The sequence below is a fragment of the Phytophthora infestans genome, genomic scaffold, assembly GCF_000142945.1.
Source record: "Phytophthora infestans T30-4 supercont1.6 genomic scaffold, whole genome shotgun sequence".
In the NCBI taxonomy this organism is placed as follows: Eukaryota; Oomycota; class Peronosporomycetes; order Peronosporales; family Peronosporaceae; genus Phytophthora; species Phytophthora infestans.
The window spans coordinates 828,873-900,096 of NW_003303753.1; the positions used below are offsets into that span (position 1 = coordinate 828,873).

Here is a 71,224-nt window from a genome sequence, read left to right on the forward strand (position 1 = left end):
ACAGCTTCTTCCACGCCCACCAGCACCAGCATTCGATTCGAGATATTTGCTCTAGCCGCCGGGTTCTCTACCAGTTCCATGTACTGCCTCAGTCCCAGCACGACATCGATCTCTCCATCCTTGACAAATTTGCCCACCTCGTGCTTCCACTGACTTAGCAGATGCGACGGTGCTACGAGCAGGTTGGCACCGGCTGCGTAGTCCCTCGGTTCTCCAGCAATCAGAGCCAGCATCGTAGCTGTTTTACCCATTCCAATGGCGTCCGCTAGCGCCCCACCCTTGGAAAAGTAGTCGAGCATGCCAAAATTGAATTTGGCAACATCCTCGTCGCGTGCCTCTACCTGCAGCATGCGGTGTAGCGAGCGGCGCTGGTGCTCGTACAACGGCATATCATCGCGGAAGGCCGCGGGGGTGGGCTCACCCGGAGCAGACATGGGAAGGAATGGCACTTTGAATTGGACATCCTCCGCCACGCGTTTCGAAGGGCTCGATCCCACGAACGCCTCGATGGACACCTGCGTGATGGACTTCCGCTTATTAGCTCGCCCCATGGCGGAGTTCATTTTTTTTGGCGGGAGTGAACTTGCTGCACTTTTGGTGGCTTTAGAAATATGGTGGCAAAATTTGTACTCGTGTTTATACCGCCACGGAACGTGCACGTGTCAGGACCTGGACCTTCATTCCTCATCCAGAATCCAGAAGTATGGAGAGGAAGGCGCCGCCGCCGCGAGGCTTCGGCGGCCCCCCTGCCGCCAACGGCGCGCAACCGCAGCCGTTTGCGCTTCGGAATGGACCCCCAGTCGCGTTCAGAGCGCCCCCCGTGGCCGCAACTACTGAAAAGAACGTACCCCCTTCACCGCCGCATCAACCTCACCCGCCACAGTCTTTCGGCTTCCCAGCGATGCGAGGACCCGTCAACACGAGCGCTGGACCTAACAGCCGCGGATGGAAGCCAGGACGCGTTGGAGGACGCCATGACGTACGTTTTAATACCGAATTTGGTATAGAATTATGAGTCTGACCTATCGATTTTTTTGTAGTCTCCGCTTTACGGCAAGCACCGCAAGCGCCCACCGTCATCGTCCATGGATAGCAATGTGAGCTGGAGTGGCAGCGAGATCGAGTCAGTCGGTGGATTCGGTGGTACGCAGAGCGAACTGGAACAGGTGTCGAGACTGAGCTGGGCATCGTCAGTTGCGGCCAAGGATGAAACACCAGCAGTACCGCAACAAAACCTCGCTCCAGCGTCGTCTCTGTTTGGAGCGCCAGCTGCGGGACATCAGCCATCGCCACCCTTTGCTGCTCCTAGCGGAGAGCTGACAATGACTGTACAGCCGCCGAAGACACCGCTGGGCAAGCCGACACAGGACAACGACGGAGAATGTAGCGCTGTACAGCGCGTTCGCATGGATTTATCGACGCACGCGGGCAGCCGCGTAGAATCTCGAGCTAAAATTTCGGAAAACGTGTATGCTAATACGATTCCCCCCGTGTACGACGAAGAAAAGAGTGGTCCGCAGTCGTGCCCTTCGACGTTCGGTAACACGAAGCAGCCCCAGTTTACGATTGACAAGCTCCGTCAACTGCGGAGTAATGAACTGGTCGCGTCCAAGCTGCTGCCCACCCGTACCAGTGTGAACAGTTTAATGGGTTACGTGCGGGAGCTCCAATTGTCGGAGGCTACACTGCGTAAGCAGCTAGTGAAGACGAAGCAGCATACGGAGGAAGAACTGTCTCAATCGCTGTCGAAGGTGAGCGAATTGGAGCGAACAATGATGGAGGTGGAAAGGGACCGCAAGTTGGCGCGGCGGAAGCTGGAGGAGCAAGAAAAGCTTATTCGCGACCTTGCAGCCCAGCTGAAGCAGGCAGAGTCAGCTAAAACAAAAGGCATATCCTCTGGCGTTGACGAGCTGCCTCCCATTGCAGAAGAAACACCCCTAGGAACACCTCTGCAAGCGGGCACCGAGGCGAAGACTGTGGCAACTGACGAGGAAAAACCAGAAACACCAATAGTTTCTCCTCTGGCTCGAGCTCCAACTTCGCCTGTGCAGCCCTCCTTACCTCCAACGCACCAAAAACAGGCCCCATTAGTTCGTGTTGAGCTAAAGGAAAACAACCGTGCTGCTCAGTTTGGACTAACTTCACCTCGGTCACCGAACCGTCCGCTTTGGGATCCATGGGCTTCGGGTGGCGCGACGCCCATGAAGAACCTTCCGCCCGTGTTCAGAATTGGGTCAACCAGCTTGGATCCAGGAGTAGCCGTAGGCTTACCCACATCGACTACCCAAGCGTCTACGACCGGCACAGCGACAACAGCTCCTGGCGATTACGAGCTTAAGTCTGTGCTGATGTCCCCTCGTCGTGATGCCTCTGAGAATGGCCACGCTGCTCAACAGGTTGAACATAACGAGTCTGGTGTGGCTCAGCAGCAGGAGTTCTCCCCACAATATCCTGGGGCAATATTTGCTGTGGGGGCAGTGCCGTCGCCATCCCACTCTCAGCAGGACGACTTTTCTTTATCGGAGGTGCCAGGTGATGCATACGGTGCTCAGGACCAAGAAGAGGACCCTCTTTTGGAGTTGCCCGCTCAAGCTGACCCGATGGTTCGTGCTGAAACCGTAGCTGACAACTCGTTTGAGCAGCAAGAAGCGAAAGATTCCACTGCGGAGAATGATTGTAACAGTACAGAGTGGAACAAAATCCAGGCTCAGCAAACAACGCAGCCATCTGCAGTTTCATGTCCGCCAGTCGCGGAGACTGTCACCAAAGCAAGCAATGAGACCATGGCTCCTGTTCCAAGTTTTGTCGAGCAGTCTGTTTCCTCACCGCTACCGCAAGCAGATACTGAAGATGCTGCCCCGGACGTAGCTACGCCACACAATGAGGGTTGCAACGGTACGCAACCTGAGCAAGCGTCGACTGCCGAGGTAGAAAGCATTGTTACTACATGTAGTCTGCCCAGCATTGCGCTTCTAGGTCCCACCCGTTCCCCGCCTCGTCCCGTGTCTGACGCTCAGCCACCTTGTCCAGTTAAAGAAGAGTGCACAGAGCCTGTATCGTTGGAAAAATTGCTGCTTGATTTCTTCACGGAGGTAGACAAGAAACGTCTCAAGATGGCGACGGTGTACGGAAAGAGATATGCGGGTCGTGAGAAGTGGCTGTTCACTGAGTTGGCAAAGCGATACGGTACGGCGAAGGTGGCTGCCTTGAAGGCTCGATATGAACACGGCACCAACGTCTCCACGGGTGACAACAGTGGTGATAAAAAGGGGAAGCGGGATGACCACGCTACGAAGTCGTCTGATAGCTCGGGACGTTCAAAGGCAAGCAGACAAGGCCACCCACAGTTCTTCCACCCGCCTAAGCCTGCCTGCAATGCGAACCCTGGTGCTGGTAAGCCTCGCGTTTCCCTTCCGGTTGCTCCGTCTCAGGAGAACAATGCTCCAAACTCTCAACCAGGACAGGAAATAGAGGCTAAAGCCCCTCCGAGCCCGAGCGAAAAGGTATCCAGAAGCAACACCCCTGCTTTCGGTGATCCTCCGTCGTTCCCAACGACACAAAAGAGTGATGAAAGTGACAGTGCGGTGAAAGCCAACATAGATGGTCCATCGGTGACGAACAGGCCTCCTTTAGCTCAACGAGATAAGCCAAGCGGTTCACTCAACCAGCCTCCTCCTCCCCTCCATCGTGGAATGGAGACAAGCAATTCTGCGCCTGTGGGTCTTCGCCAGCGTCATAATGCGTCTGGACCCAGTGCTCAAGGTCCAAAGACTGACGGTACTGAACGTCCTGCTGTGACTGTGGAGGGTCTGCTTAAGGAATTATACAAGAATCACCAGCCTGACAAACTGAAAAATGTTTCTATCGTCGCGAAGGAGTACGCGGGCAAAGAACGTGAGCTTGTTGGGTTGCTGAAAGGAAAATATGGAGCGCTGAGTGTGAAGCGGCTGGAAGAAAACTTGGAGATACTGGAGCGTGCTCACCGTGATTGTATAGCTGGCAAGGGCGCGGGGAAGAAGCGTGGCTGCTTTGTTCGCACGATATCGCTGCTGCTTTGGCTGTCGGTGCTGCTGTACTTTTCGTTCGGTGCTGTTTTTGTGAGCTTCGTTGTGCTGGATGCGTGGGAGTGCCGTGCTCTTGACAAGGACGGCCAAGAGCTCGAATCTGCTGAAGAATGTGTTTCCTTGCAGGAGGAGCTGGACGCGTTTACGTACGAGCACGTCGCTGACTACATTCGCCAATCCCACCCGGATATTTGCTTTTGCTCGGAGTGGAAGGCTCGGGAGAATGCATTGTTCACAACACTTTCGGGCGACGACCTCATGAATTTGGTGAGGCTGGTGCCATTTTCCCCCGACTCGTTTGGCTCAGCTTGGATTGCTAGCGTGAAGGAGCAGGCTCCGTCGCAGGAGTGCTACAACAACTACGCGAAGCCTGTGGTGGATCTGTGGCTGGATGTTGGCTCGTTCTTGTGGTCTTCTGTTCTCGAGCTCGCAGGATACGACGAAGTGTGTGAAGTGAAGTCTCAGACCGTGGAAAGTGTTGTGGAAAACGAGAATCCATCGGTGGACGAGGAAAGTGACAGCAATACGGACGCGGGCTCGCTGGAGCAAGCGTCTGAAGAAATGGAAAGCGAAAGCTCTATCAGCGAAGTTGAGATTGACCCTGATTTGACTGAGGAGACTGAAGCCGATGGTCAATTGACCGAGGAAACTGAAACAAATGGTGGTTTTGTACCCGCGGACGAAGTTCCTGTGGAAGAGGAAACACTTAGGTTTGATGATGGGCCTCAAATTGGTGAAGAAGAAAGTCTATTATTTGGACCGGAAGTTGTGGATAAAACCAGTGCGCAGGTGTCTGAAGATGTCGAAGCAGTCGAGAAGGCTGAGTCGGTAGATGCCATTGTTGAGGCTCTGACAGAATATGATTCTGCTCTTGCTCTTCATAAAATCGAGGAGGCCGAGCTGGATGCCGATACGAAGTCGACTGGTGTTGATGGGACTGCGGTGGTGGAGGACGACTCTGTAATTACCACCCCCGTGGAGGAGACTGACGCCATTGATCGTGGCGCTGATGCTGCTTCCTCGTCTGTTACGGTTGAAGTGGTCGATACTGCGGTTGATGTGTCTGAGGAGGAAGAGTCTGTGGTTGAAGAAGGTGCGACAGAGTTGGACGACGTTGTCGAGATTGAAGTTTTCCAGGAGGGTGTAGACTTGTCGTACGCCGAGACCGTGACGGATGTCACCAAGGAGGAGCTGATTGCTGAATCAACCGAGGGTTCATCTACCTCGGCTTTGGAAGCGGAGCTTGAGCCGGTAGTGGATGTTGACGAAGGTTTACCGTCTAGATTAAGCAAGGCAGAAGCGGAGATGAATGTTGAGTTGAAGAATATTGCTGAAGGAGCCTGTGTCAGTTGGTGATACAGCTGAAGAGGTTGCTAAGACTACTACTGAAGTGACTGGATCAGATGCGGATGTTTTTAGTGGCGCTGATGTCGAGATGGAGAATGTCGAAGAGGAGTTGGATCGCACCGAAAAATTGGAAGTGGGTGTTGCGCTGAGCGAGGAGGGGTTGGATACTGTGGTGGGAGATGTTGCCACGGTTGACTCTTCGATTCCCGCCGACGTTGACGAGGTGTTGGTGTTGGAGTCGGAGGATAAAAATGGGGAGGATGCCGCCAGTGCGTTGGGTGAAGAGAATGAGGTCGAGGCAGAAAAGATCGATCTTGATGCTGCGATCGAAATTGAGAGAGAGACTGATGACGGAGAGGAGGTGTTCACTTCCGAGGAGGATCATCCTCGTGAAGTGGTGGACGAAGATATTATGGCAGAGCGGGAGCCCGAGTTGTCTCCCAGCTCGAGCGAAGTAGACGCGGTAGAGCTTCTGTCTGACGAGAGCAGTGTCAGTGTGTTAATCGAGGGACTTGAGAACGGCAAAGGCGAGGTGTCGAAAGATGAAAAGCCCGCTGCGACTCCCATTGCCGTATGGCCAGAAGTTGCTGATAAGACGTGGAATGAGGAGGACGCTACAGTGGCTGCTAGCAGCGACGAGGACGACTTGGCCATCCCTGTTGAGGCCGAAGACTTCATTCACGATTTGGAACCTGAAGAAGACGTTGCTAAAGTTGTCGATGAAACTCTTGTACAAGAACAGGTGGAAGAGCTAGAGAGAGAGGCATGTGGACGACAGGAAGATGTCGAAGACTCCTTAACCGTTTCTGCCGAGATCGAGCCTGCTGTAGTGAAGAAATATGAGGTGGATGCTGGATTGTTTTTCCCTTCTGAGAATGGTACGGGGAGCGTGGAAGTAGGTTTGGACGAGGAGGATGAAGTGGAAAGCGGCAATCCCGGATTGAGTTCTCTCAGTCATGTTGAAGTGGAGAAATCTGTGGCGGCGTATGGCTTGGTTAGCGAACAGGGTGAGGAATTTTTGACGATTGAAGCTACAGAAGCATCGGTCGAGCCAGACGCTGATGCATTGGAGCCTGTCGAGTTTGTGACCGAGCAGATCGAGCATTTTGAGAATGCTGTAGAAACTGATGCTATCGATGATACCGAGTCTACGATTGCTGTCGAGCGAGATACCCCTGGTGCTGTCCCTGCTGACGAAGAAGCCCCAGAAGCTGATCACGAAGCTCCGGTGGCTGAACGTGTACCAGAATCAGAAGAAGCCCCAGGTATTGATGAACGAATGGTGTCGGTAGAAAACGCTGATGAAATCGGTGGTATCGCTGATGAGACTGAACCGAATCAAGTAGCGGCAAAATCATCCACAACTGCTAGTGAAGAGGAGGAAAGTGGCGGTCTTGCGTCGGCTGTGAACGAGGTGCTAGCGCGACTTGTGGAACCCTTCGAAGCTGCTAAGACAGCAACGTCTGATGTAGCGACGGAAGGAATGCAGGATCTTTAAGCTAGCCCAGCAGCGCGAAACAAGTTAGAGTTTTAGCCTGAATTAATTAGTTAGGTTGCGTGCTTGAGAGTGTGCGGTGCTTGTCGATCAAGTCAAACAAACAGCGTCTCCAGGAAATGACGGCCCCCCATTTTTGGTGCGAAGCAGAGCGAAGCAAGGAATTGTATTTTCACAATAGCTTAAGTACCGGTATACCGCCGACCTACCGGTATATACTCTTTCCCTGCTAGCTGCTGGTCAACGATGTCGGTGGCAGGGATATGTTTTGATTTTTTTTTAACTTAAGTTACCAATACTTACTTTATGGGTTGGCACAATATGAAAATTTAAAAATGGATTTTGTGCATTCCTTCACGAAATTTATTGTCCCCACCAGATTTTCGTTGGGGTGCCACCTTGTCCCTTTTAGAGTTAGGGTCTGTGGTGATGTATGTCTGTGGAATGTTCTGTCCCAATACATGTAATTGGCATATCCGTTGGTTGCTCGGCTGTAAACACTGATGTTCGTACTTAAGAAAAGTTTCACTGTATCTATTTTATAATACCAACAAAAGTACCAATTGGCTGTGGCTCTAAATTATATGATTGCATGTACTTGTGTCTAAGCCTTCTTCATTTCATGATGTTTTTTTAAATAATTCTCTGCCACTGTACAGTCCAGTGACATTCCAACCCTCTACATACCACCGGACTACTACGACATGCAGTACATACAACCGGACTACTACGACATACATATGTGTATCTGTGCGACTTACACCTGTCATCGCCAACACGGAAGCGACATTATGGGCTTGTGCGGGGCATGTTGAAGGGTCTAGGCCCTGTACTGCTCTTGCGGATGGTCTGGGGTGCTGCTGACATGGGGATGACAAGCAGAAAAAGACAGCACCAATGCATTATAAAAATATATGTGTTTTGAGGCTGTTGATACTTGTTTATTCTTCAAAAGCTTCCGCTTCAATGTGGGCGTGCTCTACACGGCGGCGCTGGCGTCTTCGAAACGACCGTATCTCGTTTGAAGGAAGGTTAGTGGCCGGCTCCCATGTTGGTTCCCACGAGGTGAGAAACTGCACGTGACCATCAATTCGGCGATCTGCCAGGATGGTTCGCATTTGGTAGGTAGGTTGACCACTTAAGTCAGTTCCTGATGGCAATACCCATTCTGCCTCACCAGCATCCTCTCCTTGAGCAGCTGCCTCGGTGAGGCGGGCCTTGGTGATGCGACCTTGTGGTACCGCATCTAACAGACGCTTAATAGCATCACCGGTATTTGAGGTATTACCTCGTTGGACATGTACCCACGACCTCAGGTAACGGGCCGCAGCCTCATCGAGACGCCCCCACCCACGCGCGCGGAGGTGCGCTTGGCACCACTTGAAGAAGGCTGGAAAAGCTGTTGGTGGGGCTGCATCAGTGGGGGGCCCATCGTGTTGGCTTACCATTGTTGAGGTAAGTTAAAGAATGAAAGCTAACCAAGAGTAGTTTAAATTGAAGTTAAAATTTAAGTTGAACGTGATGCTGATTTTAACCTGAAAAAAATAGACACGAAGCTAGAGTTTCTTTGTTTAGCGAGATGCGACTGTACTTACGGGTAACGAATTTCACTCCGTATTCAACGCATGTCGGTTTACCAGTGGGCGACCAGCAGGCACTCGGACACTAGGAGTATCCGATCGGCGGCGTTTTTTCGTCACGGAACGATTGACTAGAGTCCTTTTTCCATCCAGCCCCGTGTAGTTCTTAATCTGCAGAGCAAAAAACACGTGGATGCAGATTGCAAATTTGAAGTAGTATTTGCATCCGCACGAATTCGTACTCAAATCCACATGCCATCCTCCATCAGGCTGCCCAAAAAAACACCTCCATTCGCGCGTAATTCACACCCATCTGGGCCGACACTGGGGCTACTTCGCGACTGCGTCCTAGTTCCGGAAGATAGATACGCTCACAGCCACGTGACATCACACGAATCAGGTCTGGGTTTGGGGAAGCAAGTAGGAAGTCGATGCTGGACCGGCTGGGAGTCATGTCCACAAGAAGATCTCGGTTGCGAAAATCCTTAACCCTTGCGTTTAACTGCTGTGTGGCTTCAGGGGATTCCTTGAAGATTCTTGAAGTTACCGACTGGTGTCCGCAACAATCCGCCAGCAGCTGGAACAGTGTTCCAATCTTATATTTGGTCCGGAGAGTGTAGTCACGCTTGATCAATCGGTTGAACTGCTCCACCGGGTTATTTGTAGTGGCGTATCCACTAGGGGTATGGAAGCATTGCCATCGCCAAAATGAACTTCGCACCCACATACGCTCAAAATAGCCTTGAAACCAAATCAGCTGCTCTTCTCCCGCCCACTTGGTTAGAATCTGTATCACTTGTTCGTCATAGACATCTTGGCTATCCGTGAAATGGAGATCATAGATGTCCGCCATCACTTGTTTGGACAAGTGCTCCGGTACGCCCTTGAGTTTTTCATGAACCTTGGCCATCACATGATAGAAGCACATCAAGTATACGAATTCACAATCGACACCAAAGACTCGTTTCACTGCGTTCTGTTGGGCAGCTTCAGCATCGGCCATGACGAACTTGACCAACAGTTGGCGCCCACCAGACACGGAAGTAATAACCCTGCGGAGCTCGGTCAGCGCTGTCACATAAATCTCCTCATAGCGTTGAGATGTGATGAAAAGTGCCACGAGGTGAAACGAGCGACACTTGTCAGAGATGCCACACACAATGACAGGATACCCGACTTGGTTCAACTTGAACGTGGCGTCCATGTGAAACACAAATGACTCTGGGTCGCGGGCCGCATTTAGTAGAAGACGCTTTGTTGTCAGCCCCACCAAAAATGGCTTTTCGTCAGAGCCGTTCCCCACATCTGGTTTGCCGTGTGCGTCACGTTTCCATCCGAACGAAAAAGGATTCGTGTCTGAGACGGTCGGGCCATAAGCCAACTGGTCGATCTGGCCCAGGATTTCGTCATAATCGTCATTGCGGTGCAGGTGTTTCTTCGAGTAGCTGCTGACAAACCACTGCACTTGACGTAGCGTTGGCATCTCTGTCTCCGTCAACCCAAATCGCCGAGCCAGTCCATTGCGAATCCGAGCGGGCTTCAACCCTTGCGTAGCCATTTCACGACCGTAGTCCTTGAGACGGGGGGGGGGGGGGTCATCTTGGTTTTTTGAGGGCCCTTCACCAGCGTCTCGTGAGCACCAGTCTCCATTATGGTGACGCGGTTAAGGCTTTGGCATGTGAGCACCTTTCCCTTCCACCGACACGCGTCATATGGCGTGGCTGCGCTGCATGTTTCCGAGGAACACCTAAGTAGTTGGTACCGCATCTTGTGTGGCTTGGTCAGTGCACACACCACACACGGAACCAGCTGACTCTTTACAATAATGAACGCCTTCATGTCTCCCATAAGCAGCTGAGAATCCTCGCGAGCCATGTCGCTGCAGACAGTCGTCCATTTGGTCGTCGTGGGCATCTTTCGTTGAGGGAGGGGAAGGAGGGCTTCAGAGTTCAGTTTTTACTGTATGAAGAAGGATCTTTGCTGTAAAGAAAAGATATATAGGGCGGTGATTGGCTCATAGCACTGGTCGTGATTCGCTAATATTCACTGGTGTGTAGACACCCGAGGTTGGTGTGTTTTGGCCTATCCAATTGTGGCACACGTTTCGATAGTGTGGTGTGATGTGACAATGATGTGTCCAACGCATATTGTATGTGCTATCCCATTTTCTGTGTCTCAGACCTTGTTTCTGTGTGATTTACCGGTTCTGTCCTGTTCTAACTGTAGCTCTACCTTCTGGTATAATTTATGCCGACATGTAGATGTGAGATTAATTTCAGGGCTACACAAAATAATAGCAATGAGATTTATTTTACCAAACACTATTTAATGGAAGTTCATTATACTCTCACGGAGATCAATTGCTGTGTGAAATAAAACAATTACTCCACACAAAATAATTTCAATGAGATTCATTATCGTGACCACTGTAGTGGTTCTCAGATATGGAAGTAGCAAGATAGAACGAGACGACCTGCGAAAAATATCAAGTTTTGATTGGTTAAAAATATTCTTCAATTTTGCTGCCGGTCATTTCTATCCTGCCACGATTTTGGTGGCAGGATAGCCCCCACGGCAGCAGGATATACGGTCAACCAAAACGGATGACAGAACAAACACTCCGCACGAAGGCAGACCTTCAACACCTACGACGCCCGCAGCGTTGCCGCCTACAACTTCGAGCCACCAGAATAAAACAGCATCGCCTAACATTCCAGTGTACAACGAAAACACCGGCCGTACGCCGCCTAACAGCACCAAACGATCGACGTTAGATGGACGGACCGGAAGGGCGAAGAAGGCCAAGGCAAACCGCGGTAAGCTCCTTGAGTGTGCTGCTTAACTGGTTTACCGAGGAGGGCAATTAGAAGAAGTGGCGTGGCAGTGACAAGCCGCATGGCGACACAAAGACCTCTATTCTAAGTGTGTGTGTGTGTGTGTGTGGGGGGGGGGGGGGCTCGGAAAGCTCTTTCCTCCCAGGTCTCCGATGTGAGACCGGTTTCGCATGCGGAAACAAGTGGAATCTTTTGTGGATACCAAGCTGAGCGTGATCAGCAGGGTCCGCGATGCCATGGCAGCGGCTTAGGACAGTCGGAAGGAGTACTCTGATAAACATGGGCTAGGAAACTTAAGTGCGTTTAAGGTGGGTGAATTAGTGTTATTAGACACGAGGAGCCTACCACTAGACACTTTAAGCTCTGTCGGCAGAAACAAGCTGAAGCATCGCTTCATTGGACCGTCCGCAGTCCTGACCACCATCGACCTTTCTAAGTCAATGACGACGCACCCGACGTTTCACGTTGGACGTCTTAAGCGGTACCACGATCCGCAGGGGGTTGCTGCCTCGCAGACCCATCTTGGCTCATCTCCTCGAAGCGAGGTCCGGCCACAGATGCCGACGCCGGCGCCGGGGCAGGCACCCAAGTATCGGGCTGGACAGAAAATCTGCGGTCGAGACCGTACGCTGGAGGGGTCCCGTACGAATGGACCCCACAGCCATACGCCGAGTACGTCGGGTACGCACCATACGCGTCCGGATGGGAGTGCCCGAAGACGGCTCCGGACGCGGCAACAGAGCCTCAACACGTCGGATCATGCGGAAGGCCTCGTCAAAATCGGACGAAGAGGCCCGACGGTCCACCCGCTGATGCAGGCTCGAGACCTCCCGCTCCAACTGGCCCCGGCGGCCCGCAAGACGAGCGAGCACTCCCTGATTCCTGGCCTAGGCGGTAGCATCACCTCCAGTCCCAAGGCCAAGTGTGATCTCAAGAACGAGGACGCGTTGACGGAGGTGATCAACCTCAGGGCCCTGCGTCGGACCCGCAGGCGGAGTATTCGGACGAGAGTAGCGTTCCGGAGGCGCCTGGTACTCCTCCTCGTACGAGGGCACCTCCGCCCCTGCTTGACCGGAACGGTGAAGTCCACTACCACGTGGAGCGGATTCTCCAAAAGCAACGGCGTCGCGGTAAGCGACAGCTCCTTGTGTAGTGGATGGGTTATGCTCACTCCGAGAATTCGTGGGAGCCGATTGAACGGCCCCTGATAGACTGCCCGAAGGCTGTCGCAATCTCGGAACAGAAGCGACGGCAGCTTCGTACGTAGTCCGGGGCGTTTTGCCAGAACGGGGTACGGACGTTAACGACACCCCGTACCCGTGGTCATCGTGAGCACTAGAAGCCGCGCGCCTCAGAATGTCCCTTGGTAGTATGCTCTTGCTGACCAGGATGGAGAAACACGAAGCTCACGCAGGTCCAGGATGCGGGACAGCAACTGAACTTCATGGTATTCCCGTAACTCCGAGGGTACTTAAGAGACTCAACTCACGTCCAGAACATGCCCTCACACGAGTTCCAGTTTGGACAGTGCTCGGGAAGAACCCAGGGGTAGCCCCAGAGAGGGTAATGCCCACCTCGGTTCTCGGGCTTCTTAGTGAAGTCCGTCAAAGGGATTCGGTGCGGCACGAGAAGCACGCACCGGGCCGCCTCCAAGTTGTCGGTGAACAACGGCTCCTTCTGGACCAGCGAACGTTCGTAAAGTCCCTTAGCAGTGTGGCAACCCACAAGCTTACGAGGAGCGACGAGGATCTTCTAAAAGGGGTCTGCCCCAGAGCACGCCTCGGGAGGCCAATACCCTCTTGAGTTGATGGCAGCTCCCTGATTGACGGGTGCCACCACCGGACCCCCACGCATGCGCTGGGCATCCTGGAAGTCCTCCTGTTGCTGGTCGAGGTCGTTCGGGATCTCCCGGGGCTCATGGATTGCACCCTCCTCCTCCTCTCCCTCTTCATACGAGGAGCCGAAGAGGTTTCGATAGGAGTGCCCAGCCTCCTTTTCCTCGCAAACTGGGGTCTTCAAAGCGGTGCGCTTCTTAGTGGGCTTGGCGTCTTCCGCTTTGACGGCCTTAGCACGAGCAAGACCTGCGGATAATCGCCCGTCGACAAAGACGCGACACCGCCCAAATTGTTCAAGCGACGAACCCTCGGTCATGTGATGTACAGTGACTCCAAGGTGCAAGAGACTCGACGGCGTCACTACTGAACTCTCAACGGATATTGGATACGGTCCATATGTCACTCAATTCAAGCTGTCCCTATTATTAATAATGGACTGGCCGGATTCGCATTCAGCGGCCAAGAACTGATCATCTACGGTACGAACCCTCGGTATGAGTTCGCGGAATACTCAGCGACCTTTGGAAGACACGTTCACCGTCTGGGACAGGGCGCGAGCCGTAAAAGATACTCATGCGACGGTGTAGACGATGCTTGGCGTGCAACAAGATCCATAACGGATCATTGTTCACTTGATATTTGAATACTTGATTAGGACTTCTTATTAGGAATAGACCCGAAAGGGTAAACATAAATACAGAACAGAATTTCCACTCAAGCACACAGAGTGACGTCCGGCTTCAAGGTAAGCGTCTAGTCAAGCTTGTTTGAGTGTGTTATGCTTGTCGGTGAACCCGAAGCTCTGTAGCGAGGGTTCATCCGGCAAGACCAAGAGACTGTGTATTTTGGCCGATTACTATCTGGAGGTTTTACGTGACGTCTTATTGTTGCCTATTTGCACGACTGGGAGTGCTTGTATTGCATCCCTTTTATTCTTCCAACCGAGTGTTGAACACTCGGTGCCCTTGTAAAAGGCTTACCCGTGCCTGGTACCCTTCCGCTGCTGGGACCACGAGGATTGATAACACCTGCTAGCTTTGCTCGTGCTAGTAGCGTGTTCTTATTTTTACTGGTTGGCCTATATAAGTAGTTTACAAGTCCAGTTTGTCCCGGTGCAAGGGCAGGACTGGGGTCTTCAGGTCCGCCCGAACGATCGTTTACTATATTAGTAGACGTATTGTTGTGGGAACGTCCTAACTCCATCTGTAGCTAGAGTTCACGTGGGAATTCCAGCACCACACAGCTCGCTACGTTTGAGCTCATTCATGCATTTATGACTCAAACGGAGGTGACCTACTTCGTTAGAAAGAAGCGAGAGCACAAAAATGCATACTTCTCAGCTGAATTACCACCACTCTCGTTGAATTCCTGTGTTGGCTTTTTGGAGGATTTTCCTTCGCGTTGGTTATCGTGGAGTCGATTTCATGAAGCGTTGCAATCGTTTTCGGCACGTACCAACCAGCGTTTTATCGTTCGGTCAACATCAAGCGTGCAAAAGCGCAATAATCAGATGGGTGATCCCGATCGATACTTTCCTCTTCATTGGAAGCAATATTGCAAGACGTTGAGATGTACGCCTGGTGTTGAGCACCAGCGTCGTGGAAATGGCGTTCGCCAACATCAGTCTGTCCGGCTCACTGGGTGCACGGCGAAGATAAACGCGACGTTATCGAAGCAAAGCGGTGGTTACTAAATGTCGGTCCGCCCAAGTGGGCAACACAATCATCCGTTGAGGAAAGAGCTGTGCGACTACTACGCAGAGAACACCTCGTGTCTTCAAGAAGACAGCTGGACTGTGGTGCTTGATCGTACTGGAGCTGACACTTGCTCGTACTCCGTGGCACAAGGGCCTTTACAAGCTGGTGCCGTATCTTCGACTTCGATACTTGGGTATGTGCACGAACTACATCGACCAAAAATGCGATGAAAGATAAATCTCGAAATTTAGACATGCACTCTTAGCGGTGAGTGCTGCATAGCATGGATAGAGCTACATAATACTGTATGAGCAAGAAAAAAAACAGGAACTGGTTAGCGGCACCGAGTAAAATAGTACTTACACGAAACATTACAGTAGTACCTTCGTAATTTTGACGATAAAATACTGTCCGAGGTAAATTTCAACTCAGTTCTGAAAAACAAGATTTCTGAAAAAGACACCCCCTCTCCCCCATTTCTCCCATCCCCAAAATCTATGAGCCTTTCATTCCAAAAAATTCCCGCGCACTACATCAGCCACGCGCCCCTCCTAAACTCTAATACGAGACGAAGACACACGACAGCTCTGAAGGTGAGCATGCATGTTCATGTAGATTAGAGGGGGGGGGGGAGGTAAGCTAAGAGCGTATTCTGTGGTTCTCATGTGTGCAATCAGAATGAGCGACAGTGAATTCGAGCGGCAAGTCCCTCCTGGGGTCTCGTGGCTCTGTCCCCCAGTTGATGTCGAGTGGCATGAAAGCTGGGATGCCTTCCGCAAATACATGGAGCGCTACCAAGAGGAGACACACCAGATCTTTCCACAGCGCACGTCCACGTCGGTTCAAAAGAGAAATCGAGAAATTAAGGCGCGAGCAAACCTGAGTGGTAATGCGAAGGACCCAGATGATTCCGGCACGACTAACACAGTTACTGATGAGACGTCGGATCGATTGATCCCTGAGGAGTTCGGAAATTTCTGGATTAAGTTGGTCTGTACTCACGGGTGGAAGCGCAAGAGCCGTGGAAAGGGGATACGAAGGTCGTTTTTCGAGAAGACTACAGGCTGTAAGGCAAACATTAAGGCTGCTGTCGTATGGAACGATGAACACGACACGTTCATGGTACGCGTCACTGACTTTGACGTCAGACACAACCACAATGTGTCTCGCGCTACATTTGAGAACCATGTGTCGAACCGTCGCGTGAAGGATCCGGACATACTGGCATTCGTGGATGAACTCCAAGCTGCTGGTTCTAAGCCGAAGCTAATTATGCAGTTCCTGCGAAAAAAGACAGGTGGGTGCGCTTAACTCAACCCAGAATTATATATAGTGACTGATAGCTTTCTTGTTTTGGACTCCATGTAGGAAAAAGTGTGGTGCTTCGAGATGTACACAACATGGTGGCGAGGATGAAGGAGAGACGAAGGGGAGGTGCGACTACTGAAGAGCGGCTGGATACTGTCTTGCGAGGGATTTGCGAATGTCGTGGAAACCGAGCAACCGTTTACGTCGACGAATCCAAAACTGCACAGACCATCGCGTTGCAGACGAGACAAATGCGACGCTGATTCAAGGCTTTTCCTGAAGTGATGCTCATTGACGCGACGCATAACACCAACGAATCGCGCTACAAGCTCTTCTCGTTCATGGTTAACGATGTGTACGGACATGTAAGTAAATGTACCTGACGTTACATCATATGTGCCTCTAGCTACACTTTTACTGTTTGCGTAGCTTCAGCTACAACATGTACTTAATATGTACAAATTCTTACTTATGAGTTGTTAACGTAATGCTAGGGTCAATACGTACACCACAGTCTCATGGAGAACGAAAGTGCAGAGTGTCTTTCAGATGCTATCGGGTCGTTCAAGTTTAACCACTCTTCGTGGGAGCAAGTCAGGGTAATTGTGATTGACAAGGACATGGGTGAATTGGGATTACTAGAAATGGAGTTCCCTAGCGTGAAAGTGATTCTGTGTCACTTCCATTTGAAGAAGTATATTCGGACCGAGCTGGCAAAGAGCGAGTATGGAGGCCCGTCCAGCTTCGACAAAGACCAAGTTGAAGATGCTATCGATATGATGCGGCTGGCGGTTTCTACGGATGAGTACGTTAAGTATCTGAAGTATCTATACTTCTTGCTGGAAGGTGTTCGTCTTAAACGTGAAGACCCTGTACCTGTGCCTACGCATCCATTTCTTGAGAAATATACCTCCGGAAAAACGGGGAATTCGAGAAAAGAACGATGGGCGCTGTACGCACGTTGCGAAGTTTCACAATCTAGGCCACCCACACCCATATAAGGTAACATTTTCCGAGCCTTATAGTTTTCAGACTCACCTCTTAAATGTGTTTTTTGGCTCGGGGGTTTGGGGGGGTTCTGCTAGAGTCTGAAAACATACTCGTGGTTCCTATACTAGAAGATTTCTGAAACCCGGAGATGGCGCTGGATGAGTGCGTAGATACGCTGATGTTCTTGCAAGCAGTAGCAGAGATGGAGTACGGAAAGAAAATTACAGACGTGGGCCAGATGCGTTATGATGGTGCAGATCACGAGCTTGAACAGCTAGCGCGCGAAGTCAGCCCGTATGCGTACCGGCTTGTTGAAGAGCAGTATTGGGCGTCTAAGGATCGCAAGACAAGTTACGGCGTGGAGGAAATACATTCCAGCCTGTTTGTCCTGACCGGAGGTGGCGACACCAGTACATGCTATCATGTCGACACTACGGTAAGTTTGTCACCCGTTCTGGCCCGTGTAAACCCTAACGTACGTCGCTGTTATTGCGTGCCTTTAGAGATATCACTGCTCATGTGTATTCATGAAGACGATGTTGCTTCCATGCCGGCACGTCATGTATTGGCGTCTTTTACGTGGAAAACAGGCAATTCCTATTCGGTACATTGCACCCCGTTGGAGGTTGTCGTGCAAGCTGAATCAACCTGCGCCAGAAGAAGACGTACCAGACAAAACAGTTGCGTGCACAACCTTCCAAGTCCGTGACTCTGCTATGACAGCAAGGCGCCATCACGTTTTAAATGGGACGACGAAGTACAAGCACGCTCTCGTGTGTGGAAAGAGTATTGCAGACATTATGAGCAGGAACGGAACGTTTGTATTTGGAGAAATGATGAACGCCTTGGAGAAATTTGAAGACATTATCAAGGACGGTGTTGCACCATTTGTTGGTCGAGAAGGTGAATGGGTAGACCCGCTTTCACAGCTATCGTCGCTGACATTTTCGCCTACGGTAAATACCAATGCTGTTGAACCAAAGGATGCTGTGATGAAAAGCGATACGGAAGATGAAGAAAAAATCAAGAACACTTCCACAGCGAACTCGGACGATGACGAACCTCCGACTCAACAGAGCGCACCTCTAGCTACAATGCAAGAGCCTACAGTTACACCGTGTGTGACTAGAGGTACTTCCCACGTGACTTTGACCCCTCCTGCTACACAAGAACCACTGTGTGTAACTAGAGGCAATTCCTGTGTGACTTTAACCACCCCAGAGGTGGATGCAGCAAGTATGTCTGATTTCAAACAAAATCCAAGCCAGTCCAAGCGCCAGCACATTAGCAGCAGTTCGTCAGAATCCTCGCAGTCTGGGTCATTTGTGATAACAAAGAGCGCAAAAAGTCGGGGACGTCCCCAAGTCAGAAAGAAGCAAGGAAAAGCAGAAAAGAAGCAGAGGATCGAGAATAGCAAGAAGAAGGCTTCCAAGTTGGTACAAGGGACGCTGGCACCAGTTCCAAGCGTACGGAACATTGCTAAACTGTTGGACAACAACTACACCTATGAAGACGCCAAGAAGGTGCTACCCAATCTCACTATTCGAGCTGTTCCAAAGACCAATAAGGCGAATGCTGGTATTTATCTTGAGGATGAGTGCATCTGTGACGTCAGATTTGTGTTTCCAAAACAATTTGTGGAAAAATGCCTGGCTGCGGTCGCAGCGTTTCGAAAAGGCTTGATTGAAACTGTCGATGACGACACTATTGGTGTAAGAGTTCCTCGCTTTGGGATATTCCAATACCAGGACATTGTCGCGATGGACCGATGGCACGCCTCCATGCAGTATTTATCTGCCACTGAAGATGCGATTACTTGGTCTGTCAACACTAGCGTCAAGCGCTTGTCTCTACCGGTAAAGATTGATGACGGAGTCAGCAGCGATCCGACAGAACGGGAAGTTATTATCAGGCGGATTCTTCTGAAGAATGGCCGCGAGACTTCGTTCGGTAGTGTGCCCTATAACGGACTACTAACGCTCCGAGAAAATATTTGGATGGATGATTCATGCATGGGGCATGGGATTGCTCTACTCCAACGAGAACACCCGGATGTTGGCATCGTTAACCCGATCTTCAATCGTTTCCACGATAAAGACGCCCGGCTCAGGGCTATTAATGCAGGCAAGCCTCTCAAGAAAACGAACCAGATCATTCTGTTGCCGCTACACATAGACAACAACCACTGGTGTGGAGCAATTTTCGATTATCGCAGCGAACGTCGAGGAGTCCTGGTGTTCGACCCCTTGCAAGACCCCAAGTCAAAATATTACGCCAAATGCGAAGAACTACTGAAAGACGTGTTTTTAGAAGGTGAAGACAGCTCCATACCCTTGCCGATTCAGAGAGTCACGAATGTACGCCAGCCGGACTTCTCAAGCTGTGGAGCAGCTATTTTACTATTCTTTGAGTGCTACCTCACCGGTATCGATATGCCGGAAAAGCTCAGCCATGCCTCAATGCTTTTTTTAGGCTTCGGTACATGTAAAAGTGCCTGCAGTAGGCGAGTTAGGAAGTCGATAACATGAAGATAATGTACCCCTGTAGTTCGCATTGTGATGCCTCTGTCTGTTGATTCCAATGTGTGCGTGCTGCGGTGATACTGTTGAGCTGCGTAAAGTGAAAGATACTGGTCATGGTCTGCTCTACTCTAGCAGTACTCGTCAGGCAAATTCTCACTAAGTGCTTCGTACCTCGGGTGACATTCATGCATTCCAGTTACATTACAGCAACACTTCATGCTACCAGTCGCGTGACTGGCTGTCGTCGCAAGCACCGATATCTCTAAAAATGATGAATTTTTTAATTTGTTAAAATTAAATTACCGTAATATATTTTCGCGTAGTACGTATCTCGGGACCAATTAACACGAAGTGGCTCGAGTCACTCACACAGTGTAACCCTAACATTCGCTTAAGTACGAGCTACTCGGTACCTCTAACATTGATCAAAAAAACATGGCTTTGACTTCAATGTTTTTTTTCCAGTAGGAGTAGCAAGAGCCGCATGTACAGTACGACAGATTTTGGGGAATGTATTTTATGTGCGACGTCCAACCCAGCAATTTGCGAATAGCGTTTATATCTTGGCACAAAATTTGGCGGGAAGCGCAAACTGGATCAGCCATGGACGCGAATGGAACGCCCCCAGCGACACCGCCCTCGCCTACGAGCCCCACACGACCGCCGCCTCGATATCTGACACGCGAGGTCCCAACGTCTCCCCTCTCTGAACCCCCTCTCTCCATATCAGCTCATGCGCAGGCACCGCGCGACGATGGTCAGCCCGTGTCTCCGATGTCACCAATGTCGGCGTCCGTTTCAGCCTCCGCAATGTCCGCGTCTGCCGTCTCTGCTACATACATGCCCAACCGCTATGATTTCGCAGAGATGAGCGCGTCGGTGGATGTCACGCCGGCGCCTCGATATTTGGGTCGCCACGGAGCCACATCCGATGATGCCGCGGTCGGGCAGGGCGGAGACGACGTGGAGGCAGAGCTGCGACGTATGGCCCAACGTCAATTGCCGCGTGGGGATCTGGGCCGTCGTGAGTGGATACTCGACAGCTTCCAACAAGGGCCACACGTGGTGAACCTGGACGACGGGGCGCCGTCTTCTCCCAGTAGCAGCTCCGTGGCCAGTATCCGCAGTAGCAGGTCCGGCATGCGGGCACCCACTCAGGCGTCACTGCCGCAACCGCCGGCGTCGCCGCCCAGTTCACCGCGGTCCAGTGCGTCGGCTTCTGCGTCTGCGTCGGCGTCGACGACGGCATATTCGCAGCTCCAGAGACAACAGCAGGAGGAGCAGCAGGCTTTTTCAGGTGCCGTTGTCTGGGGCACCAACATTAGTATATCCGAGAGCATGGAGCTCTTTAGAGGATTCTTGCACCAATTCAGGCAGGAAAATAGTGACGCCAGTGACGAGCCGTACTATATCAAGTCGCTGCGGAGACTGGTGCTGACCCAATCGCTCGTGCTGGATTTGGACACGCAGCACTTGAGGCAATTTCGCGGCGCACGGAAATTGTACAACCAGTTGATTTTGTTCCCTCAGGTGCTCATCCGTATCCTCGATATGGTGGTGACAGAAGAGTATCAGGCGCTGCTGGCCGGTCCAGGAGCCGGCCCGGCAGCAATTGACAACTTGGCAAACGTGGCGCTTCAGATTCGACCGTTTAACTTGCGAGATTTATCTCCCATGCGTCATTTGAACCCCGCAGATATCGACCAGTTGGTGTGTCTAAAGGGTATGGTTACTCGTTGCAGTGGTGTCTTGCCTGACCTGAAGGAAGCGTTTTTTCGTTGCGCGATGTGCCATGCGACGACACAAGTGGCTTTGGACCGTGGCCGCATTGAGGAACCTACGAGTTGTACACGATGTCAAGCCCGAATGTGCATGGAGATGATTCACAACCGTTGCGCCTTCACAGACAAGCAAATGATCAAGATGCAGGAGACACCCGACGCCATTCCTGAGGGTGAGACGCCGTACACAGTGCTCTTGTTCGCGTTCGATGACCTCGTCGACGGCGTGCGACCTGGTGACAAGGTCGAAGTGACGGGTATTTACCGCGCTGTACCGATGCGTTCAAACTCTCGTCAGCGCGTAGTCAAGTCTGTCTTCAAGACGTACGTGGATGTTGTACATTTCCGTCGTGTGGATGAGCTCACCAGACGTGAAGAGGGCGAGAATGGCGAGAGTCTCAGCTCGGTTGCCCGGGAGGAGGAAGTTGAGACTAGCGTGATTGGCCCCGCAGATATCGACATCGAGATGCCAGACCCTCTGGAAGAGCACGAAGATGCTGCCGCTGCGGCTGATGCACAGCAGGCACGTAAGCTCACAGCTTTCCGCCGTATTGCATCGCACCCCCGAGTGTACGAGAATTTGGCTCATTCATTGGCACCATCAATCTGGGAACTGGACGACGTTAAGAAGGGAATCTTGTGCATGCTATTTGGTGGCACAAGAAAAGATGGAAGTAGCGGTAGCGTGAACGAAGATGAGGGCGAGCACGGCCACGGAGGTGTGGCACCTAAACGCAAGAGTATGCGCTCGGATATGAACGTTCTGCTGTGCGGTGATCCTGGTACATCAAAGTCTCAGCTGCTGTCGTATGTGCACAAGCTGTCACCGCGAAGTATTTACACTTCAGGCAAAGGCAGTTCAGCCGTCGGTCTCACGGCTTCGCTTATCCGCGATATGGAAACAAACGACCTCGTGCTGGAGTCGGGCGCTCTGGTTCTTTCTGACGAGGGTATCTGCTGTATTGATGAGTTCGACAAGATGAGTGATTCCGCTCGCTCCGTGCTGCACGAGGTTATGGAGCAGCAGACAGTCAGTATCGCCAAGGCTGGTATCATCTGCTCTCTTAACGCTCGAGCGTCGATTCTTGCGTCTGCCAACCCCATCGAGTCGCGCTACAACCCAAACAAGTCGGTAGTGGAGAATGTGAACATTTTGCCCACACTTCTCTCACGTTTCGATCTTATCTACCTCATCCTCGACAAGCCGCAACCTGAGTCGGACCGGAAACTCGCAAAACATATCGTTACTCTTTACTACGACGAAGAGACCCGCGCGCGTGTGCGTGCTCAAAATCGAGGCGGAGTGGGAGCACCGCAGCTTATCAGCATGAAGCTGCTGACCGAGTACATTTCGTATGCCAAACGCAACATTCACCCACGTCTGTCTGCTGAGGCCCGAGACGGTCTCATCCGCTCCTACTTAGATCTTCGACGAATGGGCGGCGCTAGCGCTGCTTCGGCAAAGAAGAACATCACAGCTACGCCGCGACAGCTTGAGTCACTTATCCGTATTTCCGAAGCGCTTGCAAAGCTCAAGCTGTGCGAGACTGTGACTCGAAGTGATGTCGATGAAGCGTTGCGTCTTATGAACGTGGCGACACAAAGAGCAGCTATGGATCCGCGGACGGGAACTATCGACATGGATATGATCAACACGGGGCACAGTGTGCTGGAGCGCGAGGTGCTGGCTGATCTCATTGTTAGGATGAAGGAGATTTTGGGCGAGACTCCGAACCAGTCGATGACAGTTCACGAAACTCGTCGGCGTCTGGAAGAAAAGCGCAAGAGCGAAGTCAAAGGAGCCGAGTTTCAGATGGCACTTCGTTCGCTTGAGGATGACAGTCTCATTCAAGTCTCCCATGGTGTGATCCGCTATTTCGGTGATCCGACCGATTAGATTAATGGTCGATGTTAGAGTCACCGAGTATATCGTACTTAAGTGAGACTTAGAGCTACAGCTTCGAGTACCACTAGGTACACAGAACAGAAAAAGGGGGTAATCTACTGTAAAATACCTGCAGCAGATTCAAATATTTCGGCATTTGTCGCCAAGTGTACGCGAAAGTGGCTTCCATATAACAATGTTACTTGAAGGTATACAAGTACAATCCTTTGTGAATATCCGGGATACCGCAATACTCGGGGTGCTTTAGACGGAGAGGACAGATTACTTAGTTGTTGCGGAAGTGCTGATGCCGCGGTTATCATAGGTCAATGCGTACCCTCAAGTGAATATTAGTCTGCGTAAAAGATGATTGAATGGTATCACAAAGCACATCTATACATTACTCATTAGCATTCATACATACCCGCAGAGCAGCTTCTTTTACAGTAGCAATCATGTGAAGAAGATCTATATCAAGCATTTCAGCATGTATCGCAACCTTAGGAATCTCATCACAGCTGGGCTTGGCTTTGATGGCTTGATGACGTCTTTCAGGTAGCACTAAAAAAGCTAGCACTGCAGCACCGCAGCTTGAGCCGTCGGGCTGGCGTGCATTTGTGTCTCTCTTGGTATGCAAGAGCACGCATATCTTCCCGAATAGATCTTTCGGTTGTTCTTTGCATTCGTCGTAGTACTTGGACTTGGGGGCTTGCAAAGGGTCGAACAGCACGATGCCTCGACGCTCCGATCAGACGGCTCCACACTTGTGATTGTTGTCGACATGTAGCGGTAGAAGGACGATCTTGTTCGTCTTCTTGAAAGGGTTACCAGCGTTGATGGCGCTAAGCTGTACACTCCGCTTGTTAAACAGACTGAATATTGGGTTGATGACGCCTATATTGTCGTGTTCTGGAGCAAAGCAATTCTGTGACCCATACAATTGTCATCCATTCAGATATCCCCCCGCAGGGTTAGAAGCGAGTACTGTCAAATAAAGTTTCACGTCCACCGCGGAGTATTATATGATTTATAGCTCGCTCCCGCTCTTTCTTATCGGTGCTAACGCCGTCCGAAATTGCATCAGGGAGTTTGAAGCGCTTGACGCATGCGCTATCTGCCCAGTTGATAGCCTTCTCAGTTGCGGTTATATACTCCACACATCCATGTCACTTAGCCATCGCAACAATATCGCTGTGCTGAAATATTCCAAGCCGCGGCACTCGAACCCCAATACTGACCTCGGCGCAATCGTCAACCAGACTCTTGCGAAAGCCCCGTGCAGCAACTTGACACTTTTCAACGAACTGTTTTGGAAACACGAACCGGACATCGCGCTTGCATTCGCTCCTCGGGTAAATTCCAGCCATGGCTGCAGCGGGGCTGCCGTAGCTTTAGCGTCAGAGGAAGACGTTCGACTCAAAGAGTCACTAATACTAAGTTCCTTATCCAAAGGACACTTACAGCCCAAGACCAGGGCTCAAAGTTAACACCTTAACTTTTATGCTTCAAAACCAGAAGTGATTTATTTACTATTATTGCGGCCAAGCCGCCTAGGGGTAAATGTATCTCTTTAACTATCTAGCATAGTTAAACCTAATCAAATGCATAACGTGTGGCTTTCAGCCAACGTACTGAGAGACCTTGTTAACTCTCCAACTTATGTACTGAGAGTTTGTTAACTCTCCGGGTACTTCGTACCCCTGTGTGTTCCACACCATGTAACCCCGTTACACTCTCCCTCACTAAGATGAGAACATTCCGTTCTCGAACTTTCCTCAGCGAGGTCACGTCTTGTCAAGACGACGGAGGTCACTAGACCTCACCTGTGCGTTCTGCAGCTCCACGAGCTCACAAACGCGTTCGCATCCTTGATGCCTGGCACTCCCACTCCGGCCCACGGCCCAACGTCTCCAGCGCGTCGCGCCGCCCCTGCCTCGTCGGTCCCAGACCCCCAACTGCGCTCCGCAACTGCTCCAAGAGCATCTTCGTCTCTTTCGGTGGCGGAGTACCACCAAGAGTATCGCCGTCGACACGGTCAACGCTCCATGAGCCGTCAACAAGAAGAGAGCAAAGCTCAAAGCTCGTCAGAGCCGCGGGCGCCGCCCAGAGGGAACGATGGTCTGTTCTCGGAACTCGAAGAGGGCGAAGTCGATTACGACGAGCCCATGGGTAGTGAGGATCACTCCAACCCAACCTCTCCGAGGTCGCACGCTGGTGCCGCGTCTTCCCCAGCTTCCTCTGTGAGGTCTAGCCGCTCAACGGCGCGATCTCCAACAAGAAGAGACCTGCGGATACCGCATCCGTTCTCTGAACGTTCGAATCCGTTTCGCTCGCTGCGCGATGCGCCACCGCTATCGTCGCGGTATGACGAGGAAGATCGATACGATCACAACGTCATTACGAATGACCTGGACGAGGCCCAAGGCCGTCAGTTGTCCAATGAGCAGCGCTCGCAGTCGTTCCGACCTGTGGTCCGACCACTTGTTCTAACGTCACGCCGTGACTACGGCTTCCAGCCGCGGAACCCTGCCGAAGCGGCCCGCCTCGCGGCGCAGCAGCCGCTGAACACGTACACGTGTGGGCCTGCGGCCTCGACTGCTGATGAGCAAGTGCAACGGCACCGGCTCCGAGAGCGATATGTGACTCCACAAGTCACAACTCCTCAGGAGTATCAGGCGCGCCTGCAGATGCAGCTAAACCGCCAACCGGTTCCCTCTATGCGAACCATCCCGGTTGTTCTCAACCCTGGGGAATCCCAGCGTGCTTATGAAGCACAATTCCGAAGCTGGGTGGAGGGAGCTCGACGGCTCCCCTCCTACAATGCTCTTCGAGCAAGTTTCTCTGAAACTGATATTCGTCTTGAGAGACGTTTGCGCTTAGACTTCGCTAAGTCGAAAGCACGTCGACGAACACTGGGACCCCGTCCCCATCACCTCGAGGCGTCACCACCTCTTGCTCATGCTGCAAGCACCGCTCTTTCCTATGAGCCGGCTGCTCCAGCCACTGGTCGGAGCTTGAGCTCAGCCACCGACCTGTCATCCCCGCGTTCTAGCGGCGGGAAGCGCTCGGCGCCTGACGACGCGGTCGTACGCCGTAGCGGCGGGGCAGTGAGTGTGCCCGATCAAAAGCGTCGACGACGTCAGGGCAGTCCTGCCGGAGGACAACCTCAAACTCCCAAGAGTTTTGTGAGTGAGGATAACCCCTCCATTTCACAAGGTACTGAGTACGACCCTGGCGCCTGCGCCTCGCCACCAGGCGTTCCACATGGAAGTGGAGCTCGCCGTGCTCGTCGAGCAGAGCAGGAGGAGGCCGAGCCTCAGCTGGACTCTCGCGTCGCGAGTCGCAGCGACGTGTTCGCGCTGGAGCAACGTGTGGGTTCCCTGAACCAGTATCTCCATGATACGACTGACTCTCTGAGTCGCCTTGCAGATGGTCTCGATGAGACGAACCACCGCGTGGACTGGTTTGAACAGCCACAGTCGGTTCAGAACCGAGTCGTGGACCTTGAGCGTCAAGTCGCTCAGCTGCAAGGTCAGATCGACTTGCTGTTGCGTCTTGTGGCCCCGCCACCTGCTGTCGCTCAGCCTGCCGTGGTTCGGCCTCCCGCTGTTGCGCAGCCTGTCGTGGCCCAGCCACCGTTGGCGCCAACGCCTCCGCGCTCACCTGAGCAGGGTCCTGATACGGCTTGAGTAAGCCAACGTAAAAGACTGGATGCGTGCGCATCTTCTTCGGAAGGTTAAGCGTATACGCTAGGCCCTTCTTGGCCACGACCTTGAACGGTCCTATGAACCGTGGTCTCAATTTTGTCTTAAAGACTGCAGACACTGCATGAGTAGGTAGGTTTTTTGCATTTAATAAAACTTGGTCCCCGACCTCAAACCTTTCTTCATTGCGTCGGCCTTTGGCATCTGCATGTTCTTTTTGCATATCTTGGCTTTCAGCCATAGCGTCGCGTACTTGACGCATTACGCTTAGTCTCAAAGAGACAAAGTCATTGACTTGCTTGCGAACCGCAACAGGGCTGACATCAGCTAGCCGCTCGGCTATCCCTCCCCCATCAAGCCCTGAGCCACTGCGTGGCGGCGTCAGTGGGACGCGAGGGTTAACCAAGCCGTTCACATAGAACGGAGTGTAGCCTGTCGAGGCGTGCACTGCATTATTTAATGCGAACTCGACGAGTGGGAGCATCTGGCTCCAGCGTTTTGGCGCCTCAGCGCATACGCTTCGAAGGATATCCTCCACAACGCGATTCACGCGTTCTGTTTGACCATCGGTCTGCGGATGGTCCGCTGTGGACATGTCCAAACGAGTGCCAAGCACTCTGAAGAGGGACGTCCAGAACTTCGCGGTGAAGCGCGGGTCTCGATCCGAGACAATTGCCTCAGGCAAGCCATGTTGGCGAAAGACTCGGTCTAAAAACAGCAAAGCTGTACCTTCACCATCTATGGTGTCCGGCACCGCCGCTAAATGAGCCATCTTGCTCAATCAGTCTACAAAGACCACAATACCCGTGTTTCCTGCCTTGTCCTTGGGAAGGCCAAACACAAAGTCCATACTCATGGACTGCCAACATCCCTTGGGGACAGGCAAACTCGCCAATGGCGCTGCCGTGCTCGGCGCGGACTTCGTCCGTTGACACGTCTCACACGTGCGTACATAAGTGCCAACCCACTTATACATCTTGGGCCACCAGTACATCGAGCTCACCGAGCCATAGGTCTTCTCCCGACCTAAGTGCCCGCCCACGGGCGTATCATGAACCTCATAGAGGATTCGATACTTTAGATCCTCATCATGAGGAACGACTACACGAGGGTTATCCTCAGAGTCGGTGCTGTAGTACAGCAGGCCGCCATCGAGCGAGTATCGATGCAGCCTCGCGCGTAAGCGCCCAGACAATTCCTTGTCAGAGTCTTTAAACTCTTCGCTCCCAAGAGCCCGTAGCAGCGCTACGCACATGTCGTCTTGTGCATACGCTCCGCGTATCAAGTCAGGCACTGACGACATCACTGTCGTGACATGAGCTAACTCGTAGTCCGGCCTGCGCGAGAGCGCATCGGCCACTACATTAAGCCGCCCCGGCTTGTACTTCACCTCGAAGTTATACTCGGCAAAGAAGGAAAGCCATCTTGCCATTCTCTGAGAGAGATGAGGCGACTGTGTCGCAGTGCGTAACGACGCATGATCAGTAAAGATCACAAAAGGCTTAGAGCCTAGCAGGTGTACCCTGAATTTGACTAGAGCATACTTCATTGCAAGTAGCTCTTTGTCATGAACTGGATAGTTCTTCTCTGCAGCTTTGAGCTGGCGAGACTCAAACGCGATCACGCGTTCACGCCCTTCGGCGTCTGCTTGTAGTAAAGCACAACCGATTGCAAAATCGGAGGCGTCACAGACGACGCTAAACGGACTATCCGGGTCCGGTAGCGCAAGGATCGGAGCCTGGAGAAGGCTCTCCTTCACAGCCTCAAAGGCTCCGTCGTGCTCGACGTTCCAGCACCATGGTGCGTCCTTCTTAAGGAGATCTGATAATGGCCGAGCCATCTCCGCGTAGTTCGCACTGTACTTGTGCAAGTAATTGGCTAAGCCTAGCCACTTGCGTAAGTCTTTTTGGTTCTTGGGAACCGGCCAGTCCACGATGGCCTTGACTTTGGCAGGATCTGCCCGTAAGCCACGCTTCCCAATGAAGCACCCGAGGAAAGGTATCTCCTCCGCGCCAAAGACGCACTTGTCCAAGTTGGCATACAACTTATTAGTGCGCATGCACTCGAGCACCGCTCGCAAGTGGTCAATGTGGTTATCCACGTCTGACTTTCCGTGCTCGGCACGACTATGGACGAATATATCGTCAAAGTACGTTTGAGCGTACGCCCGGTGGGGCCTAAACAGCTGCGTCACAAGACGATTGAACGTTGCTGGTGCGTTCGACAGCCCCTGGGGCATCACCAGCCACTCCCAGAGCATACCGCTCGGAGTACTCACCGCTGTCAGCGGAATGTCGCTCGCTCTCATGAGCAATTGGTAGTAGCCATCGACCAAGTCGAGCGCGCTGTACAGCGTACAGCCTACCATGTTGTTCTGCAGAACATCCTTGCGAGGAATCGGCGTTTGCGCCGGGATAGTGGCCGCATTTAGCTTGTTAAAAGCATGAACAATGCGCCACTTGCCGTTCGGCTTTCTGACACAGAACGTGGGTGTCGAGTGCGGAGACTTACTCTCACGCACCATCCCTGCCTCGTGCTTCGCACGGAAGAATGCGTCAATGACGTCACACTGCTCTCTCGGCAAAGGCCATTGCCTTGTTACGCAGTATTTGGTTCCAGGAACCAGGTCAATCTCATGACACACGCCTCGATCCGGAGGCAGGCCCGTCGGTGGGTCTTTTGAGACAACGTCTCCATACTCCTTCACCACCGGGTAGAAGGGATCCGAAGGATCTTTGAGGATCGCCGATCCACTTCTTGCGCTCAGCGCCTTCTTGGTGTCCTCTAGGACCGCGTCGTCCACGACGGATGAGGAGTTCAACTCCTCCTCAGGTCCCAGCAAGACCACCTCGGCTAGCTCGCCTGCCTTTAAGGCTTCGCCGAACTCGGCAATGGACATCTCGTCCAGCTCTAGCAGAGCATCTGCAGCGGGCAGAGTATCAAGGCTGATATCGCCTTCTACCTCCCCCGTCACTCCGTTCACGAGTGTATACAGCTGTTCACAGCAATCACGTGGAGCATCACCGCTCGTCACGTTGGACACATCGTCCGACGTCGAAGACGTCACAGACGCCCTGCGTCTTCTTCTCCTCTCCCTCCGCGACCGAGCCCGGCCGGATGAGGGCGGTGTGGCGACATCTCCGTCACCACCACCGGGTGCAGCAGCACCATCACTCCTCGAAGAGGATACAGTGTCTCGCAAGACACTCGGCTGAAAGCCAAGAGGTTCTTGACCTTCACACAGTGAACTAGGTGTCACTTCACCTGCATCTCCTGGACCACGCCCATGATGCCTCGACTCGCAGTCGACCGCGACCCTCGGGTCACGCAGCGGTAGGTCATCGACCAGATCCATACCACTCAGTGGATTACGCGCCACTCCGCGCTCGTCCTCACCAGGACCCAGCAGTTGGTCATTGACCTGACCTGCACCGCTCCGCGGATAACGTGCCGCACCACGTACGCCCTCAGGGCAAACAGCAACCTCGTTGCTAACAATTTCGGACATACCAATGTCCAGCACTACGGCCGCCTCGGCCTCGTGCTCGCGCCAAAAGCGCTTCTGCTTCCTAGCAGAGGTGGGTTCATGACTCACCAAAGCTCCACTAGGAGCAGGGTGCGACGCACCCAGCGTTTTCGACTTCCAGTCGATCCATGGCTCATGACGTTCCAGCCATGCCATGCCAAGGATGAGGTCATACCTCGCATCCAGGTCTAAGACCAAACAGCGCTCCACGCTATCGAAGTTCTCAAACTTCACTTCAAGGCCGACAGAGACCTTCGACACAGTTACCAGTGTCCCCGTCGCGAGACGGACAGAGATCGTATCTCTCGTTGGCACTTCCAGTGCCTCAGCATACAGCTGACTCCCTTCCAGGGTGGAGCGGCGGGCGTAGTTGCCCGAGGCTCCCGAGTCAATCAAGACTCTCCATGGCTTTGCAAAGCCCTTCACGTTCGCTTGAACGACCAGCAAGCCCGGCTTGCACACACTCTTCTCGTAAGAGAGCTCAGCTCTCTTCGGGGCTGAGCCCCGTTGTCCTCTACCTCTTCGAGGCACAACAGAACTCAGTTCTTCCCCAGTAGGCCGCCCCGCGCCTACTGGGAGTTGCCGTTTCCCGGCGATGACCCGGAGGGTTGGCTCGCCGGAGCCTCGCGCTTCTTGCGCAGAGGGCAATAGGCCCTCAAGTGCTTAGTGCTATTGCACACAAAGCATCGGCGGATGCCGGCGCGCTGCTCCGCAGCAAGAAGCTCCGCTTCTCCGTCTTCAGCATAGCTGAGGTCCATCGGCTCTGGACCGCTCGAAGAGCTTGCGCTACCAGCGCTCCAACCAGGTCGCGCCGACCTGAAGTTGTGCTCGGCATTTAATGCCACATTCACCGCCTCTTCGAAAGAGTTAGGGTGTACACGGAACACTTCCGTTCGAGCTGCGCTCACACGAAGTCCCTCCATGAACACGGTCACGCTGACCAGTTCTGGAAGAGGGTCCGCCGCCATTCCGGCGATAAGAGTTCTCAACTCTTGGACATAGTCCAATAACTCCTTCTTACCCTGGCGAGTAGCAAGGAACTTCGACCGGGTACGGTACGCCTGATTAGGCGGCGCGAACACGCGCGAAAGCTGTTGCTTCAGCTGATCCCAAGTGGGAAATGCAGCGTCAACAGACGTGCCGCACGTTAGTGCCCATTCGCGAGCGCGACCTCCAAGCCTGGAGATAGCCAGCGCCACGCGCTGATGCTCAGACTGGAGCAGGGCCGATCCCATGGCCATCTCGACCTCACGGGTCCAGAGAAGGAGATTCTCTCCATCCTTCCCCTCGAAGGTTTTTACGCTCACCATGAGCGGTTTCAGTCTCATAGACTCTTCACGCGTCATCGACGCCGCCGCCGTTGCGGCGCTCATCTTCTCTTGGACATGCTCCAAGAGCGCGTTCTCGTAGCGGGAGAACGATTCCAGCCTGGCAGTGACCGCCTCTGGACCTTGCGATGCAAGATGAGCCACGCCCTCCGGGCCAAGCAAGGACATAAGCTTAGTAAGCCCGTCCTGCTGCGCCGGGGGCAAATTCGCGAACACGGGGTGTTCCATCCTCGCAGAGGATATAGTCAACCGACTCAGGAGCGGGATTGACTACAAGTGCTACCAAGTGCAGCGGGGCTGCCGTAGCTTTAGCGTCAGAGGAAGACGTTCGACTCAAAGAGTCACTAATACTAAGTTCCTTATCCAAAGGACACTTACAGCCCAAGACCAGGGCTCAAAGTTAACACCTTAACTTTTATGCTTCAAAACCAGAAGTGATTTATTTACTATTATTGCGGCCAAGCCGCCTAGGGGTAAATGTATCTCTTTAACTATCTAGCATAGTTAAACCTAATCAAATGCATAACGTGTGGCTTTCAGCCAACGTACTGAGAGACCTTGTTAACTCTCCAACTTATGTACTGAGAGTTTGTTAACTCGCCGGGTACTTCGTACCCCTGTGTGTTCCACACCATGTAACCCCGCTACAATGGCTTTCTTGGTCTTCGGCACTGGTCGTACAGAGAGATTTGAAAGCATGCGCTTCGCAGCTTCGTAGGTGTAGTCATTGTCCAATAGCTTGACTATGTTCTGCACACTCGTAGCTGGAGCTAGTGTACCTTGAACGAGCTTGGCGGCGTTTTGCTTACCACGCTCGACTCTCTGTTTCTTCTAAGTGTGTCCCTGTTTCTTTCGAGTCTGAGGGCGCCCTCGCCTCTTTGCGCTCTTCGACAAAACGGAAACAACCCAGAGTGAGACGACTCAGATGAACTACCGCTGGCATGTTGACACTTCAATGTCCGCTGATCGTCAGCAGGAGCCGATAGTCTCTGACCAGAGCTCTCCTGTGTGTGGAGTACGACGCAGCTGGCTTCCGTGTGAGATGAGGTGTCTATAGGTGCACCTGCTGTAGCTGTAGGCACAGGTGGTGTAGCTACAGATACAGAGAGGTATTGTCCGGCTTTTCTGGTGCACGATCCTCAGTGTCTTGCAGCGTGGCTAGATCGTCTAATGATTCGTGGGTATCTGCGCTGGATAGCTCATCTTCGCGTATCGTTCCACCTGCATCACGATCACTCCTCACAGTGTTCTTTCCTCGGCTAACAATCGGCGCCACTCCATCCTTGATAATATCTTCGAAGGTCTCCAAACCTTTCATCATCTCTTTGAACACGAGCGTTCTGTTTCTGCTCATGATGTCGGCAATGCTCTTGCCGTGCTCCAGAGCATGCGTGAGCTTCATCGATCCATTTAGAACTTGGTGACGTCTTGACGTTAAGGCCGAATCGCGAATTCGAAAACTTGTGCACGCGATCTGCCTCTTGGGTGCGTCTTCTTCAGCAGCAGGCTGATTTAGCTTGAAAGACAGCTTCCAACGTGGCGCAATGTAACGAATGGGAATCGCTGACTTAATCTCCATCAAACGCCAGTACATGACGTGACGACAGGGTAGTAGCATGGTTCTCATGAACACGCAAGAGCACCGATATAGCTAGACACACTGTAAAAACAGCTAAATATTAAAACAAGAAAAAACGTTAAAAGGCGTACCACCGTGTCAGCGTGATACGACGCAGCCGGGTCTCCACCAGTAAGAACAAACAAACTTGAATGGATTTTCTGCGTCTCGTAATGTGTTGCTCAATCCTTAGAAAGCCAGTACTGCTCCTCCACCATTTGGTATGCGTAGGGACTCACCTCGCTGGCCAGGTTTTTCAGCTCATCGTCCGCTCCATCGTACCGCATTTGACCCACATCTGTAATATTCTTGGCGTACTCCATCTCTGCAACGGCTTGCAAGAACATCAGGGTATTAACACTTTCATCAAGCGCCATTTCAGGTTTTAGCACTTCCTGTATGAGCGCCCACGAGGTTTCGAGTCTGAACATCAAATTGAAAAAGAGCAAAGCTAAGATTTCAAATAATAGGAAAACGTAATATTCTTGATTTACGAATCTGTTATTGGTGTGGTTGCCGAGGTGCGGAACATCCGAACGAGCGTATAGAGCCCATCGCTCTTTCATAGAGTCCCATTTCTTCATGAAGTATTTTACTTTTACAAGGGGGGGGGGCTCCGGGACTGGATCGTTCTCCACGACATGCACACTATCCAATAAGAAGTATAAATACTTCAGATACTTCGTGTATTCTCCCGCGGATGATGCCAGTCGCATCGTGTTTACAGCATCTTCCACTTGCTCTTTGTCAAAACTCGACGGTCTTGAATGATTCAGGGATCAAGCGCTCCGGAAAATCGCAAACTCGAGCGGCTGCTTCATGTGCACCTTTCGCTGCAATCGCAGGCAACACCGGAGCTGTAGGTGGCTGCAAAGCGGTCTGGAACAGCCTTGGCAGGCCAGAGATTTCTTGATTCCGCTTTCTAACCGAGACGGATGTCCGCTGGCGGAAGATCTGGTGCGTTTCCGCTTGGTACTCATCCATGTACGCGAGGAAAGCGTCCCGGTCTTCGTGCCATTCGACGTCAATGGGCAAACAGACCCACGTAGTGTCCTGTGGGACTTGTAGCTCGGGCTCACTGTCGATCATGCTTTACTTGACTCCAACCTAACAAGCACAACAAAATTGCGTCAATACGTATACAGCCCATCATGAACCTCAATTCAGTTCCCCTTATAGCCGTACACTGTTGCAGAAGTATCATCTCCAAAACACAGCTTTGTGCTGAGTTTGCGCTTTTCCGAAATGGACGGCTCAGAGCGAACGAGGATGGGTGAAAGGGGGAGAGGGTGTAACACTTTTCAAAAGGCATGAGATTTCAAATTTTGAAATAAATGTATTTTGTGAGCGTAAATTACAGATGTTGTACCGTGTGTTAGCAATTAGGTACGTTTCTACTCGGTACTCCGAACCAGTTCTTTAGATTATTTGACTATAATAGTATCGTCAAGCGTAAGGACCGCCGCCAAAGTGATTACAATTTTTCCAAGGGCTGCAATTTTAGAACAAATATTTTTGCGCAGCGACGTACGCGAGCGGCTTTTGTCTCCTATATGTGGAACATCACCTTTCAACCAGTATGGCACATATGTTTTCGTTAAAAGCCCAGTAATAACCACTAAATGTGATCAGCGAACGACGCCGGTTAAAACGTTAAAACCTGCTCTAAAATGTTTAAATGTGCAAATAAACAGCTTGCTTATTGTAAAATGTTAATCATTTCAAAGAGGTTGGATCAACCATAAGTGTCCAGCCGCGCTACTATTGGCGGGGGCGCCCTTCGGCATCACCGCGGTTGGCTTCGCTCGCGATTCAAAAATTGGATGTACTGATAGGTGCAGTGCTCGGCTCGGTGGTGCTGGACTTGCACCCGCTGGCCTCTGTCGGATGATCGCTACTGCATTTAACTTATGCCAGTAGCTATAATGTAATTACAGCAGTGTCGAGCGGTTTTAGGAACCTTTTTTACTGGGAGGTAGGTAGCGTAAGCTAGCCATTGGGAAGCCCAACGAGGATTTATTTGTCGTCAACTGAGTCAACACTCGTGTAACCTGGTATATGTGCACACAAAATTATGAATTCCACACAGCGAGTTAATAAAAAAGAGGATTCGATTGTTCTGTACACAGTCGAACTAATCTAGGGTTGAGTATGGTGACCCAAAATACGTCCCCATCCAGAAAAAAAGGCAACACTGTCAGCACGCTGTTGATCTTGCGTTCGTGATGACTGTATGGAAAGCCCAAGGCACAATTTTAAAAGGGGTGCTCCTTTTACTTGAAGGCTCCCGTATGCATCAGAATGGAGGTTCGAGCATGTATATGTTGTGTTATCACGTGTTTCTGATGCAACAAAGCTGAAGTGTTTTCCATTATCACCACTCTACAGGAAAGACAAACTTGCTTCGCTTCGGCCCAACATTTTCAAAACAAAGTGGAGCATGGATGTTCAAACGGATGGATACTGGAACCCTCGTCCAGATTGCACTGTATAATTGATCCACACGAATATCATACCACAATGTTACCTCCCATACTCAACGTTGCACAACGTATCTGGTTCATGCGAAATTTACGATTTTGATTATATGTGAACATAATTTAATCGAACCAGCTCAAGTATTCGATTGAAGTCCCACCTACGCAGTTTAAAGCCATCATACTCTCTAATTATCAACTCTAATGTTTTTTCTTTACTTTTATTCTAGAGAATGTACGCTAATACTTTTGCAATTGTCGTATACCTCCACCTCCTCGGGTCGGGTAGTCCGCGGCTGTTCAGGGGGTACGGCCTCGTTCAGTGGCAGGAACGGTTGGTAAGAACACTTAAAATATAAGTTTCTTTATTGACATGGCTTCCACTTGAGTAGAAGGTGGAAAATATAAGACTGAGAGCTAAATGGAAGAGAGGTATAACACATTCCCTTCCTCACCGCTTCTTTTACACTCGAAGGACGAGTTCGCTTCATCTGACATCCGCCCTCGTAGGACAACAGGGAGCTCTGAGAAGGGGACTCGATTGCGCGAGACACCTTAGTCCCTCGTCGAACAGGTCTCAGCGTTCCGAGACCACTCTAGAGGGCAACTCTAACGGCCTCGACAGGGGGCACGCAAGCCGCCGAGTCTAGAGGGTACCAACCTGACAGGGCGGCGTGACGAGGAGTAGCAACAGGACCTCGGGACGCCCTTGCCTGTGGTATGACGCCTGGAATGACCCCCTCGTTCCCGGGTACGGGACATCCTCCCCGACTTGGCGTTTGCCATCCTCGGCGAACGGGGTCGCAATGTTGTTCCATTAGGTTATCCACCATGGCTTCGGCGTTCGTCAATTGGAGGGGCAGATTGGACGGGAGCGCTTGGGGTAGTCTTCGGTACCGTCGCACAGTAAGTCGGGGTCAGCCGATTGAAAGTCGTGCAACCCTTCCATGTCGTCGTCGGCCCGTAAGCATTCGATGTTCAGAGCTTCAGCTCGGCTGCGTGCAGAAGCGTTTCGGCTGGTACTGGAAAGAGTTAGGTTAACCAACACTTTAGGAGAGACGGTCCGCAACGGACTCCATTTGTCGTATTGGTGACAAGTGCGCGAAATTACCCCAGTAATTACCACGATAAGAGTGTCAGCAAAACACCAGCATGTCCACTCGAGACAGTCGTTAGTAGCCAGCAGAAGCAGTAGTACGGCACCGACACCCACATGCCCCACGAGTACAAACTCAACCAGGTCGAACACGTTGGTCGAACTAACCAGCAGATAGCTTCATCAACAGTCAAGAGGCGCATCCATGTAGCTTTGGAAGCGTCCCAAGAAAGCGTCCCAGTAGCGTACGCTCCAATCCCTAGTGCGAAGGAGGACATCAGGGTTGTAGTTAGAGAAAGTCACCTTGCCGACGACCCACCAATTCCGCAGCATTCGTCCATATCGACCATACTTCTCGCCCCCTTTCAGTAGAACGATGGGTGGCACAGCAAAGAGCGTACTCAACACCATAAGCGTACGTAGCACCTCGGAGTTGTCGTAGCTCACTAGCTTGGAGCACGTCCCGGTATAGTGAAGCACAAACATCACAAATATCGCAGCTCATCTTCGAGACGCGCCTGGGCTAGAAACTCCCTGGCAACGCTGCGTAGATTAGTCGTTAAGGCCCATACAGTTATAGCGCCTACGTACACTGGCCACAGCTCCCAGTGGGTGTACTCGAATAAGGCACTCACTTGAGTTCCCATGGCAGAAGAGGAACACCACACGAATAAGAATGAAAGTCTCCTATCGAGTCGTCTCTTCTCGAAGTCAGTCGCTCTTTATCGGTCTTAGTCGTTAGCCATCAATCAAGCTTTTGGGAAAGGAGGCCATCGGTTCTTCGTCTCTTGCGAGAGTCCATCTTGCACCCAGTGAGGGGTTTTCGCAGAAATCCCCAGAGAGACGGAACTGGAGGTCCAGGTCCCAACGGCCAGTCTTTCAGCTCATTCGGCAATTTGCCTCGACCCAAGCGACTTCCTCCGACACTCCCTTCTCTCCCCGCGACACCGACATGGGCCCTTCACACGGCAAGGAGTCCCGAAAGTGCAAGGGCGTCTGAAACGTGGCGTCGTCCGACTCCGACAGTCTCTCCCCCAGCAGTCTCCGGCCGCCGAACGTTTCTGAAACATCATGCGGGGCATACTAGCGATTAACGCGAGCTCCGTTGGCCTCGTAGTGTTGGACTCCATCGCTGAGGCAATTTTGGACGACACAGGGAAGGCGGCGGACGCCTTGACTGGGCCAGTGGTGATCATGCCGAAGCCGTCACGCCAGCTCGCTCGCGGAAAGCCGCCTCGACATCCGCGCTTTACTCAAGACGGTCGATTCCCTCTCAAGAGTGTTAGTACCGGATCCGCTAAGAAGAAAGCGCAGTCAGAGAGCCCTCGTTCCGGCAAGAAGCGTCAGAATCGCCCCTGGTCATCGTATGCGCTGCCGTTCAAGTTGGCGGACACGACTCCTTCTTCGATAGTCGATGACCTCCAGAGGATCTACCAAGAACCGTACCAGCTCGCCTACCCGTGGCGAGGCTCGAACCTGTGGGACAATCCGCAGGAATTCCCTCATGTGAAGGCATCTCACTGGCGTTTCTGGAACGAGAACCGTTCTATGTAGGAACAAAGTGGAGCACTTGATCCAAACAGCTCGAAGCCGAACAGCCAGCTCACGGACCGAGCCCGGCTCTCGGTTTGCTAAATTTGAATTCTAAAGACGAGCACGAGCCACACGAGACTCAACCCACGCCCAGAACATGTCATCACATGGAAGAACCCAGGGGTAGCCACAGAGAGGGTAGATGTCATCCCGGCTCTCGGCCTTCTTACGACAGGTCGTGAAGTCCTTAAGAGGGATTCGGTGCGGCACGAGAAGCACGCACCGGGCTGTCTCCAAGTTGTCGGCGAACAACTGCTCCTTCTGGACCAGGGCACCTTCGTAAATGCCCTTAGAAGTGCGCCCCCGACAAACCCACGAGGAGCGACGACAAACTCCAGAAAGGGGTCAGCCCCAGAGCTTTCCTCGGGAGGCCAATAACCTCGAGAGTTGATGACAGCTCCCTGGTTGTCGGGTGCCACCACCGGACCCTCACACATGCGCCGGGGTAGTTTGAAGGTCCTCCTGCTGCTAATCAAGATCGTTCGTGATCTCCCCTGGCTCGTGGATGGCACCCTCCTCTTTCTCTTCATCCGAGTAACCGAAAGGGTTCCGATAGGAGTACCCAGTCTGCTTCTCCTCGCGGAGTGGAGACTTCGAAGCCGTACGCTTCTTAGAGGGCTTGGCGTCTTCGGCTTTGGCGGCCTTAGCACGCGCACGATCCTCAGGAAGCGAGGGATGTTTGCGATGTTTATCCTCCTCGTCGTCGCCATCTTTGGGAGTGACCTTAGCCTTGCCGACAGGACTCTCAGAGCGCACAGACGTCCTGGGACCGTGATCACCGTGATCACTAGCGAGCGAGTGCACGCTTTCGTCGTCGTGCTCGCTGAGCACAGGAGTGTGCCCTCCCACGTAGCCCACAGGAGCATCGTGAGTGCTCCAAAACCGGCCTCGTCCTCGCTGCCCGAATCGAACTCACGTTCAGCGAGCCGCGGGTTCGGTTGTCTGGAGAGACCGAAGGTGACGGACTGCGGCGCTTGCCTGCACATTTGCTCGCAGCCGCGTCGTCAGATGAGCCGATCGCCTCCGAGGCCACCTTAGTAGCCTCCTGAAGTGCAGAGCCTTTGCCGCGATGCTTAGTGCTCTTGGCTTGCGCCTTTCCGGCAGCAGCCTTAGAGCGTGTTTTCGCACCGCTGTTCGTGGTGCCACGTGGCATGCGAAAGGTCGATGTGGAGACCAAGAAGAAGAGCGCTCAAAAGCTGCTCGAGGCTCTAACTGTAAAGAGAGCCTCCGCCGCGTTCGCGCAGCCAAGGTTAATGAATTACGACTTTAAGAATGAGAATTTGTGACGTACACTGCCTCATTCTGATTGGTCGGTAAACGGAACCTAAGTGGGGGGAATGTTATGGGTACGTAACCCCAAGTGTACCCCTAAGTTACATGAAGTGTGACACGTATCTGGTACATGATACTAGCGTCGTCAGAGGTCAACCATTGGCTGATGACATAGCTTTACTATAGGTGACTTATAGTTTGTATATTTAACTGAAGCTTACTCTACCTATAAATACATTCAGTTGATAACTTACCTTAAACTGGTCACTTTGCTCCCTTAGACCAGGGCCTGTGAACTACTGTTCACTGAGAGTTTGTACACTCTCGGGAGCCGACTTACCTACCGTCACACATTTTGACTAGAAAATGTCAGCGGAAAAGTCCCCCCTAATGACCCATTTTTGCAATGTAAATGGTCGCTGACCGTAACAGATATGGTGACCATTGGGAGCCTTTAAAAAATATAGCAGATCCCAAATGTCGCTCGCACAAATCCTGTAGCAAACTATGGGGGTAGGTCGCACTAAATCGCTCGCATTTTGAAGAGAGCGTTTTGGAGTCTCTGCAAATTGCGACATCACAAAATCAAATGACGACGTCAAACCAAATATAAATAGACATCAGAGCGCGCGCCGCGCGGACATCGTTGTACAGCTGTAATACCACCACAACAACAAACATTGCAATGGTCCGAGAAGGGGGTGGACCACGCCTGAGACGCTGTACATGCTTAAGCTTGTAAAAAGCGTAGTTTAGGAGGGCGGCCGCGCTGACATAGACGCCACTAAACCGTGTAGCTCTTGGAAAACTCGGCTAAGAGCCTCGAACAAAGCAGGTGGCAGCGACACCACCGCTACAAAGCTGCCACAAAGCCCTTCTTCGTAGATCTTCTGCTACACCGCTCCTTGAAGCTACTTCTAAGAAGATGCAGCAACAAAACCTTCCTACAGCGGCGTTGGTGCGTAGCTGATTTTGTCGCAAACGCAGTATTCACTGCCATAGGCGAGGTTCGAGCGTGGCAAATTTGTGTGATTTTCTCTTAGAGATTTGAATCGCAAATATCGTCACAAATGCACTTGTTGGCTATCGCATTTCTGCACGCAAATGCCTATTGAATTGTGCTTTGCGTCATTTTCTGAAGGCCCCCAATGGGGACCTTCAGAACAATTCGACCGTTTTGTATTTTTAAAACGGACAGTTCTCGGCCGACTAGGTTTTCGATTCCATATCGGTTTTTCATCTTCACTTGGAAAACCAGAGAACCAGTTTGGCACCTTTCTGGAGCTCGGCTCCCGATAATGAAGCGCAGTGGTTTCGTTGAAAGGTCGCGAACGAACATGTTCCTGACTCCTCAAATGAACCATTATAACCTCGAGAATTTAGTTCTCGAGGTTTTACCGGCTCGCGGAGGAACCTTGTCTTCGTTCCAGTTGAGGGGCTCGAATGTCGTTCGATCACAAGAGAGTCCTGAGACCCCCAAACGATTGGCGTACGGGCTGAAGCCCGAGAAGCGTAGTTCTCAAACATCGAGAGTTTTTTTGGGTTGGTGAATGAAGAGGAAGAAGATAAAGAGAATTGGAAAGAAGCATACATCGATTGACTGATTGACGTACTTGCGAAATGAAATGGGTAGGCGGCTCACTAACTGACTGTGGCGTTTGATATGGGTGAAGAGTGTGCCGATGCTACTTGATGCGATGTGGTGTGACTTCACGAAATGTTGATCTTAGTGAGGCCGTACAGTTTGGCATCGATTTGACAGCAGTTGCGGTAGACGTTGAGTTTGAACGGTGTGATCATCACTACATCTCCTGGACGTGGAAGCTTGGGGTCGTCGATGTTCACTTTGATAAGCGAGACAGAGATGAGGAATTGGTTTGCTTCGAATGGGTCGTCCTGTTGCGCCTGCTTGAAGGCCTGAGGCATACACTATGTGAGAGTGTAGCGAGATGTTCATGCTGTCTATGGTTGATTACCTGCTGTTGCTGCTGCAACGGTTCTGGCGCCTGACATTCGCCAAAGTAGAGTCGTAAAAAGCGTAGACCTCGGACTGTGTCGGACGCCATCCAAAGAAGACGCGCCTTGATGCGCACGGACGCGCACACTTCCTTGTCGTTGCCGTCGCTGTGCATGATAAACTCGCGCAGATCTATTTGGCAGCAAGTACTCCCTTCGTTAATAATCTAGAATAGTCGTTGTGATGCATGCCAAGCTTTAACCCGGTTACGTACGTACCGTCGACTGTATCGAAAATCATTCGGCTGTGATTCTCGATCGTGCTCTCGAGCCTTATAGGGGCGACTGGTAGCTCATCGTTGGGTGATCGTTCATGGCTAACACTGGATCGTGCTTCATTGTCGGCGTAGACCGAGGCTCGATCATCACGTTGTCTGGTACTTGCTTGTCGACTGCGTCTTTGTCGCGCTGTTTCTTTGGTGGCATTGCTGTCGGAAGAAGAGAATCCTGGCTCGGGCTGAATGGAGTGTGTGCTCTGTGGTCTGTTCACGCGTTTGCTCCTGAAAGGGACAAGGCGATCGCAGCGGAAAGCATGGAGCATCGAAGCAAGATTTTATATGATGTTGTGAGCATCAGTTCTTAAACGTTTGCGACGAGGACAATGTCGTGCAGCATAGCTCAACAACGGTATGCCTGTCCCGCGCGTCGTACCTCACTTGGAGAACCAAACTTATTTCGCACCGTTAGGACTGAGCAATGCCCAGTAGTTTTCGAGACTGTCCGAATCGTTGAGGCGAACGTGAGCATGTACAAGTGTAAGTTTGGTCGCTAGCTTTCCGAGTTGTGGGCTGTTGTTAGCCGGTTCCCAAAGCTACAAGAATTGCTTGTGTTGGTGTCAACAGCTTCACGTGTTGGGCACGATTTATGGTCTTCAGCGCTGAAGAACGGCGAGAGCGACACAGGCTCGCTGTTCAACGTAGTCGAGCACGTGAGAGCACTGAGCAGAGAGCCGAAAGACTACGCCGACAGCGTGAGCGACAACACCGTGCCCGTACGGCTATTGGTTGCAAGGATCAATGTCAATCCAATGGGGAACCGCATCAAAGCTGGCTAGACGGTGGTGCTCCGACTCTCCGTCCCGTGACTAAGATTACGAAAGAAGAGGTTTTACATCGATTAAGATTGAAACTTGGGCCGTCCGGACTCGATGATGCAACATGCGCCGTGTGCGACTGTATGAAGTTGCGCAAGTCGATGACCATGGTTTCAGTTGGCGACGATTGCGATCGCATTAAGCAGATGCAAATACTGCTGTCGAGTACCGACGAGCACTTGCCGCCACGTTTAACAGCCGAGTACGACTGCTCGGGGCTGTTTGCTTGTTTAGGTGGAATGTTGCTGTCAAAACGCGGTGTTCATCCAGCTGGCTACATTCAAGTGTGTGGAGAATGCAATACCAGCTTAGCGAAGCAGTTGCTGCCGAAATTTGCTATCAAGAACGGGTTTTATGTTGGTTCGCTGCCGAGTCATCTCGCCAGTGCTACGCTACCGGAGCGTTTCATGACGCAGACTGTCTCGATCGTTGCTGTGACGCGGGTTATGCGCGGTGGCGCGCAATCCGCTCGCACTGTCTCGCATTCGACTCGATGCCGGGCCCCGCTCTGACGCTGTTGCCCACATCGGCCCGCAACATCAGTTGCTACCGAATTGTGATGGCAGGTCCGTTCACTACCGAGCAGCAAGCTCGCATTCGGCAAATGCACCTCGTTCGTCGTCAATTGGTTGAAGATTTACTGGCCTTCTACTGTGAGTACAACGCGCTGTATGAGGACGTTGCCATTAATTGCTCAGGTCTAGCGGTTGAAACGGAGGCAGAGCACTTAATTTCCGAGGAGATCGATGTCGACGTTGACGTCAACGATATCGATGCTGAGAGCAATCGTGTGGGCAGCGTCGCTAGGAGTTGTGGGACCGGTGGAGAGACCGATGTCGTGGAGCATAGCGTGGTGTTTATTACGGACGACCGCGAAGTCATCACGCAGGACATATCACCTACTCCAGTTCAAGTTGTTGAGCTGCCGACCCAAAACACATCGCAGCCTCAGTTTTTGGTTCGACACTCAAGTCGGTTTGCCGGCAAGAAGAATTTGCTGCTCGCGCGCATGTTCCCACACCTCTTTCCGTACGGTAGAGGTCATCCCAATGAGCAGCGGCGGATTCCAGTATCACTAGAAGCTTGCATCCGTCATTACAGCCAGCTGAGTACGCGACGATTCGCTGAAGACGAGCTGTTCACACTAGTGAGTTTTGACCATCTCACTCTCCAGCGCATGTATCTGCATGTTGCGCTCAAATGCCAACGCGATCCTGCCCGATTCGAGCGGTACAGTGCCATCTTCGAAGCCTCGTTGATAGAAGCGCTCCAAAAAAGAGAGCTGCACCGCCAAGGTCGAGCGACAGCGATACACGACGACAGTTCCGGTGACAGTGACTTCTTGAAGACAGTTGAGATCAGCAGCGGTGTTGTTTGGGGGAGTGACGCCGAGCGGGCACAGTGTCGTCGTCGCGCATTTGCCTACCAGGCCAGGTACGGGCAGCCCGCTCTCTTTGTGACGCTCACGCCCAACGTTGCCGAGTCGTTTGTAATGGCGCACGACACGGGCATCTCGTCAGTCGATACACTCTTCGACTCCAATCTGGCTGAGCTGCCCAGACGGTCAGCACTCCACAGTGCAAGTCTACGCAACGATGTTGCATCCGCTCGACTGTTCATGCACAATATGGATGCTTTCATCGAGCTCGTGCTCGGCACGCCTCCTAAGCAAATGAAGACCAAAGCCTTTGCCGGACTCTTTAGTGACGTCAAAGCCTACTTCGGCGTTGTGGAAACTCAGGGCGGTACATTGCATGCTCATTTCCTCATCTGGCTCGCCAATGCACCACCGAACACCGACGCATTTATCCAAGCCACAGCTGAACACGGCGATCAGTACTACCGCGACATCGCAGCTTACGCCCAGCACCTCGTTGCCGCTTGACGTCGCAGTGAGCTGCCATTTTTGCGGGCACTCGTTTGACGACTTGCAAGCGCTGCCGATACCACCTGAGGCGTACGAGAGCCCAAACGCATGTCGAGGCAGTGCTCGAGCAGAACCATTGCTCGTTCAGTGTCCTCAATGTGCCACCAAGATGAGCTCTCAGCACGTGCTTCGACGCGCTATTCTCCAGCAACGACCATCGACATCGCCTCCACAGTTGCGAACGTATTCGTCGGAGGAACTCAACGCTGCCGTGTATATGGAAATCAACTGTCGAGGCAGTGTTGGTGCAGCAAAGGCTGCAGTCTTTCATCGAGACATGATTTTAGCGACAAGGGACAGTGTCGACGACACGTGCGGTGAGTACTTGCGTACGCTGAATGCTGTACCAAACCGTAGCGAACAGCGTGAAGACGACGCCTTCTGCGACGACAACGTAGCTCAAGCTATCATGACGTTGCCGCCATCGGTCGAGGATGAGCGCTGGACGCCAAACGCTACCGCGTTCGCGGTGTCAATGCTCGTTTCCATGCTGAATCTCCACTGGTGGTCGCATGTCGGAAGCTGCTTCAAAAGTAGCCGCGTTTCCGCTCCAGGACAATGTCGGTATCGTTTCCCACGCGTGCGAGTTGCCAGCACATCATGCACTAGCGCTGGTGTCGTGCTGGCAAGGCGGCCACCGTTCGAATACATCAATGGCTACAATGCTACCATGATGCTGGCGTTCAAGTCCAATCATGATATCCAAGTCTTAATCGGCGGCTCGAGGCGCTCCTGCGCATCTATTATGCCACCAAGTATGCTACCAAAATACAAAATGAGGTCGACGCTGTCACGGCCGTAGCTTTAGCAGCTTTCAAGCGTCGAGAGATCCGAGAGCTGCAAAAGCAGACATCACGGCCGGAACACTCAGCGGTCGGACGTACTCGCGTTGCATCCATGGCTTTTGCGCTGACCAATCGACGGGAAATCGCAGGTCCCCTCGCAGCGCTGTATCTGCTGCGCGGCTCATGCGCATACATGAGCGCTTCCTGTACATCTCTCCCTCTCTATGACGTTTTGCGCGAGTTGATTCAGCACGACACGCATTCGTGCAACCTCGTCGAGCTCCAAGAAGGCGAGTCCAATGTCACGTTTCGCGCCGCCTCCTTCCTCGACGACTATATCTTTCGACCATTGTCGCTAGGCCGCACGAGCCTTTACGAATTCGTTATGACGTGGTTTCGCTGCAAGCAATCGAAGTCGACGGCAAGATCCGATATGTTTTTGATCGGCCAGCCACTCTATAGTACGCATCGCATAGGGCATCATCAACTCGAAGCGGTTCCAGTCATCACGGGTGCGCGCATGCCGTACGTGGACTCAAAAACACCTCTCGAGCTTGTTGTCAAACGTGCTCAGTGCGCATTGGTACGCTTCAAGCCATTTCATACCGTCCTGGATTTGGTCAGTGAACCGGCAAACGAGGCTGCATGGGTTGACGCATACTTTCAGTGGGAATCTACGCCGACGAGTTTCATTCGCAAAGTCATGGCGAACATGGATGATTACTACCATGCATCAACGTTAGCGCAGGAGGACGGAAAATCCGGTAGTAATCGCATAGATTATGAAGCTGATAGTGACGAGCTGATTGGGAGTCGCAACGATATTGATGGTGCCGTTGCCAACATGCAATGCGACAACGACACTTCCGTAGACGGCGGAAGAATCGACGATTTTTGCCATGTTTTCGCTGAAGACGATGCTGCTGACGGTGGAAGCCTGCCGGTTTTCCCGACTACGCGAACTGGTTCATTGCTGGCGAGTATTGTTCACCAAGGACTGCTGGGTCCGACAGCAGAAAGTGCAGCTCGCGCGGCAATTGATTTCGGCAATGATGAGCGCGAACCGGGTTTGTCAGTGGCAGAGTTGCAGGAATGGGTCAAGGATCCAATGAGCGACGAAGCTGAGTCTTCCTTGACCGGACTTCCATGCGGTGAACGGCGCGCCGACGTGATTGAGCTCATCCAGAGCGCGCTCAAGTCGGGCGGGAAGTGGTCTCCGCCAAACCAGCAGCATGGCTGCCCAACACCACCTCTGCGACCCTACCCTAGCATTAACGACGTCTCCACAGCATTCACGCTCAATCGACGTCAACATGTAGCGTTCTTGCTGATAGCAAGAGCACTGCTTCGGCGTTTCCAACAGCAAGAGCGTGCCAATATTCACAAGTCGGCTGACTATCGCGCTCACGACTTCGCGTCGCGACTACGAGACGACCAGCTACTCATGTTCCTCGGTGGGGCCGGTGGCACCGGCAAGAGTCGTGTCGTCGATGCCGTCAGTGCATTTTGCTCCGGTTGGCACCGCACCAACTCCCTTGTCAAAGCAGCATTGACTGGAAAGGCGGCCACGCTGATCAGTGGGCGAACGCTTGCAAGTTTTCTGGTACGGCTGGAACACGCCATAAAAATGAAAAAATTCGCGCCACTTGATCTGCTGCTCATCGACGAAGTGTCCATGATGAGCAAGGCTGAATGGGTCAAACTCGACAAGCTTCTCCGTCGATACATGCAGATCGAGAACATCCCGTTTGGTGGTATTCACGTCGTGTTGGTTGGTGACTTTTTGCAAATGCCGCCCGTAAAGTCAGACCCAATCTATCTAGACCCCATCGGCAAGGCAAAGCCGAACACGGTTGACGTCGGAGGGTTCGAGCTCTGGCGCAGGTTCACGGTGGTAATTATTCTTGACGAGTGCGTGCGCTTTCGTAACGACCCCGAATGGGGAGAGGGCTGCCGAAATGCGCGCCTAGGGCACTGGACCTCAGCGTTCGTCGACATGATCAACGCGCGCGTCGTGCGAGCCACACACGATCGTGATAACGTGCAGCATCTTCAGGATGAAACCGTGGCCTCTGTAGTTTTCGTCACACCGGAGAATTCGACGCGGTTGGCGATCAACAATGCGTTCATAAAGGAAACCGCAGCCAAGCTACCAAACGACGTATACCCTTTCCGCGTGGTCGCAAATTTCAAGGGCGCGCTTAACGGTCTCAGCCGGAGCGACCTCTGCTACGTGCTAAGTCTCCCAGATAACAGGTTCGGTAGGATGGCTCCATTCCTCGATCTAGTACAAGGAATGCCCATTCAGGTGACTCAAAATGTAGCCACATCCAAGGGTATAGCGAACGGCACGCTTGGAACGCTCGAGTACGTCCACTTCCCTGCGGGCACCCGTTATCGACTTGTTCGCGACGGCGCCACTTCCACGGTCGTCCAACTGCCAAGTCAGCCTCCAGACTACGCACTCATTCGCGTGCCGAGGCCACATGCTGCTCCGATTCGACCTGGGCATGACCCTGCGCTCTTTCCAGTGTTTTTTACAACGGAAGCGTACACGAAAGCCACTATCAAACTGATAACGGCTCCAGATGGGCAGCCGCGCTACGTCAAGGTACGTCCGCAGCAGTCCCCTTTGCACGCGCGTTTGGATCGACTGCATATAAAGTTCAAGGAGAAACACTGCAGTCCATGATTGTCATGGACTGGAAATCGACGCAGCCGCTGGTCAACAAACCAACACAAACATACTTGCTTGTCTCGTGGGTTACGACTCGCAACGGATTGATCGCACTTAAACCACTAACCCCGAAGCTTGTGGAGTGGTCGAAGCCGTCCGATCACGCACTCCGTGATGAAGAACGCCTCAACAGTCTCAGCAGCGCAACGTTGAGGGAATTTTACCTGCCACTGATCGCCGATGTGGAGGACCAATGCCGCAATCGAAACGATCCTCAAAGTCGAAATGAACCACAACAATCAGATAAGTAGCGATCACCTTTGCACGAACACAATTGTAAGCGAATGCAACCACACCATGTGCAATAAATCAATTCATAATGCTGTATGTCGAGCTCACCTGTACGGCTCCGCTATTGCGAGCTATCCATGGATCAAACAATCACTCCGCGACGCGCATCCTCGCGCTCCACCGTCAGGAGCCATACACAGCGTATCACATGACATCCTTCTCCACAACCACCCCTGTGCATGCCGCCTAGTCCGGCCCTCAAGACACGATCAGCAAATATTCCTGCAGACGTCACCCTCCATACCAGGCATATACACATTCACTCACCGCGTACGCATATCACCGAGCTACGGCGCCGGCCACCCGTCAGCTCCCGCACCCGCCGATTTCCCGTTCCGATCTGCTCTGTTCGGTGCCTGTTGCCTTCTCTTGAGAAATCCACTGCGTTGTTGCATGAATGATGAATGTAGCGACGTTGACCGTCGTAAGGTTGACCGAAGGTCGTACGGTCACAAACGGCCGCTGACCGTCGAAGGTTGACCGAAGGTCGTACGGTCACAAACGGCCCTAAGATAGTTCTTCGAACTAACGAAATAGTACTTCGAACTACGAATTAAAATACTCCAACTTCTTCACATGTCAACAACAGACGGTTGGTCATATCTTGGTAGTTGCATTTGCACAAACATGCTACTCCCCATTGCTTTTGATCATACGAACGAATACGCACACACGCCAACTTATACGGCATCCATGGCAGGTGTGGGCACTGCGGCTGCGGCAGCTTTAAAGTTGTTGCTGGAACTACTGCGTGGCACATTAGCTGATCCCCGATTTGACCCCGTCGATGAAGGAGGTGCGGACCCATTTACCGCGAGCATCTCGCGCCGCTTCTCTTCTACACGCTTGGCGCGGATCTTGGACACAATGTCGTCAACGTCGCCAGTCTTCAACGCCGCAAAGCTACTCTTCTTTTTCTTCAGTTTGAGTTGCTCCAGACGCTTCTTGGTCTCCTCCTCACGCCGGATCCTTCGCTCCTCAGCAATGCGTTTGCGCTCATTGTCACGATCAGCTGACTGAAGCACCTTGGCGAATGAATAGAAGATGGAGAAGAACGCATCGGGTCCACAGTCTGGACTCGACGGATCTTCGCCGTAGAACGACGCCGTCTCCTCAAAGCGCTTCGTCATGCTCTCTAAGCCCTCGGCGATTTGCTCGGAAGCTTTTTTCGCGCGGTCAGCGAAAGGCTTGACAACCTCCTGGAAGCGATCTGAGATCTTCTGCGGTTCCTCCTCAGAGTCTGCCACTGGATTAGGCTGCGGGTACTCCTTCTCTGGCAACTTCGCGTGCACTTCGAGTTCGTTGCAGATGAGATTCGCAGCCTTGCGTACTGCACTTTCGCCTGCCTTAAGCATCTGAGTGGTTACTCGACTTGCGCTCTCAATGGACGGAAGCCTCTTGTCAAACTCAAGGATCGCCGGGTCCTTAGCACGCAGAACCTTAGCAACGTAGTTGAGCAGGTTGAGCGAGTTATCAGCAGCCTTCACCTGATTCAGTTTGAGCAGAATGTTTAACCTGAAACCCTTCGCCCCGCCGCGAGCTGTGCCATCATTCAAAGCGTTTCCAAGAGACAAAACAACTCGGAAAATATCCTTGAGAGGCTCGCAATCGTGTAACTCACGACACGCGTTCGACACCGACTCCATTAACTTTCGCTGTTCCCCTACGTACGCGTCAAACTGCCATGTCGCATGAATCGCTTGCAACCGAGTGGTTAACCGGGGCACACAAATCATTTCGCGGAAGTACTGTTCTGCATCACCCAGTAGCTTCGGATCACCTGTGTAACCTCGTACAGCGTCCAGCTCCTCGTCCTCAGGGGCAAACTGAAGCAGTGCAGACACCCGCTCAACAGAAAGTAGATCCTTATCCACCAGCAGCACCGCATTCCGAAGCTTATAGTACGGCAGTCGGAACCGCGCTAGCATGATACCGATGTTGTTTGCTCGTTTTGCGTCGATCAAAGCTACACGAGTGGGTGCTCGCCGCTTCGTGGGCTTCTTTGCCTCGGTCTCCTTTGTTTTGGCAGGCTTGTTCACAAAAATGTCCGACAATTGGTCGACGAACTTGTCTAACACGTCCTTCTTGGGCTTCGGCTTCTGATTCTTTGCTCTTGCAGCAAACAGATCTGCGACGCTCGGAGGACCCGCAGACTCCTTAGTCTTGTTCTTCTTATCCTCTTCTCTCGCAAAACATTCCCAAATCGTACCAGTAGTTTCCTCGCTCTTGACCGCCTCCCAGTACAAGTTCCGGAGCTTAGGCTTCGGAGGTCCCGTCACAGCAGGTTTCACTGGTGCCTTCGGAGCTGTTCCAGACACATCCTCTGGAATCATCTTATCCGGCGTGTCTAAGACTTTCGGGTCCAATGACTCTGCGCTCATCTTGAGCTCCAGCTGTGGGCGTGGCATGCCCATCTTCAATAACTTAAAATACTTGACGTAGCTCGGGTGTTCGGATGCCATCACAACCTTCTTCCCGCTGCCAGCTTTAATTTCCTTCCCATCCTCGTCTACCAGTTTGTCAGGCGCATCAAGAAGGTCGCCATCCAAGCCCTCGGACGCTGCTTTAAGCTTAATGTGGGGTAGAGGCATCCCCATCTCTATCAGCTTAAAATACTTTGCAAACTTTTCGTGCTGCTTGACAGGAACACCCTTTGGAGCGACATCCTCGCCCTTCACCTCCTTGCCGTCCGCGCCAACCAACTTATCGGGCGTTTCCAGCAGGTTGGCGTCGAGACCCTCGGAAGAAGCTTTCAGCTTTACGTGCTCCATAGGCATTCCCATCTTGAGCAGCCTGAAAAACTTAGCAAACTTCTCGTGATCCTTCACAGGTGTTCCCTTGGCCTGCGTGGCTGGAGCCCCGTCCACCTTCTTTCCGTCTTCATCCACCAGTACATCAGGAGTAGACAGCAACTCTCCATCTAAGCCTTCAGCTGACGCCTTCAGTTTAATGTGCTCCATAGGCATTCTCATCTTCATCAGCTTGAAGAACTTGGCAAACTTCTCGTGATCCTTAACAGGAACTCCCTTTGCAGCAGCTCTCGCAGCTGCAACAAACTTGCTTCCATCTTCATTTACAAGCACGTCTGGCGTCGATAGAAGCCCACCGTCCAACCCCTCCGCCGACGCCTTCAGCTTGATGTGTTCTAGAGGCATCCCCATCTTCAATAACTTGAAAAACTTAGCAAACTTCTCATGCTCTTTCACAGGGATTCCCTGAGAACCTTGTTCCGACTGTCCAAGAACGAAAATCTTACCATCTTCATCCAGAAGCTGGTCAGGTTTGCTTAGCAACGACGCGTCAAGTCCTTCAGTCGATGCCTTCCGCTGAATATGCTCAAGAGGCATACCCATCTTCATTAGTTTGAAAAACTTGGCATACTTTTCATGATCCTTAACTGGGATGCCAGTGAAACCTGTGCCAGCTGCACCATCTTTCACTTCATTACCATCTTCATCAAGTAGAAGATCTGGTGTCTCCAAAACCGAGCTGTCAAGGCCCTCCGCCGACATTTTCAGCTCAATATGTGGCATCGGCATCCCCATCTTCTTGAGCTTAAAAAACTTTGTAAATTTTTCGTGTTCCTCAGCTCGCGTGCCCTTCTTCTCGTGAGGTTTCGTCAGCTGGATCACCTTATCTGGGGTCTCCAGAATTGACGGATCAAAGGTTTGACTTTCGCTGCTCATCTTAAGTTGCACGTGCTGCATAGGCATTCCCATCTTTAGGAGCTTGAAATACTTCACCAGCTCCGGGTGATCGTGTGCTGCCACACTCGAGGCAGCATCCTCCTCATCAGTTTCGTCAGCAGTAACGTCCGACAGCGCAAGATCCTCGTGGTCCCGGTCCTTATTCTCAATCAGAATGATCGGGCCCATGCGAAATTGAAACAAGGGGTCTCCGTCAGCACATTTCTGCAAGAACTGAGCATACCGGTCCCGCATTTTCAAAAGCGTCTTGCGGTCATCATACCCCAGCTCGAAATTGCGGACTTCCTCGACTGGAGCCAGCAAAGTAATCTGCTTCATGACCTTTTCAGACAGCGCCCACATTTCCTTTCCAATCACGCGATCGCCGGGAATAAAGAGCAACTGCTGTAGAATTGACAGAAAGCAAGCTTGGAGCTCGGGGTCGTTCGCCACACTGTCAAAGAGAGACTGGTACACACTATCCACCGAGGCCAGATCTGTGTGCTCATATATCGTGTCTTTACGATCGTCCTCCATGAACTGTTCGAACACATCGATCTGCTTCTCCATGTTGTCGAGTTGGTTCCGAAGTTGCGTCACCGAGCTGCTGATAATGCTATTGCTCCCATTCCCAAACCGCGGCCCAGCCTTGCTGTCCAGTGGAAGCGAAGAACGGACGATTGCTCCATCAGGAGAAAGCGTTCCTGGCTCCCGATCTATGGGCGAAGGAGGTGCGCTCTTGCTCGCTGAAAGACGGCCGCTTTGATCGTCGCCCTTGCTTATTGACGATCGGCGACCACCGAGAGTCTTCAAGGAGTCAAATCTACTCAGAGGGGTCCCAGGATCCTTACCACGCCCAGTTATAGGAGATAAAGAGGATCGAGAGCTCGAAACAGGCGAGGGGGTATTCCTTGCAATGTGCTTGTTCGTGAGGGGCGAAGGAGTCGCGGGGCCACCAGGCATTGGAGATGGAACTCCGTTGGACGTTTCTTCAGGCGAGACACCCACAGCGGAACTAGCGAGGGGGTACTTAGTGCGTTGTACAGCAAGAGATTTGGCACGAATCTCTTCGAAATAACCAGCCATCTTAAGCGCCATAAAGTCGGAGCGAATCGCCAGTCGATCTTCCAATCGGATGGCCTTATTCACGATAATATTCACAAAACTCAGCACGTCTTCCTTAAACACCAACGAGTACCGTGTCGACTTGAGCGCATCACGCAGACAACTGAAGCGAATAGCCTCGCCTTTGGTCTCTTTGTAATGGTCAAACGCCTCAATAACAGCAGAATGTCCAGCCGCACTATTGTAGCATACAATTCCAAGCAGCTGCAATGTATACTTCTTCACGTCACCATTCTCCGTGTGGAAACACAATGCTACGCGCTTGACAAGCCCCGGAGTGTTGGTAATCGCCTCCACTCCTGCGGTAAAATGCGTGAGTGACCGTAAGATTCGCAAGATCACCTCACACACGCGCGTAGCCTTCTCGTACTTGGAATTTTCAATGGGAAATGGAGACGGGTCTGGCAGCTTCATAGTAAGGTAGTCCAAGCCGAAATGTGCCAGGAAAGACTCTAACCAGTCCGTCGACACGATCGAGATCTTCGCCCGAAGAGCCTCGAGTTCCTTCAAGCCCTTGTTGTCCCATTTCAGCTCCACCAGATGCTCCGCAAACTTTTCCGCTTCCATTGCGTTCGATTTCGTGTTGTCTCCGTTTTCATTCTGCTGCGCGTACCACACGACGTGCCATTTGGTCTCCAGTGACTCAATACGAATCAATTCGTCCATCACATCTTCTGGTACTCCACGTTTGGACATTAATTCCCGATACATTTCGTCAACGGTGTCCCATTTGGGCGGCCGAGGAGGTTTCTCCTTCTCCTTGGGGGCAGCACCGCCTGTGGGTATCCTGGTGGCGAAAAAGTCACGAAAGTACTGCAATTTCTCATTGAAATTCGCATCCTGAACAGGATTTGACATGGAGATCGAGGACCGAAAGAAACTGTTGCGTCGTGGCTTAGACGACGTGGAGTGGCTGACGTCCTGTCTCTCGGGCTCGCGTCGAAACTCCATGGCGAGAGGCCAGGCCGCTGGGTCTTTCTGAAGCTGCATCGCGTGTTTAACGATCTGCTCGAATGGCATGTCGTCTATTGGCGTCTTGTGGATAATCTGCAGGATGTCGCCTACCTTGACGCGGCCCGTTGACTCGACGTATCCAGGTTTTTCGCCTTGTAGCGGACGAAAGCCCTTTACAACTGCGCCGCGCTGCGGTTTGTCCCGTTCAATGTGTCGCGCTCGCAGGTCCAGTCCCAGTGGCCCTGGGCTTGGCACTTCCACCCGGAACACAAGTGCGCGGTCGTTGGCATTGGGGTCACTACCGAAAAATGGGCTACTGCTGGTGATGGACATGGAGGACGGCGTGCTCGTGAGCGAGTTGGAGTTCATGAGATTGGGAGACTCACGCGGCGTGTTGCTGCCACCCAGCGATCCGCGACGCTTGCGCCACATCTACACAGCGCGCTGTTAAGGTTCTCTCTTGGCAGAGGGTCAGAAACCAGCCAAGTCCGTCACAGGTAGTTGGTCAGTGGAAGCACAGATCTAGTCCGGGCCCTCGTTCAGCTGGGGTTAGCTTTGTGCCTTGCAAGCGGGTCTAGTTAGAGCTGGCGGGCACTTAGCTTTCTAATTGAGCTTTGTGTGAAGGGAGCAGACGAGGGTCCATCCTTGTTTTACCAAAAATTTGAGTTCAATGTTCATTATTTGGACATGCAGATTTGGTTGGCTGATTCAGAATGAAAATATTGTTTTCTGTTAATGAAATGCCCACGATTGGCCAACTCAAAACGAAGCATAACAAGGTTTTTGTCTACCAGGAAGTAGCATTTAATACTACCAGTTTGAACGAACCTGTGAACCCACAGCAGCTGTTTGCTGACTATACTTCCTCCGCACTATCGAAGTTGCGGTGGCGAGTCCAGTCCTTCTAGCTTTCTCAACCCAGTTGCAGTCATGTGCATTCTGTGCTCGAGCGATCCCGTTGAAGATGATGTACGCAAGGATAACCCAGGCGCCTTCCACGTGGGAATGATGCAGGCTCCCGGTGCTGATCCCATGTGTACGTCCCGACGACGGTTTTTCCGCAGAGTCAGCTCCAGCTAACATGGCTCTTGTGTATTGGCAGGCTGCTTGGGCTCGTGCCTGTGCCCCTGCTGCGCGCAGATCATTATCCGACGCAAGGCGCTCAACTATGATATGACCAACTACACGTGCTGTCAGGGCTACATGGACGGCATCGTGCCGTGCGCGCGCTCCGGCCGTTGCGGCGAGTCCAGCTGTCCCAACGGCTGCCTGTGCCTTGAGGTCAGCCAGTCTGTGGTATCATTTTGTAGGAAAAAAAGTTGACTTTGGATGTTTTCTTTATGCTTTGCTGCTTGTCCAGGCGTTCTGCTGCAATGGTTGCGCCGTGTCGGCCACGCGCATGATGGTCATGGACCGCTACCGCCTGCAGCCGGACAAGTGGGACAACCGCATTATCGTACGTGGTGCTGGGGGGGGGGTTGCCTTGAGTCTTCACCGAGAGAGAGAGGGAGGGAGAGCTCTAAGTAACGGATGTGCTGCTGTTTTCGTTGTTGTGCTGTTCGTAGCGATGCAACAACTGCATTCAGCTGGCCAGCTGCATCTGCAGCCTTCTGTCCATATGCATTTCAGAGCTGGGTGACCTCGCGGATATCATGAATTGCATCGCGCAGTGCACGTATGCCACCACGCAGGGCTGCATGACTGCCCAGGTGAACGTTGAACTTCGGGAGCGCGAAAAGGCCTTCGAGGTGCAGGACGAGACCATGGACCGCGTTTAACCAGTTCGCACCTCCAGTCTTTGCTAGCGCTTTAGTACCGATGCCGGCGAGAGTTTTTCGGGGAAAGATTATTTTGCAGACATACCTATTGCGCGTAAGCTTGCTTCAAATACACTTCCATTCCTGGTGTGTTCAGTACAATGCCGATCTACATGTCATGTAAATCAGCAGTGGCTCATGAACTGGGCTATAATAGTGGTTACTAAGCTAATGGGACGGCGCTACTGCAACTTGGCAACGACAACACAGCAGCTCTTATAGCAACGCAACAGACCACATCGCCACAAGCAGAGCCACAGAGAGCAACATTAGCTATTGTACTGGCGAGATGAAATGCACCACCATTTTTTTGTTTTGCCCATAAATACAAAAGTAGCTATCGGATTAATGTCAGGAGACCCGCAATGGAAACAGGGTAGCAAAGAGATCACAGACAAACACATTTTGTTTTACTTTCTCGTCTTTTATTATTTTGGTGGAAGCTCAAACGTCGGGAAGTTGATGCTGATCATGCATGCACAGAGCATTTCTCGCGATATTTAATAAACGAAAAAGCCTAAAGTGACAAGCTTTACGCCAGAATGCAGCTTGGAGTGCAGCGCATCTGCATAAGTTAGTTTTAGCTACAGGAGCTGCGTAGGGATGGCTGGATGTCGTGTTAAACTCATCACCGACAACCCCACTTCCTTGAACGAAATGTGCATAGACATGGTTATTGTCGATTGTATTAAAAATTATAAAAATAAGTACCAAAACATCTGATATCATATGTCATGAACATAGCCTCGATTTTTTGGGCGGAACGAGATATTCAAGACGGATTATGACTACTTAAGAGAAGAAACCGTTATCTTTCCAGCAAAAAAGCTCATATAAATTGAGTAATTGGGTGAGGCAAAGTTTGGTGGTGCATTTCATCTCGCCAGTTCAATAAATAAAATACATTCGTGGCGTAATTTATAATAGATATATGACGGGAACCGGAAAAGTTTCTGGTCCCCTATTGTGAATTTCTTAGTAGATCGCAGTCGGCCGTTTTAAAAGAAGACAAGAATGAGCGAAGACGACATCAGCTACGCTACCCTTTTTAATGCGCGCTATTGCTAGTCATCCAACGCCTTCGGAGTATCTAGAGCTCACTGCAGCTAGCCGTGGTGAAGCGGAGACTCTTCAAACTCACCAGACCAAGCTTTGCCAAAAGCTGCTTCAGTCCCGGCTTCAGCAGATTGAACTAATGGAAGGAAAGCTTGAAAAATTGGCCAAGTACACGGCGAAGCTGCTAAATGCGCACGATGAGCTGTCTACATTGATCTCACTTGAAATGGAGGAAACCACCCGCATTGAAGCCGTGGCGGGGGCTCCTGTTCGCTGCTCAAAGTACGTCATGTCTTACTCGGTTGTGCTGGAGGAGTGTTGCAGTTCAATCTTTGACCACACGCAGCATTGAGAATATGAGGACCAGAACGGGGTTATTGAGTAAGAAGTTTACAATTAATTGGCTTCCGAAACACAACATGTTACATCTTAACAGTCGCCAGTAATTCCAGATCTGTGTCTTGGACCGCCTTCGCTACCTTGTTTGTTCTCGTGGTTACCTCGGGTTGCCTTAAGATCATCCACATAATGCGAAGACAAATAATAGTGACGTCATCATGGCTTACAGCACATCGGGAAAATTGCAAGCTATTTTTAAGCATCGTATACACTTGGATACACGGCAAGAAATTCCGTCGGGCTGTATCGGTCCGGAAAGCCACACAGTCTCCTCTACGATTGGATATGGCTCTTTTAGCATGGTGGAATCGTGCCAAACTCTTAAAAACGCGGCCACTACTGCATCGTAGGTGTGCTCAAGAGTGTCGTTGTATGACGTAGAGCACAGTGGTTTGTAGAAATACGGTGTGACTGTCGCCATCTCCGTCCGGTATGAAATATTGACAATAATCACACCCCAATGTATGTCGCTCAAATGAACAGGCAACCCAACGTACTTACAGCTCTCAATAGAAATTTCCGGTGGCCTCGGATAGCCCAATGACGGTGCGAATGAGTCCAAAGCATAGCAGCTACCAATCGATTCGCAAATACATCGAATTCCAAGGCGATAATCGTATCACTCAGCATACGATCTCGGGCAATCATGCCAGCCATTTTCTCCATTATGACCGTTCCCTCGCCATAATCAAGCCCAAAGATTGAGCTTAGACAAGCGCTTTCCAGTACACGCACGATGTCGTCCGCCAGTTGTTGATGTCTCCCGGGAACAAGTCATGCATTAGAGCAGCAGTTCCGGTCTCCTCGTCGAATATCTCCGGGTGTGCGGGGATCTTTTTCCACTTTGTCGATAACAGCCAGTTCACATCTGCCATCGATGAATTGTACTTCTTGACAATACTGAAGTACTCAACGATTCTGTAGACCCCACCACCAGCAACAACACAGAAAGCAACGCATACCCGTGAGCAACACACCCAGCAGCACAGAGCTCCAGCAACACATGAAACAACACATGAAAAGCACAAACCTAGTGAAGCGCGGGGTACCCACAGGAATGAAAGCTGTGGACCCCTCCAGATATTCAACATCTTGATGTACATTGAAGTACTTTGATCCTTGAGGTTTCTTCTTTTCGACCGCAACCACAGCGATCAATTTGATGACAAGGTTCTGAGGAATCACGAAATTGTAGTCATAGTCAACCGTACAAACTAATCCACGACAGCTGCGAGGAGTTCGGGCGCCCATGAAATCGTCATCCATGATCACAGGGTAGTTTCCGAGTATCTCGCTCACGTGATACGGGTCAGTCGTGTGGTTCCCCCATTCCAATAGTCGCGAAAATGACGGTACGTTTTTGTCCGGAAGCGCAATAGCAGCCAGTTTCTGGGGCCTTTCGTGCTTTACTAGCTTGCGCTGTGTCAGCTTCTTCCTCTTATTGTGTCGAGGCTTGGGATGAGGGATACGAAGAACTTCGAGTCCGCAGTTAGTGGTGGCTTTCGCTTCACTGCACTTCCTGGGTGCATGTGCAGCCGCTTTAGTTGGCTCATTGTGAGCTTCGAGACGCGTATCGTTTTGGTGGTCGGCCGACGGTTACGCTACTTGGACCTTCTGCTTTCCCGTGCTGATATTGACACGACAACTGACATGTGAAGCAGACACATTCAATGTTTGTGTTGCACTCGGTGCTGGTCCTTTTGTCATCGTAAATTTGTGTATGGCTTCATCACCCGTCTGAGGTGCATTTGGCGGTTTCATCTCCCCGATAAAATCCATCGTTTTAATAAGTTCTGTGGGCTCAATTTCCGATGCGGTGTCCTGCGTGAAGGTCTCCAAGGCGTTCTCCGTGGCGTTCTTCGTGACGGGGATACCCTTCGTGTAGCCGCGTGTCAGACTAACGTAATCAGGCGGGCGTAAGGTGGAGCGACGTCCTACACACACCAAATCAGTTTATATCCATCACGGCGTCATTTATAAGCCTAATTCCTGTGTTAGCGACCGACTGGGCGAGCGCCACACCCACTTGTTTCGACCCCCTCCTACTGGGAGCTCGCTTCTTCTCGTCCTTCTTCGCCATATCACCGTTGTATTTTTCTCCCGTTCCTGGAAATGTCGTACTTTGTCGACCACAAGATTTTCCAAATTTTTAGTCTAAGTGTTTGGCTTCAAATTCGCGGAAGATAAACTCGATGAATTACGGGACAACACAGCAAGCTGCTGCATTAGTCTAAACCATATATCGTGTAATTGTGGTAAAGCTGTAGTAACGACTCCGAACTGATGCCGTGCGTCGCCCGGGAAGCTCTGGATATTACATTCGAGCAAATTACAAAATTTATACAACGAAATATCTGACGATCACGTTAGACATAATCTACTGTGACCAGGGCTCAGTAGTAGTGGAAGTTCTGATTAGTACAGTAGTGATAGTGATGTATGCATAACTCGATCTAGAAAATATAGATTTGTAATGTGTTAGTAGTTTGCCTGACGGCGATATCACTATCACTACTATTTCCACTACTATTATCACTACTAACGAAACTGAAATGCTACTAAATACGATGCTTGCTCTTTTCCATGTGCTGTTGAGGCGAAGAATCAGCTGTCGTTGGCACGCTCGTTATCGGTCCTAGTGCGCTGACGACTCTTGACGAAAGATCCAGCCGATAAAACTTTTTCTTGAAAGGCAGTTGAAATACTACGGCCGAACCACACACGAGCTAGTTTTGCGACCAAAGGGAAGAACTTCTGCCCTGTCTCGACGTACCAGCGCCACACATCGACATGCTGGTATACATGTTGCACTTTCCATGCACGCTGACCGTGTTTATTTGGTCCGGTTAGTTTTGGTATCATCTTCTCCCACTCGTTCTTATCAGGAAGCAGCTTCTTCACCACATCCTCCCAGGCAACCCGATAGTTCAGCCACTCATCTAGCCCCTTAATCCCCGCGGCTAAGAACGCAGAGACATCATATCCAAAGGTTTCATAGTGGCTGTCGAGAATGTCGTTGTATGTCTTGTTGGATGGTAGCGTCATGTCTGGATCCCCCGTGAGAGTGTGTACCATTTCACGGAGCGCCGCAGCTGTCGAAGTATTGTATGGTAAGCCTAAGTACACATAAGTTTGTGCACTATATTCCACAGAGTTTCGTACGAGCTCGCTGGAGGAACATGTGCAATATCTTTTGGTACTCTATTCAGGACTTCGTGTTTATCCTCGAGCTCTTTTTCACCCTGTGCACGGTCGATTACGGTGGCTTGACTACATGTCAATTAGCAGCTGGGCGTAAGCTCCTCCATGTCAGCGTCCTCTCCGTTGAAGAGCTATTTCACGCACTTGGAGCTGCAGAACCTGCTCCCATTCAATGCTAGCATTACAGTAGCGTTTATGGAGCTCATTGCATCAAGTCACATCTTGCTGAGGTCAGTGTTCTTCGTGCGCAGCTCGTTACTGCACAAAAATTGACTAAGGCGACCGCACACACAACACGGGGGCGTTTCCGGCGCGTATTGCCTGCAGCATTCTACATTAGCACACCGCATCAGTTGTGGCTTTTGCTATGCGAATCTAGAAGTGGGGAGAAGGAAAAAGAGGGAGGCAGTTGCGTGCGAGCTTGAAGGACTTCAATGGGTTCACGGCTATAGTCGTTATATTAGTGCTATTATATCGCTACTAATCTCCATTTTATGTGTATAGCGCTACTAATGTGATTTGCTTAGTGCTATAGTAGAAGTAATATGCAAATTTTTACTGCTATCACTACTATTATCAATATGCTGGAGGCTACTACCGAACCCTGGTTGCAGGGTCAACTTAGGACGCTGACGCTGATCCCGTCTCCGCGTGCAACGGCAACTACGATGGCTCGAGTAACTCGACTTCAAAGGCCATCACGTGCTCCGAACCGTGGGCTTACGGCATCTCCTCGAGCGTTAAGAATGCGGTGGAAATGATCCAACCCTTCGGTTCTGACAAGTATATGGTAGCAAAAGCAGTGTCGTCTTGAAACGCCTTTGAAAGGGCTACGACTGGATTGATTCACTCCGCTTGGCTGGGTGCGCTCAGGGGATGCCTGAAAGGTGCAGTGGGTGAGAACCACTGGATGTACTCACTGATCCACGATTTTGAAACGCTACGCAGGCGTTTCCTCAACCAGGCATTTGTCAGACGCCTCTACAGATGATTGAGAGGTTGAAGAACGCCAAACGCAAGGAAGGAATGTCCGCCTATGTGTGGAGCGACTTAGTATCGAGTCTTTGTGACGCGGCAAAATGCACGTATCCGCAGATGTGATGCCAGTACTTCGTAGCGGGTCTTCGCAACAGGGAGTGGAAGACTTTGCCGGCAACGTTAAATGTGAACACGATCCCTCAGGCTGTACAAGACGAGGACTCTGAGTTCGTCGACGAGGCCAAGACCAAACCCAGTACGAAAAACACGATGACGCAGCAGGTGCTGAAAATGATGCAGCAGACACATACCACGTTGGTATAGCAGCAGATGCAACAGATGGATCGACCGTCTAAGGTCGTGATCCGAAGCCGGGCTATGCGAGGGCTACGTCTGAAGACCAGTCGCGCAATTCTCCGCGGTGCCAGAGAACGCTTTAAATGCGCTTGGAAGCAGCAGGCGCATGGGTCCGGACAAGTACACCCAGAACGGTATAAGCGTGTGCGGTCGTTGTAACATGCTGCGCTGTAAGCACGAGACGTGTAGATATATCAACATGAGTTCTCACAGCCGCAAGCAGTGAGGACACGTGGTCTTTGAGTGCGGACTTCCGGCGCAGTAGAATAGTCTTACCCAACACAGCACGAGTGGCTACAATGGGCAACGCCAGAACGGGAATGGCTACCAGCAGAGTGACTAATCTTCTGCGACAGGCGGGACCACCGCATCGCTGACCGTCCTGCAAGGAACGCGATGGTCAGAATGGCCGATCAGATCGTGGCTGAACCGGCGCCCGTACACGGTACCGTGGTCTCTCAGCCTTGATGGGGGGCAGGGGGTAGGGGAAGGAAATGTCACGCCTTCCCATGTTAATGGAATGGCAAGAATGAGACCGCTCTAGAGTCCGCGATTGTGGCGGATGGCGAGTTTGGAGGGTTCCCCAGAATCGGTGGAGCTACGATGGCTCTGATGATGAATGACGCGACTAAATACTGTGTGAATTTGATGGTAAACGAGGAGGATAGTGCATATCCGCTTCTAGTTTGACGTGGGTATAGTGGACCACGAGGAAAGGGTCCCAGTGGTTGAGTTGTACTCTGTGGATGCGCGCAGATTGAAGAATAAGTTAGACTTCTGTTCGGTATGCCATAATGTAAACATTACGGAAAATGGATACGATTACGCTGTCCACAGGCTATTCAGACGGGATACACACCAGAGGCGACAGGTCCCATGAGAATCGGTGTCGTCCGTCCTACCGAAGAAACAGTACGAGACAGCTAGTTGCAGCATACGCATACCAGAGGGCCGATATGGATTATGTTGAAGCGCAAGTGATGACAGGGCACAAAGAGATGGGGGAAGCGACGAGACCGGAGTGTCGAGAGAAGCGGGTAGTAGTGACCGCAGAGGGTTCTGCAGGGATGCCGGAACTGAATGCCGCAGTGGCCTTGATTTTGGTGCTGCGGCGCAGCCGACGTAATTGAAGATGGAGACGGAGAAGGAACCGTCCACAGTGATGAAGTGAAGTGTGGCTGCTATGACGAGTTGGTAAAACGCTCTACCAGCTGGTTCTCAGATGGCGAGTGGATAGTGGAGCTCCCACAATTGCCCCCCCCCCGATCGGGAACGATCGACGTCGAAAGAGCAATTCTGACCGACGTACAGTTGGGCGAATAATCCGTGAGTTGTAGATAGCACGGGAGCCACACTCAACAGCCGAAAATATAACCGTATCCAGGAATGCTCGATCTCCGACTTGGCAATTCACAGGACAGGCAGGTGGACATACTCAATGATAATTCCCGTAGCAGGTGAGCAGAAGCATCGCCAACTAAAGTTACGGCGCTGGGCAATAGCGATGCTGAAGAGCTCGCCGCGGTTGGACATAGGGCAATCCATGCTGGTCAACCCGGCCTTACGCTTACGAAATCAACCAAAACTCATCAACCCCTACAACTGGAGTTGTATAAGCCAGGCAAGAGCCATCGGAGTGTCGACGGATAATGCAGCTGGAGGGGCATGCACCATCCAACTCGAGCAACAACCCAACGGCATACATTGGAGTGTAGTCGAGAGCCCCGCGACAGCGGAAGAGGCGCACCCGGATATCCAGGTGCTTCAGCACAGCCAGGATGACGGCGGCATCGTTTTCGAGGCACACCCCTCGATCCATGGCATACAATGGGAGGTGCCGGCGACAATTGCTAGCAAGAGAGTGATGTCAGCTATAAACAAGCAACCATTCAGACGCTACCAAGTGGCAGAGAAAGGATTAAAGACTCAAGTGGAAGGACTGGAGGTACGGAGGAGAACCGACGAGTGGCAATGCGGGGCCCTAAGCCAACTACCGAAGCAGCTCTGGACCCATGGTAACGAACTAACGGTGTACCAAGTTTGGGTGGCGTACCGGGTCGCTGTGGCACAGCTAAATTGCTTCCACGAAGGCCGACTAATTGATAATAGCTGCCGGAAGTTGCCAGAGTGTCATGAAGTGAAGGAGACCCTAGCGCACATCTTCAGGGAATGCTCATGTGCGCAGGTGTGCTGGTCCAAGCTAATCAGCCATTGGACGGGTGATCACAGAGAAAGCATTCGTCGCGAACAGTACCGCAGCAATTGCGCGGCCAGGAAAGTACCGGCGTTAAATACGCCCAGAGTGAGAAGCATCATAGCAGCTCATCCGGATGACGAGAAGCTCTACCGAGCAGATTGGACGGGGATCTGGCGTATTCTATCCAGTGTATGCATTACCACGCTGTGGATCCAAAGGAATCGGGTCGTATTTCAGCACGAGGAGACATCTATTGAAGGCATCGTACAAGAGTTTTGGACAACCGGACTCAGGCAGCTAAAGGCGCTCGCGAAACGCGAGCGCCGCTCACCAGAACGGATGGAGCAAGGTACACGACTACAGGGATGTATCAATACACTGGAAGACGAACCAAGAGAGCAGTCACACGAGCTGACAAGCCTCGCACAACCACCGGATCTAGCGCACACACCGGCGTTGCTAACCAGGCTTAGGATTTACCAGACATCTAGAAACTAAAGTTAAATAGATAAGCCTGCCTCTCTCTCTAAGTGTGGCTGCTACGACAAGATCATCTGGGACGACCAAGAGTACTTGAACGCTGTCAGAGCAGCTAACAGTAGCTTGTGGGACCCCCATCTATCCCTGCCCCATGAAGAAAGAGATCGTATATGAGGACTTAAGATTGATGCCAAGCAACGACCGATGTGATATCCCGAGACAATCGGAGAGCGAAATGAATTTGGACGAAGAGTCGATGTCGGAGAAGGTAAGTGCGCTGGGAAAGTCAGGGTATGATAAAGAGCGGTGAGTCTCCCTAGGAAAGTGAAGAGTACGGGGCGGTCGGAGCCGTGGAGGCTGTCTGGAATGATAGCTTGACGATGAATGGTCCCAACAAGGCCGTCGTAAATGATTGAGCGAGGAAATGAGAATGGGGAGACAGCAGCAAGACATCTGCAGACTTTTGTGCGTGGGCGTCTGGCTGCTCGACGCCTGCGGGCACACTCTCGCGCCGAATTTGACCAGAAACTGGGCGATATCGCGAAGCTGAAGGTTATTTTGCAACTTCCCAGTTTACCGCTGCCCTACGACGCGCTGTTTGAGGTGATAAGCCACAGAAATGGAGTCATTTGAGCTTCGTACGGGTTGTTGAAGACGCTAACTAAAGACGTTGTGATTGTTTATTGTAGCTGCTGCGTTCACCAAAGACGCCGTTACCGGTGTGGAACCTGCGCGCCCTGAAAACCCCGTCTCAAAGAAGGGTATCGTGGGAACATCAGCTCAAGAAGTAGATTCAAGAGGGATCTGAGCTAAGAAAGTTGACGATATGGTAAAATCGTCGCATGAAAAGTTGCATACTGAGAGGGAGCTGGGCCTGGTGGTGGAGGGATCAGCGGTGGAAGCCAGCGAGGAGAAAGAAGAGTACGGTAAAGTGATCGAAGAACGACTGTACCCGCTGGACGAGGTCGAGCTAAGAAGAAAGATTAAAGCTATCGAAGAAGAACCGCGAGGTCTTACGTTAGACAAGATTAGTATGCTTCTGGGAATTCAAGTAACAACGCTGGCTAGGACGAAGGAGTCGTCACCTGGCGAGCAGTCCTCGCCAAAATATTGACTAACCTGGTATAAAAAGCCTCTGAGGGCCCTGTGAGAAGCCAGATGAGCTAGCAGTTACTTTTCAGAGGGTCAGCATGGGTCAGAGAAAGCACCAGGTGTTGGAATAACTTGCGGTCCCGATTCGGACGAAAGGGATGTGGGTGGTGGGGTTTTTGCCGTTTGTAAAAGCATGAAGGCGCCGGTATAAGAGTTGAAGAGCCGATTCGTGCGTGGTGGATAAGTGGTAGAACATCGGTGTGGATGTGAGTGGCGTCATCGAGTCAAACCTGGACGGTACCCAAGATGTAAACGTGGACCCCGTCGTTCAGTGTGTTGTCCTCGAGCAGTCACATGCTGATACGGTGGACAGTGCACTTCTTAGTAAGATATGACGTCGTGGGTACCGCTCCAGGGTGTGCCGCGTGCCGATCACACGCTCAGCGTGGGGGGGGGGGCTCGTTAGGATTACCTGGACGCTCGACCGGGAGCTAAGATCAGAAAGCTGAGTGGATCTCCGAGTGATAGATGTGGCTGCTGCGCTAGTAGAACTACTACACGAGCGGAGCCGAAAAGGGATAAGCGCAAAATCGTCGTCCGTGGAACTAAGTGCTTCGAGTGCCGTACGCCTGCCCGTGATAATAAGGGTAAGGGTGCCCGTCGTGTGCAGTTGAGATGGTCATCGGTATTCGCAGAGCGTTCCAAAGCGTTCTCAAATCAAGTCAAAAAACAAAACATGTACCGACGTAAGATGGAGAGGACAATATGTACGGGATCGTGTACGTGGTGGCTGACAGTGATACCACTAGACGTAGACGAAAGAGTTGGTTGTGTAAAATCAGAGAAGTGCATGGCCCGACCAACGATGATGGAGACTTAGTTCTCGAAGGGTTACGTGTAATCGGCTCCGTCAACTGCGTGTCGTCGGTGATCATCGACTGTGGCCCGGCTGGGATGATGATTATTTCGGGTGTTGTGGTCAGTTTGATCGACATTTGAGTGTTGAAACGTATCGGATGCGCTGAAGAACCGTTGCGGCCTTACGACCACCATTTGAACGTCGTCGCGGGATATAAACTAGCGTACGAGGTATAATCGATTTGCCATTGCGGCTTGGCTCGACAGAGCTAGTCAGGCCGTTCAGAGTAGTGAACCGTCTTCACATCGATGTCATTCTAGGCACGGATACTCTGAAAGCTTACTGAGCGAGCAGTCGATTTGGACGACAACAAGCTGAGTTCGAAGTTCATAGAGCGTGGTGCTCCCGCTGGGGTCGCCATGTGTCGAAGAGTCGCATCTGTCGCGCATCGGTTCGACTGTCCATTTGCAGCTAAGAGGCCAGGCGATCATAGTAGCCGACTTGAGCGGAGAGTTGGCAGAAGAAACGAATGTTTTAGCCGAGGGATCGCCTGAATTGAATGCGACGGCCAAGGTGGCTAGAATTCTGTGTACCGTTCAGCGTGGGGAGCTCTTGATGGAGGTGTCCACAACCTACAGAAACAGTTTTTGTGGCGCCAAACCACCTCGACGGAGTCTTCACGCCATAAAATCAGTCCAGCCCTTCTGTTCACACCCAAACAGGCAGGCGGAGCAGGTTTGGCATCGATTGAACTGGCCTGTCAGACGCAACGAATGAAGCATACTCTCCAATGGTTAATCCAGCGGAAGGATCGATATTTTATGCGTGGAAGGCATGGATGTTCAGGGGCCTCCCGGAGTCCTGGAACAGGCAGTATAACGCCCAGGAAAAAGTTGTCCGGAAGCAGTCGACGGAGTTTGGATGCTCCCGGAGTGGTACTAGCGCACACAATGGGAGAATAAGTGTGGCAAACAGCGCGGCTGCCTAACGACGACCTACGGCAGGCCCAGCCTCGAGACGACGAACTGGCAAAACGATCTATCTGCTGGTTCTCAGATGGCGAGTGGATAGTGGAGCTCCCACAATTGCCCCCCCCCCCGATCGGGAACGATCGACGTCGGAAGAGCCATTCTGACCGACGTACAGTTGGGCGAATAATCCGTGGGTCTTAGACAGCACGGGAGCCACACTCAACAGCCGAAAATATAACCGTGTCCAGGAATGCTCGATCTCCGACTTGGCAATTCACAGGACAGGCAGGTGGACATACTCAATGATAATTCCCGTAGCAGGTGAGCAGAAGCATCGCCAACTAAAGTTACGGCGCTGGGCAATAGCGATGCTGAAGAGCTCGCCGCGGTTGGACATAGGGCAATCCATGCTGGTCAACCCGGCCTTACGCTTACGAAATCAACCAAAACTCATCAACCCCTACAACTGGAGTTGTATAAGCCAGGCAAGAGCCATCGGAGTGTCGACGGATAATGCAGCTGGAGGGGCATGCACCATCCAACTCGAGCAACAACCCAACGGCATACATTGGAGTGTAGTCGAGAGCCCCGCGACAGCGGAAGAGGCGCACCTGGATATCCAGGTGCTTCAGCACAGCCAGGATGACGGCGGCATCGTTTTCGAGGCACACCCCTCGATCCATGGCATACAATGGGAGGTGCCGGCGACAATTGCTAGCAAGAGAGTGATGTCAGCTATAAACAAGCAACCATTCAGACGCTACCAAGTGGCAGAGAAAGGATTAAAGACTCAAGTGGAAGGACTGGAGGTACGGAGGAGAACCGACGAGTGGCAATGCGGGGCCCTAAGCCAACTACCGAAGCAGCTCTGGAGCCATGGTAACGAACTAACGGTGTACCAAGTTTAAGTGGCGTACCGGGTCGCTGTGACACAGCTAAATTGCTTCCACGAAGGCCGACTAATTGATAATAGCTGCCGGAAGTTGCCAGAGTGTCATGAAGTGAAGGAGACCCTAGCGCACATCTTCAGGGAATGCTCATGTGCGCAGGTGTGCTGGTCCAAGCTAATCAGCCATTGGACGGGTGATCACAGAGAAAGCATTCGTCGCGAACAGTACCGCAGCAATTGCGCGGCCAGGAAAGTACCGGCGTTAAATACGCCCAGAGTGAGAAGCATCATAGCAGCTCATCCGGATGACGAGAAGCTCTACCGAGCAGATTGGACGGGGATCTGGCGTATTCTATCCAGTGTATGCATTACCACGCTGTGGATCCAAAGGAATCGGGTCGTATTTCAGCACGAGGAGACATCTATTGAAGGCATCGTACAAGAGTTTTGGACAACCGGACTCAGGCAGCTAAAGGCGCTCGCGAAACGCGAGCGCCGCTCACCAGAACGGATGGAGCAAGGTACACGACTACAGGGATGTATCAATACACTGGAAGACGAACCAAGAGAGCAGTCACACGAGCTGACAAGCCTCGCACAACCACCGGATCTAGCGCAGACACCGGCGTTGCTAACCAGGCTTAGGATTTACCAGACATCTAGAAACTAAAGATAAATGGATTAGTCTGCCTATCTCTCTCTCTTGATGGAGGTGTGCAATATCTCCACAAAAGAACTCGTAATCCTGCGTGGAACGCTTGTAGTCACGGCGACAGTAGTGCCCGACTCCTCGTTTGGGCTCGAGCACAGTTTCCAGGATGATGGCGCCGTAGAATCGACCTGGGTGGATTCAGTGATCAGTGCCGCGGCTCGAGATTGCACGGAGGACCATCAGGTCATCTCTGATCTTGAAAAGGCGATGCAGGAGGAATTAGACGTGGACCTCGGAGACACGAAGCTGGGCGATGACCAAAAGGAGTTAATGCGAGGGCTTATGAAAATGTTCCTGGACATGTTCGTGGAAACATCCTTGACCCCAGGGAAGACCGACCTCGTAGTATTCTCGATCGACACGGAAGCGCATTCGCCGATCGGGCAAAGGCCATACCCGAGTCTTAAGGCCGAAAGCGACTTCATGGAGGCTGAAATCAACCATTACCTCGAGAACAAGCTCATTCAATTCTCGATTGGTCCATGGGACAACCCTGTGCTGATGATTCGGAAGGCTGACGAAGGCATTCGATTCTGTATCGACTACCGCCGCTTGGACGCTCTTACGGTAAACGACTACCCGATGCCGCTCAATGATGATATTATTGACATGCTGGGGAATGCTAAACTATTCTCAACGATGGATATCACCTCCGGCTACGGGAACGTTACCATGGCCGCTGACGGCGTTGAAAAGTCGGTCTTTACGTGTAAGTACGGATTATACGAATGATTAGTGATGCCCTTTTTCGGCTTGCAATGCGTTTCCTGCGTTTGAGCGACCGATGGAAAATGTGTTGGCTGACGTGAAGTGGCGCAGGTGTTTAGTATACCTCGACGACTGTGTCGTGCTCAACGAGAATTTTCGACACACTTGGTACGGTAAAAGCAGGTGCTGAAGCGGCTCCGCCAAGCGGGATTCAAGCTCAAAATGAAGAAGTGCAAGTCGGGAAGGGACCAGGTAGCGTTCCTCGGGTACCTAGCTACCCCGTCTGGAATTCTGCCGAGTCCCGCGAAAGGCAAGGTCATGATCAACGTGGAACGTCCCCATGACTTGCACTCAGTTTGTGCCTTACGCCTTACTAGCTATTTCAGGCGGTACATCCCTGGCTATGCGAGTATTTTGTCTCCTATCGAGCGGCTACTTGCTGTTGAAGCGTCGCTTTGTCGAACCCCCGATCTTGGTGTATCCGACTTCTCGAAGCGACTTAAGCATTATGTGGACTCGTTCAAGTTGGCAGTGGGGGCATGCCTGATGCAGTCCGTCGTTGGACAAGAGCGTGTGGTAGCGTACGCGAGCAAACGGATCGTTGGCTCGGAGAATAACTGGATTCGAAAGAAAGAAGGCTCGTTTAAAATCGAGTGCTGGGGCATTGTCTGGGCAAATTCTGATTCGTTTTAGACCGTCAAAAGATCGACTTATACACAGATCACAAGGCGGTGACATGGATATTTAGCAAAACAAATCGAACAAGCAATGCGAAGCTGGCGAGGTGGGGTATGGAACTCTTCCAGCTACGCTTCAAGGTGATCCATAAGGATTTTATAGACATGGCCAATGTGGATGGGTTGTCACGCCTCCGACCGGTGGCCGTAAGCGTTCTCACGATGGTCTACCTGCTGAACGCTCCCGCTGAGAGAGATGACTTCT

General features: G+C 51.9%; 6 protein-coding genes across 6 annotated transcripts in view; 4 read left to right on the forward strand and 2 right to left on the reverse strand.

Annotated features, from left to right (window-relative positions):
* The window catches only part of PITG_04523 (uncharacterized protein), a gene marked incomplete at both ends in the record, with an annotated part of 2,736 nt that extends 2,185 nt beyond the window's left edge, over window positions 1-551 (reverse strand). Inside the window, one exon of the mRNA XM_002905252.1 lies at window positions 1-551. This exon is cut by the window's left edge and continues 1,303 nt beyond it. Within this exon, the coding sequence (XP_002905298.1) occupies window positions 1-551 (551 nt within the window).
* Window positions 552-1,406: 855 nt separating this feature from the next.
* Window positions 1,407-1,879, forward strand: PITG_04524 (uncharacterized protein; the record flags this gene model as incomplete). The annotated part of the gene is made up of 2 exons (XM_002905253.1): window positions 1,407-1,798; window positions 1,852-1,879. The coding sequence occupies 2 exons, from the start codon at window positions 1,407-1,409 to the stop codon at window positions 1,877-1,879; spliced, it is 420 nt and encodes a 139-aa protein (XP_002905299.1).
* A 1,813-nt stretch (window positions 1,880-3,692) lies between these two features.
* Window positions 3,693-4,674, forward strand: PITG_04525 (uncharacterized protein; the record flags this gene model as incomplete). The annotated part of the gene is made up of 2 exons (XM_002905254.1): window positions 3,693-4,578; window positions 4,640-4,674. 2 exons carry the CDS (start codon window positions 3,693-3,695, stop codon window positions 4,672-4,674), a joined length of 921 nt encoding a protein of 306 aa, XP_002905300.1.
* Window positions 4,675-20,226: 15,552 nt separating this feature from the next.
* On the forward strand, window positions 20,227-23,350 carry PITG_04527 (DNA replication licensing factor mcm4, putative; the record flags this gene model as incomplete). The annotated part of the gene is made up of 1 exon (XM_002905255.1): window positions 20,227-23,350. The coding sequence occupies one exon, from the start codon at window positions 20,276-20,278 to the stop codon at window positions 23,348-23,350; it is 3,075 nt and encodes a 1,024-aa protein (XP_002905301.1).
* A 26,047-nt stretch (window positions 23,351-49,397) lies between these two features.
* On the reverse strand, window positions 49,398-55,244 carry PITG_04529 (formin-homology 2 domain-containing protein; the record flags this gene model as incomplete). Its single annotated transcript, XM_002905256.1, has 2 exons — window positions 49,398-54,998; window positions 55,221-55,244. The coding sequence occupies 2 exons, from the start codon at window positions 55,242-55,244 to the stop codon at window positions 49,482-49,484; spliced, it is 5,541 nt and encodes a 1,846-aa protein (XP_002905302.1).
* A 176-nt stretch (window positions 55,245-55,420) lies between these two features.
* On the forward strand, window positions 55,421-56,485 carry PITG_04530 (uncharacterized protein; the record flags this gene model as incomplete). Its single annotated transcript, XM_002905257.1, has 4 exons — window positions 55,421-55,602; window positions 55,669-55,847; window positions 55,927-56,022; window positions 56,132-56,485. The coding sequence occupies 4 exons, from the start codon at window positions 55,497-55,499 to the stop codon at window positions 56,342-56,344; spliced, it is 594 nt and encodes a 197-aa protein (XP_002905303.1).
* Window positions 56,486-71,224: the final 14,739 nt, after the last annotated feature.